General features: G+C 37.4%; 4 protein-coding genes and 1 long non-coding RNA gene across 6 annotated transcripts; 2 read left to right on the plus strand and 3 right to left on the minus strand.

Annotated features, from left to right (window-relative positions):
• Positions 1–1,823: 1,823 nt before the first annotated feature.
• On the plus strand, positions 1,824–4,865 carry LOC126796120 (glutamyl-tRNA reductase 1, chloroplastic-like). Its single transcript, XM_050522884.1, has 3 exons — positions 1,824–2,234; positions 2,933–3,174; positions 3,346–4,865. The coding sequence occupies exons 1-3, from the start codon at positions 1,982–1,984 to the stop codon at positions 4,474–4,476; spliced, it is 1,626 nt and encodes a 541-aa protein (XP_050378841.1). The 5' UTR covers positions 1,824–1,981; the 3' UTR covers positions 4,477–4,865.
• Positions 4,866–20,223: 15,358 nt separating this feature from the next.
• LOC126796117 (E3 ubiquitin-protein ligase WAV3) lies at positions 20,224–22,955 on the minus strand. The gene is made up of 2 exons (XM_050522881.1): positions 22,284–22,955; positions 20,224–22,187 (listed from the first exon to the last, which is right to left on the minus strand). The coding sequence occupies exons 1-2, from the start codon at positions 22,626–22,628 to the stop codon at positions 20,274–20,276; spliced, it is 2,259 nt and encodes a 752-aa protein (XP_050378838.1). The 5' UTR covers positions 22,629–22,955; the 3' UTR covers positions 20,224–20,273.
• An 18,924-nt stretch (positions 22,956–41,879) lies between these two features.
• On the minus strand, positions 41,880–48,726 carry LOC126796134 (auxin-responsive protein IAA8-like). 2 transcript variants are annotated; one of them, XM_050522900.1, is made up of 8 exons: positions 48,567–48,726; positions 48,399–48,483; positions 47,051–47,480; positions 46,742–46,953; positions 46,420–46,646; positions 46,124–46,262; positions 43,554–43,615; positions 41,880–42,269 (listed from the first exon to the last, which is right to left on the minus strand). In XM_050522900.1, exons 3-8 carry the CDS (start codon positions 47,441–47,443, stop codon positions 42,232–42,234), a joined length of 1,071 nt encoding a protein of 356 aa, XP_050378857.1. In that variant the 5' UTR covers positions 47,444–47,480; positions 48,399–48,483; positions 48,567–48,726; the 3' UTR covers positions 41,880–42,231. The 2 variants fall into 2 exon arrangements, with proteins under 2 accessions (XP_050378857.1, XP_050378858.1); XM_050522901.1 differs by having other exon boundaries at positions 48,399–48,461; positions 48,567–48,708.
• A 15,579-nt stretch (positions 48,727–64,305) lies between these two features.
• LOC126796142 (uncharacterized) lies at positions 64,306–65,388 on the plus strand. Its single transcript, XR_007672313.1, has 5 exons — positions 64,306–64,438; positions 64,531–64,595; positions 64,733–64,804; positions 64,910–64,987; positions 65,208–65,388. It is a non-coding gene; the product is annotated as an uncharacterized LOC126796142 (long non-coding RNA).
• Positions 65,389–65,871: 483 nt separating this feature from the next.
• On the minus strand, positions 65,872–66,702 carry LOC126796138 (uncharacterized protein At5g65660-like). Its single transcript, XM_050522908.1, has 2 exons — positions 66,384–66,702; positions 65,872–66,273 (listed from the first exon to the last, which is right to left on the minus strand). The coding sequence occupies exons 1-2, from the start codon at positions 66,600–66,602 to the stop codon at positions 66,130–66,132; spliced, it is 363 nt and encodes a 120-aa protein (XP_050378865.1). The 5' UTR covers positions 66,603–66,702; the 3' UTR covers positions 65,872–66,129.
• Between the last annotated feature and the right edge of the window lie 5,387 nt (positions 66,703–72,089).

The following is a 72,089-nucleotide window of genomic DNA, read 5'->3' on the forward strand; positions in this document are numbered from 1 at the left end:
GCCTTTCCATGATATTCATATTGCATCTCTTCTTTTGTATATCATATTGTGCTTTCTGGCCGTCAAGAAATTTATATTGTATGAGCTTCCTAGTTTTTGGAATGAAAAACATGGTGGTGAGGTCTTGCTCATGATATAAATTCAACTATGTCTCAAGAAAGACTGAATGGTTTGACTATGTTATCAATTGAAAAGGAGTTGGCGGAAAAGGTTGAGTGTTCGTGCTTAATTGACACTTTTGCTTCCAAGAATGCAAGAAGAGCAATTTTTGAGTAAAAGGTACTGGTATTTGTAACTTATTTTTTCAAACATTATAGCATTTTATTATTATTGAAAGTTTTATTGTTATGTTTTGTTGTTTCAATTTTTCTCGTCGCTTCGAGCTCCGGAAATCTTAGAGCCGGCCTTGAGTGCACCCTACTCCTCCAGAAGATATCGTTTTTCTTTTAATGTTATTTTTTAGAGTTGTTAGTATAACAGTAAAAGGGAGTCTAGCTTGCAAGAGAATTAGAAAAGTTTTCAGTTCCACATTAATAAAGAGAGATTTCATCAACTATTTAATCGTGCTAGCTTGTGCGGCATAACAACACCGGGACATTGCAGCAAGCAACTGAAAATCTGAAACAAAGCAAATTATCCATGCAAAATTTATGTTACATATATTTCAACAACAATATATATTCTTTGAATTGGCATGATATGAAAAAGAGCATAATGGTAGAAAGAGTCACACGTAGTAGTTAAATTATAGAAACCACAAAGTTGGATATCCGAAAGTGTGAGCTAATATTGTTCTCCACGTACGAGTTGGAGTTTCTCATTCTCAAAGTTGTGGCAAATAGAGGCCTGGAAATCTCATGGAGTAATCTATTTCACATATCTTCTCCCCCCACCCCCACCCCCCTATCTTCCAATCTTATCACTTTCTATGCATGCATATATTTCGTAATAGTTTTTCAATAGAGCATCAAGGCCAGGTTGATACTCTATTCCGACGTTAGCATTGTTTAGCTTGTCACTACTGACTTTGTTTCTACGTAAGATTTAGATGGTTGATTCTGATTTTAAAGTGTGAAATTATATAAAGAGTGGACAAATGTAATTCTCTGTATCTATAATAAATTGATAGTATACAACAATTAATCAATGAGTCAAAACTCAGCAATTATAAATGTGAAACATGAGCTTGAGGTTAGGCATGAAAGAAAAACACACCTTGAGAATCAGTCATACTACAATATTTCCTATCTTTTACCATAACATTAGAAATACCTCGATTAAATTTTGATAATAGCATTCTAAATAATACAAAAATTGTCTAATATCACACGACTATAACTTGTAAAATGAATATTGTAAAAGAGAAATCTCCCCTCTTCTAATCTCTAGTTTACAAAACAGGTGGTGAAAGACATTATCAAATCTAATTACTTTCCAAGTATCTATCAAATCTAGCTAATTGCTTTCTATATGATTTATGATTCTTGTGAAAAAAATTATAGTATACATGGATGGATACTATACATTATAAATCAAATGGTTGATATTATTTTATAAATAATATTTAAAAAAATAATATTTATTTTCAATCATCGAATCTATACTATGTAACCTGCATTAGTTATAATATATATAATAAATTAACCCAAAAAAATTAGAAAATGAACTCCGAGGGAGTGTGTCCCACACAAGATGGGAGGGAGTGTGGATAAAACGTGTGTTCCCATCCTCCAATCAGAACACAAAGAAATCAGAAACACACCCCGAAATCCCAACCCCATTGGCATTGCCAACTCTCGACTTCGCCAAAACCAAACCACAAACTCAAAACTCAGACCAAACCAAACATAAAGGTCAAATCTTTTTTGCGTAACCCACCAAACCCAAACGGCCAACTCTCCCTTCCACCAGCTCCCACAACCCCTGGTCGCATTTCCAATCAATTCCAGGCCTTTCGATCACGCCCTGCCGTTTGGGGTCAATGGCGGTCTCGACCAGCTTCGCCGGAGCCAAATTGGAGGCCCTTTTATTCAAGGCCTCTGCCTCCTCCTCCTCCTCTTCTTCTTCTTCTTCTTCCACTGCTTCGTATTTGCCGAGGCCCATTTGGACCAGAAAGGTTCAGAGAGGAGTGAGGTGCGAAGTGGCAGCCTCTGATGTTTCTGTTCAGGGTGGTCAGAGTGGTTCTTCTTCCAATGTCTCGGCTCTCGAGCAGCTCAAGACTTCTGCTTCAGACAGTAAGTTTCTGTTTTTTTTTTCACATTAAAGTATTTTGCTTTCTGTTTGGTTTTGGTGTATGCTGTAATGGGTTTCAGGGTTTGTATTCAAATTCAGTTTTGTTCTTGCAAATTTTTGGTTTGGTGAAATTTGGCTGAATTCTGGAGGGTGTTTGTGTTTCTGGGTCTGCAGTATAGAATGCTGATTGATTAACAGGAGTGTTGTTTCTGTTTTCAAAATGTGTTACACTGTTACTGTCCCTGTAAGTATTTTTGTGGTGTGTAATTTTGGAGGAGTAGTGGAAAGACAGCTAATATCATGTTTCTGTAATCTGAAGATGGTCATAATTCATAATATATAATGATGATTGCAATACCTGTAGGAAAATATAACAGTGATATTGTTTATATACTATGACTTCATACTGAGAGGTTGCGAAGAACATTCATAATTTCATCATACCCCCTACTTTGTTCTATTCCTGGTCGTTTCAGGCTCTCGAAGTATGAAGGTTAAGGTTACCATTTATTGGTTTCATTTATATGGAATTTACAATTCCGAATTGCTTTCAAAAATCGAAGTCAGCAATGTTCTTGTTTTTTTTTTTTAACCATGGGTAAGGTTGTTGCGTGGCTTTTAGAACAAGATTTTTGGCTTTGGCTTCGTGTAACTATTATTGGTATTTTTGTTTGACTGAACTTTCCACTATAAATCTCAGGATATACGAAGGAAAAAAGCAGCATTGTGGTCATTGGGCTTAGTATTCACACAACACCTGTTGAGATGCGTGAAAAACTAGCCATTCCGGAAGCAGAATGGCCTCGAGCCATTGGGGAGCTGTGTAACTTAAATCATATAGAAGAAGCTGCTGTTCTTAGCACATGCAACAGAATGGAGATATATGTTGTAGCTCTGTCTCAGCATCGTGGTGTCAAAGAAGTGACCGAATGGATGTCAAAGGTAATCTTTTCTTTTTATGTGTATCCTGGTATAAATTAGAAATGGTAAAATATCTAAATCAATCAGTTTGAGTTGCACTCGCTAAATTCTTAAAGTTGCTTTCCTAAATTTAAAACGAATGATTTCTAGGTCTAGAATAGTTCATGACTATCTTTCATTTTTTGTTGACAGACAAGTGGAGTCCCTGTTTCTGAGCTATGCCAGCACCGGTTTCTATTGTATAATAATGATGCTACACAACATCTCTTTGAAGTATCAGCAGGTCTTGACTCTCTTGTCCTTGGAGAAGGTCAAATTCTTGCCCAGGTGAAACAGGTTGTTAAAGTTGGGCAAGGAGTTGTTGGCTTTGGCAGGAACATCAGTGGACTGTTCAAGCATGCAATTACAGTGGGAAAGCGTGTTAGGACTGAGACTAACATCGCTGCAGGTGCAGTTTCTGTGAGCTCTGCTGCTGTTGAACTCGCTTTAATGAAGCTTCCTGAACCCTCTCACACTACTGCTAGAATGTTGATTATTGGTGCGGGAAAAATGGGGAAGCTTGTGATCAAACATTTGATATCCAAAGGTTGCACAAAGATGGTTGTTGTAAATAGGAGTGAGGAGAGAGTAGCAGCCCTCCGTGAAGAACTGGAGGGTGTTGAGATAATCTACAAGCCCCTCACAGAAATGCTTGCCAGTGCAGCTGAGGCAGATGCAATTTTTACAAGCACTGCATCAGAAACCCCATTATTTTTCAAAGAGGATGTGACGGACCTTCCTGCAGTTGGTCCTGAGACTGGGGGTTTGAGGCTATTCGTCGATATTTCTGTCCCTCGGAATGTGGGCTCATGTGTTGGAGATGTTGATGGTGTTAAAGTTTACAATGTTGATGACCTTAAGGAGGTTGTGGCTGCTAACAAGGAGGATCGCATTAGGAAAGCAATGGAAGCTCAATCAATCATTACTGAAGAATCAAAGCAATTTGAATCATGGAGAGACTCATTGGAGACCGTTCCTACCATTAAGAAATTAAGAGCTTATGCAGAAAGAATCAGAGTTGCTGAGCTTGACAAATGCTTATCAAAAATGGGTGATGACATAACAAAGAAAACAAAAAAAGCTGTGGATGATCTCAGCCGAGGTATTGTGAACAAGCTCCTTCATGGTCCAATGCAGCACTTGAGATGTGATGGGAGTGACAGCCGAACTTTGAGCGAGACCCTTGAGAATATGCATGCTCTTAACAGAATGTTCAGTCTTGAGACAGAAATATCTGTGTTGGAGCAGAAGATTCGAGCTAAGGTGGAACAAACCCAGAAGTAAGCCTCTACATCATTTTACTTTCATGACACTTTTACTTCCTCACAGTCAAATAAGGGGAAACATCCTCACATTATGGTTTAGTCCACTTTGGTGTAATCTAAAATTGGATAGTAAAGTGGCGTTGGTCCCAGCTAGGGATCTTCCAATTCATTCATTGGTGTAAGACACTTAATCTGGCTGTTATACTGGGAGTTCTTTATGCCTTGGATGTGTTCTTAAGTGGCTGTTCGGCTATGTGCGCAGTAGGCCAGTAGCAAGTTGCAGAATTATGAGGTGAATATATGTAATTGTCCGTGTTGTGTCATTACCTTGTATACTGTTAATTCTTTGTAATTATGATTGATTTGAAATTTTGATGTTACTATATAAAATTTCTCCAATTCAGTTTTTCCCAATCATGAATCTCAATGTAGTTGCCTGTTCCCTTTGATTTTATCAGCAAAGCTAAATTCGAAATTTTGAGCTTTATACGTCTCAAACTTTTAGTGATGACTGCATCAAGCCATCAAGCAATTTATCATCAAGTAGAAAGCCAGTGAGCAACTGAGGCTCATTATCTAAATAAAACCAAGATGGGGATCCTATAGAAAGTTTTAATCGAGACAGTTCGCATTCCTCTGCCCTGCTCCTAAGTACCGTCCTGACTCCTGACCCCGTTTGCATCATAAGCCCCTGGAATGTCCTCCAATCATTAAATAAGCCTGTGTTTCTTCAGAATTACGATTAACAGTAATCTGATGTCTGAATTCGAATCGAGCTTCAGGCATGGTGGAGATCCATCTATATGTTGGTTCAAGTTGCAGACTAGGTTTAATTGCCATTTCAAACTCCTACCTTCCAAGCAGAAGCCAGTGACACTGAAAGCTTAACAGCTTGAGAGAAAAGAAAGACTTGATATATTGATTCTGTTGAAAAATGTTACAGAGAAGAAAAGAAATGCAGCTTATATAGTTAGCTAGCTGATCACACAACTACTCACACGTGGAGCTTTGGGTTTACATGCTGGTCTCCTTGCCGCTCTTTGCATGGGTTCACAAGAATTCAGGTTGAAGGTGATTCTAAGATCCTCATTGACTCTATCAACAACTGTATCCAAACTCCTTGGCGCATTCAAACTGTTGTCCATGATATCAGAAGACTAGCCGACCAGTTTATCTCCATCAGTTTCACTCATATGGCGTGAAGCAAACTTTCTCGCTGATTCAATTGCAACTTTCGGCCACTCTACCTCAGTTGCTGCCTGGCAGAATGGACTCCCTCTCTCTTCCTCCAAGGCTTTTAATTTTGACTTACATAGTTTAGGCTGTTTTAGAGGTTTCTCTTTGTAATTTTATTGTTTCTTTCTTTTTTTTCTTGTATTTCCATCCTCGAAAAAAAACTACTGACATGTGGAGCAACTAACCCTATTGTGATAGCTAGGACTAACAAAATTAACAGTACTAAGACAAGATTAATGCTAATTAATACAAGACACATGGAGCAGCTGACCCTATTTATAACAACTAATGGAAGAACCTCATTTTTATTTTTCATGGGAAAAATCCAAGTGTATCTGGAGCAATCATTTATAAAAAGAACAAAGTATCTGAATTCATCAAGAGACAAATATGGAGAAGGACCCCAGACATCACTGTGAACAAGTTCAAATGGATTAATAGACTTTGTCTTAGACTTTGGAAATGGAAGTTTGTGAAATTTCACTAACATACAAGCCTCACATATGGTTGAAGTATTATGAGAAACACTACTAATATTGTTCATCTTCAACATGTAATTAACTACTTCATTTGCAGGATGACCTAATCTCTTGTGCCAAAGAGATCGTTGAACAAATGGTACAACAAAAGCTGAAGACTTGAACTGCTTTTTCTTGAATTGTTTGAACATCACTCTTCTTCTGAACTGATGATGAAGAAGAACTTGATAATGAAGCTACTAAATGAAGGCTAGAAACTGAAAGATTGAATGGAATGGGGTAGACACCATTGTTACTCAGTCCTTTGTACAAAATTTTGTCCAACACCTTGTCCTGAATCACATACACGAACTAGCTCATCAAACCAAACACAACAGTTATTTTGTTTACATAGTTGATATATAGACAATAGATGTGCATCAATTTCAAGTATAAGAAGAACACATTCCATTTTCATATCCCCAAGATAAGCATTACCAGTATGAGTTATTTTTTTTTTAAATTACAATTACCAACTTGCACAGAATCACCATCAATGTATGGAGCAATATTGTTGAGCAATTGAATTTCATAAGTCATATGGTTAGTTGCACCAGAATTAGCTAACCATAATTGTTGAGATGCAGGACCAGCTGCTGCAAGCATAGCATACATGTTGTCACTTGGAGATTGTTGTTGCTGCTGATTTGGAAAACCAATATTCCAATAACACCTATCTGTCGTATGATTAGTTCTCCCACAGTAATGACACTTCACTTGTGTGCTTGAAGGTGTGCATTGTTGGTAATACTCATGCATGTCTTAGCAGTGTGACCACAATGCCACAAAACTGACAAATAACATGTCTATTTCCTCCATTACCATTATCTATGCCTCCTCTAAAATTACCATTTCCCTGAATATTACCATTGTCTCCATTACCATTTTCTCTGCCTCTACCACCATTATCTTTGCCTCCTCCAAATTACCTCTCCCACCATTGTTCATCTGACATTTGCCTCTTTCAACATAGAAATTCATCATTTGATCAAAGAAAATGAAAGGATTAAAACCATATACATAACTCATTGTAAGATGAGGCATGTAAGTGGGAGTATTGGAACTAAAGGAAGCACTATGTGAGGTATGAGGTGTTTGTTAAAGTGGTAATGGGAGAAACCAAGTGGGACAGCTCGAGTAGATGGATTGCTTTGTTAAGGAGAGAAGGTTGGAGTAGATGGTGTTGGGGATTGAGCAATCATAGCTGTCATAGGAGAGGACAGAAGTGGAGACATTTCTCCTAGAACATCCACCTCTACAATCTTAAGCAAAGACTTATGCTGAGCCATGTCACAAGTTTCTTTAGACCTAATCACAGTCTTTATAGCAGCATACTCATTTGGTAAACCAATTACAACACCACAATGTCATCATCACCAACAATAACTCTTACTGTCTCCAAAGCATCTCTAGCATCCTTAATTCTATCAAGAAAAGTTTCAATTGAATCATCCCCTTTCTTAATACTCATATGATTAGCCTTAAGCTGAATGACATTCTGCTTATTAGAGGTTGCAAATTTGTTCTTCAGATTAGACCATATTTCTGCAACTAAGCGTGATCCAACAAGATAGTGCATTGCCTTAGGTCCTAAGGTTTGGCCTATCATATTGACAAGATTATGATCTTGTGCCTTCTAAGCATCATAGTCCGGATTGATGATCAGAGCGTCATCAAGATACAAATGAACTGTTTAGGACATGGAATGGATCCATCCACAAATCCATACACATGTAAACCTTTCAAAAACGACTCAAGCCTAAAGAGCCACGAAGGATAGTTCGTTTCGTCAAGGTGAATGTTAGGAAGAAAGACAGTAGTGTGTGAAGTATTCATAGTTAGATTTGAGATTGAATCAAATATCTCAAGAACATATCAATTATGGAAAAAGATCTTCAAATTTAGAGAGATCTACAATACGATTCAACTGAACAAAAGGAGAAGCTAGGGTTTGAGATGATGAACATATTTGAGTATTATGACAAAACAAGCTGAATCGAGTGATGAGATATGGAAATCAAAGCTTCGCTGAGCTTGTGAAGCATGATCGTCGCCGGAAAATCTCACCAGATCGTGACATGGGCTATCGATATCACGCCCCCAAATCCGAAACCACTATTATATGGAAATATGGTTCCCGAATTAGAGGTGTGACCTTAAAACCAATTTTTCTCAATAAAACTGATAGAAATATATGTATGAATAATACTTTTATTATGAAACAAAATCAGAGTTATTTACAATACAACGAATTTAGAAATACTGAAATTTCCCTAATCAGAGTCTCGCATTTATTGTCTTGAAATAATAAGTGAAGAAAAACCACCATTTTATTTAGTAGATTCATCCTATTCCCCAAGCATCTACTCATTACCTGAAAATAAGATTGGGTAGCATCATAAGTAACACAGACTCAGTAAGTACATAATACATTCTTATAATAATTTGGCTAATGAGAAATTCAAATATGAACAACCAAGTAAAATGTACCAAGAACCAGTTGTATTTGCTCACACGTATTCTTACTTATGCGTATAGATATACATATCAACATCAATATATTCAATCAATTGTGTGAATTTTCAAGAAAACTGGTAACTAATCACAAAGTCACATGTTAGAATTCACGTTTACCCAAAACACGGATAAATCTCAGTATACCGAGGCCAACACCAAAGTATGTATACTAAAGGTTAATTCTCATATGAGTATAATAATACACTATATGTAGGGACTAGAGCTCAAGGTTAACTCACAAAGCACAAAACAATTTTACCAACAATTCACTTAAGCACATGGTAGTACTAATCACCCGGCTTCACACCTCCAACTCAATAACGTCAATAGAATATCACAAAGTTTAGTAATTAAGACAATATTTAAATACTAAATATATATATATATAATCTTACACCAAGATATAAATACTTATCAATAACTCAATGTATGCATGAAATAAACAAGTTAATAAACTTGAAAGTCAATAGAATATCACAAAGTTTAGTAATTAAGACAATATTTAAATACTAAACATATATATAATCTTACACCACAATATAAATACTTATCAATAACTCAATGTATGCATGAAATAAACAAGTTAATAAACTTGAAAGTAAACGTGCAAATAAAGTAAATATAACTTTAAATTCAAATTAATTAGATAATATTAGTTAGTAGTCATTTCTCCCATAATAAGAAAAGTCTTTGTCCAAAGTAGCAATTGTCATTCAAATAATAGTGTCAAAGTCCGTCAACTTTTCGTATTGATAACTCAATCAATAAACGTCTAAATTAGGCAAGTGAGAAGTCTATGTTCAATGAAAATTTTCGTAAGGAATGCAATAGGATAAGTCAAATGGTCCAGTTCAAAGTCATTGAGGCCAAAAAGTTCAAACACAATAGCAGTGCAGAAACCGATCATCAAGTTATCATCTTAGATGTTTACATATTCTACTTGTAACAAACATTTTATCATTTCTTCTAAAACTTTCTAGATTAAAAGAGGTCTTATACTTTAATTTTAAATAAAGTTTGTGGAAAATAGTTAAGAAATGAGTGAGATATGAGTTTTTAAAGTTGTGAGTGCTACAAAAGATTTTCAGTGAGTTTATTAATTGTAACTTTGATTAGCCATAACTTCTTCATTTCTAGACATTTTTGATTGATTCAAAAGCCTAAATTGAAGCATTTTTCATGAGCAATTTAATGTTGTTGTTATCTTGGAACAAACTCAGATGTTATAAAATATTAAAATATAACTCTTACCAAAACATGGTCTTTTCTAATTTATCATTAGTTATGCACTTTGATAAATTTTAAAAGACAGAAGATTATAAGGATGCAAGATGTACTTATCTTGAAGTTCTCCGGGGTGAAAAGAAGGTTTTGATGTGGATCCAAAGTTGGATTACTTTAGTAAATAAGAAACTTGTTTAAGAGAGAAAAAGTGAAGACTAGAATTTTAGCTTGAGAAACATTGGATGGTTGAGTTTTCTATCAACTAATGTATGTTTTGTATCCCATGCTGAAAGTTTAGGCATAAGTATTAATTACCCAACGTTTACTACAACATTTACTATAAGGTAACATGCTGAATGTTGAACGTACTTGGATATCTTCTATTAAGCTCCTTTATGCATGAGAGCTTCAGTATTCTCAAATATGCAGCCAAGAATGCGATCCATTTTGAGCAGAGCTACCAAAAGTCATATCTTGGCCAACGACTAGAGCTTCAGCATGCAACGTAAGGCCGGTGATTATCCCTATCAAAATTGATCAGGCCTGACACCAAATTCTTCCTTCCTCATTTCTGATCGATCACCCACCTCAAATTTTATTAACACCATCTGGGTAACACACACCAAATACTCAACTTTTTCCTTTTTAAGGTATACATTTTGGCTTAACTTGATCAGAGTTTCTCGATAAATTTTGGTATGGTAGTTAGTACGATCACTACGATGTATATATCTGAGCATATATACTTGCTCTAATTTCTTCTAGCTTCTACGTATATATTGCACATCTTTGCTGATTTACTACTGCAGTCTTGACACCGTATTAACGATAAGTATGAATGGTTCTAACTCCATTACTTCATTGAGCATGTTATTCATTGATCTATTTGGAGGTCTGCTGCATCAGTTCTTGTAAGGAACATGCATAGATTTGTTAAACAGCGACAAATGTGGATCATGAACTAACTGTATTAATACTGTCACAACTTAGTCACCTCACAGTTGTTGGGTTTTAATCACAAAATGCATTGGTACAGTTGAGTATTATCCACCCACTTATAAGCTTCTTAGATGTAGGATCTCTTCTCTCCAACACGCCCCCTCACGTGACAAATTAGCATCCCACACACTGGGACGAAATAAGCCAAGGTAAGTAACCAACGACACTTAGTGATCATCCAATTGAAAACCCTCCGATGACATGATAATGACACTCATCTTAGGCCCATGACAAAGTGACACCTAATTCGGGCCTACGACATATTGGAGGCATGACTGAAGAATGACCCGCTCTGATACCATATTAAACAGCAACAAACGTGACCCGTAGACCAACTATATTGATAATGTCTCAACTTAGCCACCTCACAAGTGTTGAGTTTTAATCACAAAATGTCTCGGTATAATTGGTTATTATTCACACACTTATAAACTTTATTTTATTTGTCACTTCTTAGATGTGAAATCTCTTCTCTCTAACAAGATTGTCACTCTATGACAACATCAGATCGTATATAAAATTTGAGAAAAATAGCTACAAATTATTTGAATCCTAGCTAGCCTCCAGTAACAAGTTTGAAGTTTCATATCATAGTATTATTTACATTGCATAGACGATACTATTGAAATGGGTGACTTCTGATCATATATAGCTACTAATAATATACATAATTAAGAAACCTAAATCCCAGAAAAGGGGCTTCATGCAATACAGTAATGTATCTAATGCTCTAAGTATCCTTTCTTAGATAGTTCGATCGATGGAGAGGCGCTTGACAATTAGGAAGAGGGAGTTATAGAGTGAGTAACTCAATTTTTCTCATGAGAATCAAGTGAATCCAGAAAATTTAGGTTCTGAGAGAAACGGATCAATTCATGAGTACTTGAGTAGCCTTTAGCTGATAAAAAAACATGCTAAGTGCAGCTTATAAATAAGGATGAATTAGATTTTGTTTACCAAATAATGTGCAGAGTTTTCCTTAATATAAATCCAGACTCACGAAGTCGATTATTATTTAATTAATTCGATCTATTACATATGCAGTCACAACTCACATTCTCATTTCTCAAAAGATGGTGGTTGGTTTATAGCTGGAACATTGATCTGTACGTAAATTTCATGGTATTCCCATATATGTATGAGCCATTCCAAGTTTGAAGGCCATTTGAGTACTTTCTTAACAGTTTTCGATCCTACTAGCTAATAATTTAGCACTCTTTTAGCTAGTGGCGGATTTAGGATATTTTTCCAGCCAAGTCAAGAAAGACCTAATTTAATCGAAGTTAAAGAGTTTTTGCAAGTGAAGTATGGGATTAATATAGTACTATATTGGGTTTTTGTAAGAAAATCGATGAACATAGGATTATACAAGGTTTATGTAATCATGACTCATGAGACCCTAATGATATTGTTTGCTTTCTATTTTTCCCTAACTAAATGAAGTAGTGTGTGATTTAGAACTTGTATTGGAATCGATTCAATCGAACTAAGGTTGTACGTGCCCAAAACTTCAACTGTTGGGTGTCTTGAAATTAATTGAGATTCAGATGCCATCAAAGCATCAATGGATATGCAAGGAGGAAGAAGATAATGAGGAGACATTCTGGCAAAAGCCCATATTGTATAGTCCACTGCAAGACTATTAAGTTTTATTAGACATGTAATTATACTCGTGAGATCCTCTCATTAAATATCGACTGGTTGTCAGCATGTTGTCCCTCTTTGTCCTTTAATTCCTCTCAGGCAAGTGAGCAGCTCTCCCAAAACCATTCAACAACCATATTTTTGCTCTGCAGTCGTCTCTTTCTCCAGTCTTGCCGGAAATTGTCATTTTTATATGTCATTTCTTAGAGAAAACATAATCCTTGATGCCCAGAAGCAAAAACTCAGCCTAGGCTTGCCTACACGTGGATCCGCCACTGCTTTTAGCTACTCCTTGTTAATTGCTATGCGGAAGATGAACCACAACGAGTTTGCAGTCGTTGGTGTCAATTAGGCAATCTGTGGAGTACGTGTGGACTTCTGTTATTCTACAAGGTGCTTTCGCACTAGCTAATATGTTTTACGTTGCGTCCATATGAACTTGCTTAATCCGTTATAATGAGACCTCGCAAAGCATGACATTCTCTGTGTCAAACTTGATGTTAAGAATGAGTTCCTCTAGCTAGCAAGGTCAGTCTGGATGGTTCTTTGAGATTGGTGTAACGTAGAAGCTGTACTACGTTATACGGTCCTTTCGATTCCTTTTATGATCTTCATAAACGTATCGTTGAGATCATGCGAACGTGGATATGTTTGCTACTACATATACCAATCGAACTTGGACTGATGATTATTGCACGACTACAGCAAACTACTGTTCGTACTAAACTGATAAATCAGTAATTATGGTCCCCAATCAATGTATTCTGGTGTACTCTGCGGTGTTTGTTCTGTTGTCACCTCCAGTTTTATGAGACAGAAACACAGGACAGATACGTGCGTAACATATGACAATATAAGACTCTGGATTTATACCTCTACCAGTAATATTCATTGATACTTTGATACTAAACTGAAAAGTGTGCATGCATTGATCACAAAAGGCCTAGATATCTTGCAGCTGTGACATTACAAACGTGGGCATACGCCAGTCGAGCTCGTATTGATAAGTTAAAAAAAACATGGCCACAGAAGACCAGTGTAAAATTGTATATCAGTACACTCATGGTCCCCAAGTTCGATTCATCATTTCTTTGATTTCTGCTGTAAATGCATGATCTTGCATGTTGTTCTATCACTTCTATGCACGGTGCATTCTACGGTCACCTTTGGTTGGTACGTACATATCTAATATCTTATATATGATAATGAGACACGGATTAAACATTTCTTTCACGTTCCAGTTGGGACTGGGAACTAAATTGAGGAGAGGACAAAGGAGAGGTACGTATCAGAGGACAATGATGGCCGTGGATTTGGACAACTGAACTCTACAGTCTACAATAGGGTTCATGCTTAACATCAATGTTCTAAATATTCTCGATATATCCCCGATATTAAGAAAACGATACGATATGTTGCTTATCGGTCTATTATATCGGTCAATCCGAAAAATCAAGTCAAATAGCGATATATCGGTGTTTTTTTTTAATTTTTTTTTTAAAACCACGTCGTTTTCAAAAATAATTTAAAAAGTTGGCTTATACTTATTTCTAAAAATAAGTGGCTGAAAAATAAAGTAGTTGAGTGTTTAATAAACTTACTTTTATAAGTGGTTGTTTGTAGCAGAAGCCGTGAAAATGCGTTTGGTAAATCAAATTGACTTTTACTTTTGTTTGTACAATGACCAATTTGGACATCAATGAATTTATGACCTTTTTATTTTATTTTTAAGAACAAATTTCATGTCTTGTGCTAACACAACATAAAATTCTTTTATCAGTAATTTAACCGGGAAAATGGCATCAACTAATATTTTTAAATAATTTTTGTTCTCCCATACTAACCTTAACCACAACATACATTTTTCATTGACATCAAGTAACTATTATACATATCAATATTTATAGATTCACGAATCCAATCCAATCAACTGAACTAACTTATACATTTTCCAATGATAGTACAAAAGAATTACAAAAAGTTTGTACATTGATCATTAGGTTGATCAATTGCATAAACATTCAAATCAAGATGATCTCCTTCATAAACATTTGTAGCTTGATTGATTTCTTACAAACATTGCATACATAAAGAACCATAATTTATGAACAAACAAAGTAAAGAAAAGACTCACGACAAACCATAACCACAAAGACGGACCACCGTCATGCACTGCCAGTGTACACCGCAAGCCGCCGCGCCTTCGGCGACAACTGACATTGAGGAGGAGAAGTGTGCAACCTGGTCAACACTCCGGTACCGTCATTCTGCTGACCTGACCCGCCCGTCTTGGCCATATTAATGGCCCTTAACGGCTCTCTCTGCCTCACAACTCCCATATCCACACTCACATTAGCCTCCTCTGGCCTCAGCTTCACAACCACCGTGTCCTGCAGCATCGACATCGGCAACGCCACCATAAGTGTGCTCGCCACCTGGTCCTCATGTTGCTGGCGGACTAGTCCAGATCGATTCAGAACCCTAGCTCCTGATCCTACTGTGACACTATCGACGACACAAATGCCTAGGACAGCGTGCCATCAGAGATGTTATTCTCCGGCGGTGGAGGGTCCTCATTGCCGTAAGTGAGGGTGAGGTGGAAGATCTTGGAGGGGCACTTCCATCCCAAGCCTCAGGACATTGTGATCAGACCGGCGATCAAGCTCCGAGTACGTTCTGATCGGAGGGGTGAAAGCTCAGGTCGACTATCATTTGGCTTGAGAAAATGCTCTCTCAAGTCTCGATCTTGAAGATTTAAAAAGAAATTACGAGTGTTTAAGATGGAGCTGGTTTGGATTTGGGTGAGCAAATGAGGGTATCAGATTAGGGTTTTGGAGAAGAAAGAGAGAGATTGTTATACATAGACCAACTGAAGCATAATTTCATGGCGGATTTCTGCAGCTCGGGTCGCCACCGTAGGATACGATATGATTTGGGGGATTCTGGTAGAACGGGATGAACCACCGATTGAGTTGTAATTTCCTGAAATCATGGGGGTACCCATTGGTATTTTGAAATCTTCATTTAATCGCAGCTACAGTACGCACCCGAGAAGCCGAAGTGAGCTTTTAAAAGGAGAGTGAGAGCAACTTATGTTTTTCACTGAAAAAAAGCTGCGACTTTTGGAAACGGGAGAAGAGAAGCCATCTTACCAAACATGATGAGGGGGTTAATTTATAATCACCTGAGCTAAAAAGCTCTACCAAACACAGCCTATGTTTATAGGCCAAAGCATTCCAAATTACCGAACAACGCACGATGAGACTTGAGAGATGTGGCCGAAGCCATTTCCTTTTTTTTTCAATCCAAAAATTACTTCATTGATATATATATCATCCTTAAGAGCATCTGCACCGACGAGCATCAAAGGAGGTGGTGCTTGAACATGAGGTGGGACTGTCCGGGTTTGCTCGACCAAACCTAGATTGGAGCTCGCATCGGCGATGCGGACGCTCATCCAGTCAACCCGGATGGTTTGCTCGCTCGATTGCTCGAGCATAATTTGCTTCGGCTTTTGCTTGTCCGCCTGGTGGAGCCCACAGAACGCGAGTGACGTTAGGCGCTTCATTTTTTTGGCAGCCAATAAAAGAGTAAAAAACAAATTACGAACCAATGAATGACTGACACATGGCTTGTCGACTAGACCATTCAAACTCTAACGGTTTAATAGATCTTGACATTCCATTTGAATAAAAAATTTCAATCAAATGGTCTGAATTCATACGCAACGATTACTATTTGATCAGAACAGAAACAAACCCAAAAAATAGTATAAAATCCCAAAAAAATCAAAATTCTCCCAAAAAATTGTCTATAAATACTACTTTAATTGTTGATCAACTCACACTAAATTGTGCACAACAAATTTCACATCTTTCTCCATCTCCTCTCTCATTTCACTTAGCTTTTTTTTTTTCAAAACAATGGGCACCATTGGCTTCCTTCTGAAGATTAATTGACAAATGTGCATCTCTTTTGTCTGTCATAGCGTTGATGAATACGACGGTAACAAAAAAAAGAGGGACAAATTGTGGGAGACAATTCATGCTTTTTTTATGGAGAATTGGAAGCTAGCACCATGTGAGAAACCTCCGAAGGAGCCGAGGACCCGAATCGCACTCGCTTCTCACGGCAACGTATAGCTTGCGGCATGTTTGGCAAAAATTGGGAGAATGTTTGGCGGCGGCACAACAACGTATAGCTGGCGGCATTCGTTAATGGATGAAATAAGTTTATATTGTTTTATCATATATTATAATTATAATTTTGTACTTTATATATCTAATTTGTTAAAATATGTAGCATTGTTTACATTATTTGTTTTATCTAATTTGTTTAAATTATGTAATTAAATATGTACCTAATATACGTTTTTCATTAGGAAATACAAGCTCAATCATGTAACTATAATGCCAAGAAGAAAAAAATTACACACTTTGACTGTTGAAAAGTGGTTAAGAATCATCAATCTTTCGTTGCGGTGTTACCTGCTACTTTATCTCCATATGTAAGTACTTACCATGCTACTCCTTCCGCAACCGAATCATCTCTAACCATCAATTTGGATGACGACCATGTGAATAAGACACCTCAAAGCAACACGACAGCTTCCTCAAGTCCGCCTAAACAAATGGAAACCAAGGCGACAAAGGAAAATAGGCGTCAAAAGAAACAGAGTAAGACTCCTATTGAGCAACGAGTTGAGATTTTGCATACCATTGCAAGTGACAAAGCATCATGGAATACTATGAGGCTAGCGCATAATGAAAGTGAGCTTAATTATTACGCGGAGTACATAGACATTTAAAAGCGGAAGAAGAGTTAAGAAGATTGAAGAAATAAGAGAATGACACAATGATCACGACAATGGATTTGGAGGCTATAACCCTAATCTTGAAATGGTATTTTACCAAGAGAAAACTATAAATCCTTAATGAAAGAGGAGCTAGTCAAGATCAACTTACCGATGAAACATATTAGGATTGTTATCACCCAAGTCACGTGCTATTTCCATGATATAGTAGTTATATTATTGTACTAAATTTAAATTTTCGAGAAATAAAAATGCTCAAGATTGAATTTTTTGTAAAAAAAATTAATCATTTCACAACAAGACAAAATTGAATTGTTCAAGCAAATTGTGAATAGGTGTGTACAAAAATCAATTTGCTTGAGCAAAATATGAAATTGATTTGCTTGGAATAAAATTTGCTTCTAGACCAATCTTTTACTTGAGCACACCTAATTTATGGGTGCGGATGCTATAAGATAATAAAGAATCTTTGTTTCTCATACTAAAATTTAGGTTCACCGTCTATACTACTAACACACAAACGAAGCAAGCAGACTCTGACTCTAAATATTAAAACGGTTGACTACATTAATAACATTATAAGACGGTGAGCAATTGTATCTTTGGTTTGGTTCTAATCGGTTTGAACCGAACCAAAACCGAATAAGCAGGTTTGGTTAGGGTTGCAACAATAAAAAAATAACACAGTTGTAGAGATCAAGCACAAAACCGGCCAATTCAGTTTTGAATAATATTGTGATAAACCGAATATGGTTAATCTATACAGATATTTTTGTGGACCTTTAGATTATTAGGGTATTTAAGAGGTTTTGTTTTGTTTTTAGAATTCATCACTTCGTCTTTGTCCTATCTATATTGGTGGCTCGTTTCATGAATTGCTGCATTTCAGTTTTGGTCTTTTGCGTACTACATAATCATGAAGCATAATTGCATACTACGAGTAGTACGTGCGATAATTTCATATATAACTGTTCAACTTTCTACAATTTTACCATTATTTCATAGACATCAAAACTGTGTTTAGTCATTAATAGTTAGGGTTCGAACAATTCCTGCTTTCAAAAATACATGATCAGCCGAAGTATAATAACTGTTCAGGTCTCAGATCCAACAGACTTTTTATTTGTTGGACCCGAACACTACCCTTGACATCAGTTCGATCCCGAATTATAAACTACAGACTTTTTCGGGCTGCAAGAGCCTATCATGACTTTGAAAAAGAGAGGTAGGACTTTTGAGAGAAAGAATGAGGCTCCACCAAAGAAGGTGATCCTCTGCATATCAGTTAACATGTTGATGGTAGCCACAATAGCCCGGATCCCACAACCATCTCGCAAAGCAGACCTCCATAACCCCTACCACCTGCAGCCCATAACCCCCACGTATCGATCTAGGTTGCGAAACCAACCCCGACCTCTCGTGGAAGCATACATCGACAAGAGTCAATCTCTATGTGAACGACCCAAAGGTTGAAGGAAACGCCAATCGAGGAGGAGAGGCGGTAAGAAATCGCCACACCCTTAACCCTAGCAGAGCAACGCTGCTAGGTTTTGTCATTTTTCTTTGTTTTATTAAAAATATAATTATGATTAATCAAAGTTCAAGCATAAATTTAGTTTATTATTCTTCATTGAATTTTTTAAAACTTATTCTTCATGAGAAAATTTTAAATACACTATACTAATCACTTAATACACTACCAATTATTTTATTTTATTTTTACTAAATACACATCCCAAAGTGCCCGAAAAGCCCTTATTCTAAAAAATCATTAATTATCATATATTATTTAATATAACTATTGTATATCTATAATTTTTTTATTAAATATCTTCTATTAGGGTTACCAATTTCATTCTATATTCAAATGATTATTGCGAATTGATAATTAAATTGAGAACTGTTGTTGTTACAACTCTAACATCAATCTAAATTGAACAAAAATATGTATCAAGTTATTCAACATGCTCGCAATTATACAAGAAGAATCTAAGAATTGTTACAATGAAAATATATAATAACTAATATAATTTCTAATATTTATATGATGAAGAAGACGTATTTTCTACGTCTAGATCTATGCATTGTGCTATTTTTCCTTTAATAATATGTCTATTTTAGTCATTTTACTGATCTATATATCTTATTAGAGAAAAAAATAAAAATGTATTAAGAGGTTATTTGAGTTTATTTAAAATTTCTCATTTTTCATTGATATTGCTTTTGATGATGTGGTTTTCAATTCTTAATAATGTAGAATATGACTGTGTACCAGTGTTATCAACAAAATTGTTATTATGCACCCCACAAAGATATAGATATATCACAAAATGGAACAGAAGACAAGGATGCACATTCAACTCTCTAAAAGGTTGCGCTGAGAACGTTTCCAATCCAAGCAAACTTAATCCATTCTGTCTTGCTTTGTTTTGTGCTCCTCTCATAACCATAGTACTTAGGAAACCCATCATTACAATCTATACACCTGCTAACATTCCATTGCACTTTCACCTCAAAGTTCTAGCTTGCTGGTTGGTACTCTCATGTTCATCATGAATTCCCAGTATGGTAGAGCACATATGGACTGTCTCAAAAGATGCATGGGATCAAAATTGAAAAGAACACAAAAACAAATGGACAAAGCTAGCTTAAGCATCCATTTCTCCACCCAATCAATCACTTTGTGTTCTTTGTGGGGTATGCTAAACTACTCTCACTCTGTGTTTTTAGTCCTCAAACCAGAAAAAAGGGCCGCGCAGTCTAGTACCAACCTGTCCCTTTTACATAATCATCACAATAATAATATCCCCCCAAATTTCCACAGAAGATAAAAAAAGGACCATTTTTATTCTAAAATTTTCAACATTAAAACCTAGCATTTTCAAACCCGTGCAAGTCACTGACCCTATTCAGTGATTTCTTCATCATAGCCACCTTAGCCAGCTTCTCCGCTGCCCTCCATGCGGAAGTGGGCGTCAGCGCCTCGCCATTCTCGTCGACAGCCGCTGACCCCATTTCTCTCTCCCTCTCCCTCTCGCTTTGTCTCCGCCGCTGCATTATCATCTGCTGCTGGTGCTGCTCCTCTAGCTGATTCTGCCTCTTCCAATGCACCTCTGCAAGCTGAGCCTCCAATGCCCGAACATACTCGTCGGCTGAAGCCGAGCCGGACTGGATTAGCAAAGTTCTAGTTGATGCTAGCAAGTGATGTGCACTTTGGAAGTCATTGTGCTCCACCAGCCTCCGTGACTCCGCCACGGCACGTGTGGTAAAGAAAAGGCTTCTCAGGCGTCGGATCTTCGGATTTGAAGACACCGATCGGACGGCGGTCTGTGTAAGCGGCACCACTAGTCCCTGCTCCTTGCCGTAGACAACCTCTTGCGTAGCCGGGTCTTTGTATAAGCACCTAACTGACATCACGTGGTGAGTCCCAGCTGCAGAGGTAGGAATGCGCAGCTCAACTAGCAACTCTCTCTCTTCCTCGGCGTACATATCTCCGAGCCGAATCGAAGCCGAGCCGTGCACGGTGGGGCGCCCGTTGCAGGAATAAATGGCGGTTATCTCCGCCGGAGCAGAGCCGGATGAGAAGCCGAGCTGGATTCTCAAGTCCTGAACGACAACGCTTAGCAGACCCCCTACGCATTTTGCAAAGGCGTCCTCCGCCGGCTCCTGGCAGTACCCGGCGTTCTGGCCAAACCCGAAAGCATGAATCGGAATCTCAATGTGGGCGAACCGGGTGGACGACACGTAGTTTGATCCTGGACGTTGATTGGTCGAGCCCGAATTGCTGTTGTTCACCCTCTCGTTCTGACCGTCCGATAAGAGCATGATACTCGCCACCGGATTCCTCTCCCTCCGATCTTCCAGAACCTTCGTGGCCTTCCTCAGGGCCTCCCCAACACTGCTCCCCTGACCGCAGACCAGCCGGTCAACAACGCGCCGAGCCGCGCGCTGGCCATTCGCCGTCATTCTCTTCAGCGGCATCAGTCTCTTTGGGGAGGCCGAGAAGGCCACGATGGAAAGACGATCAGAGGAGCCGAGCGAGGAAATGACCAAGCGCATGGCGCGCTTCAGCATCTGGAGCTTCCCGCCTGTCATGCTTCCGCTGACGTCGAGCACCGTCACTAAATCAATCGGAGCTCGGTGGGAAGGGTCCAGAATGTACGTGCTGGTAGTCTGACGCGCTGGCGCCTTCACTCTGAGAGCAAATGCGTAGGTCTCGAAACCCCGGCCGGAAGACAACAGAGCAGCCTCCGGTAACAGCCTCACTTGCACATTGTTCCTGAATTCTTTGTCATCATGTATTTTCGGATCATCGGAATACGTGGCTGAAGAAGATGTGTTAGGATTAACGAAGAACCCCTGAAACTCTTCGACGTCATCGTCAGCAAGGTCCTCTTCGTCGGCCTCAGGAATGGAGATAATTCGGCCGCCGACGGTCGGAGACAGAAGAGGCTCGTCATCGTTGTATGGCTTCAACGTGTATCTGGGCGATGGGGATTCAGCAATCACCTTCTTCTCTTCAACTTTCAGCTTCGGGGTGACGGGTGCTGAAACGACGTCGTTGTTGGCTGCCGGATGGGGATCAGAGGTGGCGTTTTTATGCATAGCCAGCAAAGGAACGTCTTTCCATGTAGAGTTGCAGACCGGGCAGACGAGGCTTCCATGGTTCCGTACATAAGAAGCTATGCAGGGGAAATGAAAGGCGTGGCTACACTCTGCTGTGTAAATCGCTGTGCCTTGCCCGGTTTTCACACTATTCAAGCAAATTCCACAGCTACTCTGAAATTCAAAAACCAAGAGAAAAATGATAGTATAAAGGGCGAGAGTTGTAATTTAATATATGAAAGATGGCTGTAGAAAAATGGTGAGACGTACTCGAAATTTGAAGCTGTTCTTGAAGAGGGAGAGCTTGAGAGGGGATCGAGGAGAAGTCGGATTAGATGATTTGGGAGTGCTGCTTGTTTTGATTTCAAGGACTCTGGGGCTCTCGGCAACATTTTGCTTAGGCATACTATTCGATTTCTGAAGCAGAGCCTCCGACCCTGTTTTACCATGCAGCCTCGGAGTTGACGGGTTGCCACCGCCGGAGGAGAAGAAACTCAGTCGGGTTCTTGGGCTCGGGCTCGGACTCGGGCTCCTCTGCTTTTGATCTGAAACCTTTGTGTCCGATGGATCCCGAGGAATCGTGGTGCAGAAGGCTCGTCTCCAACCAGTACCCATTTCTCTCCGATTAGAAAAACAACCAAAAAGGAAAAAGAACAGGCACTAGAAGCTAGTCTGAGGTAGAAGAAGGAAGAAGAAAAGAGTACTTGTTTTGGTCGATCTGAGGACAAAAGGGCAGGACTGAACTTTGTAAGAGAAGCATGGGATCAAAGGCAATGAGGACAAAACTAATGAGATGAATGAGATAAACAGAGAGACACACACAGAGAGAGATGGACCTCTTCTCTCAGTTTCCTCTTCCTTCTTCTTCTGCCGCTCTCTGTTTTTACTCTATCGCTTTGTGTTCCTCTCTTTTCTATAAAAAGAACAAAAAGATCTTTGCACCCAAAAAGACTAGAGATCTACTGCTACTCTATCTCTCTCTTCGATCTGATCAGATTCAGAAGCTCACAGAGGATTGAAATATTAATTGGAAAAGGTGGTTTAGGATTTTATTTACCCTCGGTAATCGCCACGTGTTGGTCAATTATTTCCTTTCTTTTTTATTTTTACTTAAGCAGTCAACGTCTTCGAACCACGTTAAGCCCACCGCATATCTCACCTGTATGATTCCCACTATATGCTGCGTGCTCTTTTCATGGGCGTTATCTCCACGCGCCTGCCTCCGTCGTGGTAGCAACTTGGGTGACACCCCGTCATTTCTCATTTAACGAATTCTATCCGATGAAGAGTTACAGTGTGGAGGTAGGAAATTGACAAATTTGCAATCAGGGGTGGTTGGGATAAGAATGTAGATTTTCTTCTTCTTTTCTCAGATTTTCTTTCTGAACAAAGACTTCTTTACGGTAAATATTATAATATTTTTTGCATGTTTCAATGTATATCTAGTATACAAGTAATTATTGAATGCACACAATTGTTTTTGGTCACTTAATAGCTTGTATATATTGGATATATTCTAAAAGAAAATTTCGTAAAAACAGAAACTGATATCTGATATCTGTTTTTGGTCATTATATGTTAATGTTACCCGATATAATTCATATGTAGAAAATATAGGGTGGTATGTGCATCGCACAACGACAATCAGTCAATTGAGCAGGAGAATTAATGATGTAAATAAATTGAGTTCTTAACGAATTTCGTCAAACTAATGTGATAATGCCGGTAAGTTAGCCAGCCTTTTATTTTACTAGAAAAGGTCGGTTAGTTTAGATGGTGTGGGTGGTCCAATATAACATAGCAAATTAAGGGTAGCTTTCAGCATATTCAAGTTTTCTCATGCAAATTAACACAGGGGTAAAATGGATGCAGGACCAGGCATGTACAATGGAGGCATGTCAGTGTTTTTGAGACCACATCTGGCGGTGGTAGACCAGTTTAAGATGAGGCCCTCCCACTAGGTACAACAGTATATCACGGCTGAGTTTTGTACTAGCCCTATCTAGTTTGTATCGGAAGGGTACGTCCCCCATCTATGAATTTAGGTACAATAGTAATGGGATGATCTAAATGAACTAATTTTGTGTCTATCCTCTATCATGCTATTAGTTGTTAGAAATGAGAACATGTGAGTATACCAACATGAACAAGGAACCAAATTTTAAAAGGAGGCGGAAAGCGATTTTGAGCTTGTTTAGTTATCAGATATGATTGACGTAATCAAAACTGTCATGATTTCGTACTGAGTCAGAACATTTGTGTCGTCTACTTATGATTAAGTTGAATATTACATATGTTAATCAAGCCATGTTCTAATAAATTTTCTATACAAATGTGGCTCCATATAAATCTTGGTATCGTCGTATTATACCTAATAAATTCAGTTTACTGACAGTTCATGATATATGCATGAGGCGCATATCATTGATGTTGCTCATGTCATACCATATACAAACATACACAAGGATAAGTTTATTTGTATTCATCTATTTCGTAGCTTATCATTGTTACATTCCTTGAACTCTACTCAAAGTTTATGGCGCGCAACACCACTCTAAGAGTTCATATCTCAATTCACGTCTTCTAATCGTAAAACCAGGCAACCCTATAAAACCTCGTTACAACCCGATCTAAATCCATCACAAAACGTTGTTGTATTTTCATATTTTCCAAGAGTAAATAGTAAACTTACGACCAAAAACCACGACAACAACGCCCGTCCAGCTCATCCGACCTCAATCAGCTCATCAAAGAAGTCTAACAAGGCTCGATGATATTCACACATTAAAAATAAATATGTAAAAAAAGGATAGATATAGTTTTTTTTAATTGAAAATAAAAGGATAGATATAGTGATATGCTCGACGTACCCTTAAACAGCATCTCCATGCTCATGAAAACCAGGGCTCTCCCTCCATTATTGAAACCAGGCAACAAAAGCCTCCGAATTCCACCACACACAGTACCTTACTTGCACAGTTGCACTTATCAAACCCATGCCCCTTCCTTACACCTCCAATAGTGTTTTACCATTTAGTGCCTTCCCAAAAAAAATAATCACTTGACACAGTAAAATCAAATCAATTGGTCAATAATTTCGACACTAGCTACTCACTACCAAGTGCATGGGGCCCCCTCCCACCTCTAGCCTAGCCTCTCTTCCTCCGTAGGTCTCACAGTACAACGCCGTTAGCTGCTATGCCAAGGTTCAAAATCTCCGTAATTTCTCATATATTATTTGATATCTTTTTTTAAACGATATATATTAAGGGTAAATATCTTATTTTTTCCGTATCTACGATATTTCTCATATAATATAAAATATCTCTGATATTTATGAAATATCTGATATATTTTCGATATTTTAGAGAAATATCCGAATTTATTTAAATTCTTTCATCACAACTCAACTTCAGAATATATCGGACTCTCAAATATGAGTATTTAATTAATTAATTACCTCGAGCCTCGAGAGATATCAAAAAGAAGACTAAAATAGTAGTATCTCAATCGGCTAATTTTCGTAAAAGAAATCTGGATGAAGAGTAAATGTTCAAGTCTTAACTCTTAAGAGTCAAGTCATATCAGTAGCAAGTGTTCTCCTTTACCTTGATAATGAAAATGACAACCCTCATTCACACGTCGTAGAAAATGTAATTGATTTTGGAATTGATGTAAACAAGGTATTATTTGATTAAGTTAGAGACTTGGAAAATGATTTTGATAATGCTAGTGTGTGGGGCGGCGTAGCAACTCCATATAGAAATGATTATGATGATGGTGGTGGTGGAAGTTGACAAGGTGGTAGAGATACAAGGTTTGAATATGAACATTTTTTTGTGAGTGGAGGATTTGAGCAGTTTAGTTGTGAAAATAATTTTGATCATGCTAACCAAGATGAGGATTATGGATTTAGAGTAGGTGGTCATGATGCGCAACAACATAATTAGTGCTAGGGGATGACAAGAGGAGTCATTGATGATCAAAATAAATCATATGATATTACTTTAGTTTCCTTAAGTTTTGATTTTATATTGATAGAACACATAGCATAGTGTGACATCAAACAAATCACATGAAATCAACTATCAATCTGGTTATCATATTTTACGATTATGGTCAGGTTGGAGAAGTATATGATAAATCATCAAGTTTGATTTATCCTTACTATCCATTTCACGAAGAAACTATCGGCAGCTCAAAAGAGATATATGTCTATCATGTTACTCATTACGATTCGTAATTATATGACTCGTATATTTTGGGCAGAGTATTATAATTTTGTTGATCAACATGCGTATTTACAAGCATCTAGAGTTTTTTTATGCTATTAGATAAAATTAATAATTGTATATGTTTGTACGTAATTTAATAATAAATAAATAAATAATTTCATAACATAAAAAATATATTTCTTCAATATATCTAATATTTCTCTTTAAAAAATAATATATCTATCGATACCAATATTATGACATTGACTATGTCACTCTATCCCTTTCAACTTTATTGTAGCTTCCGGTTGCCGACGTCATCTTCGTCAGAACAGATAACTGAAGCAAGGCTTTGTCAAACGTCAAGTTTCAACTCCGCTTGGGAATTAGGAAGCTAATCTTAACCTAATCATTTTTAATTAGCGGCTTAACCTCTTTTTTCAAATCAAGTTAGGCTGGAGTAAAAAAACGCGGCTTTACTTTAGATTTGTTTACTGTTATCAGATTATGGCTAACGAAATGACACTTACGTGTAGAAGAAGAAGATAGTTTGGGGAGACAGCACTCAACCTCTAGTAATTATTTTTTACCGTGGGGGATTCTGGAGTTTGATTTTTACCATTTGGGGGTCGGCTATTAAGCCTATTATTGGATCAGACATGATGGGATCGTTTGAAAAGAAGCAAAATTATGGGTTGTTCTGGGTTGGGACTTTTCAAAGAGCTGGATTTGATTTCTGATGGAGTGTTATTGTTCAACTTAAAACAAGTCAGGGGTATCCACACGTGCGAGTATCAATCAAAACACATATCAATGAACTGGTGCACAGCTTTTTACCTTACGTATTGTTACGACCCTTGGTTGATAAGGATCGGATTACAGCGAATGATTTAACTTAATTATAAAAAGAATTTAGCTATAAAAATATAGCGAAAATTCTGAACGATGCAAAATAATTTTACTAAATTAAATTAAAATCGATATACATAATCGGTAAAATCAATGAGGCTTACTCTTTTAATGCATATATACAAATAACATAAATTGACCAATCAAATATTTATATACCACATCGTAATCTAAAATCATTTCCAATAGCATTCTATTAGCGGTTCGAAAGATTAAGGATTGATTAATTAAAATTAAATTAAAGATCGTGATTGATCAATAAAGCTTCGGAAAGATAAGAAATGAAAATAGTTCAGATTTGGACTTATAGACTAGACTTTTTTCTTTTTAAAAATGTAAACTTGACATTTCTTTGAAACATGAAGATTTTTTTTCTCGAACGCTTCGGTTTGGACTCAAATTTATTAGTTTAGTCTAATGGACACCTATTACTATTGAAAAATAATACTCATATATCATATAAAACAATGTATATAGTCAAAATATAACACAATTAATACACAATTGAATTGATTAGCGACGTAATAGCTAGTAACCTAGTTAGCATTTTAGAAGAGATTCTTGGCTTAAGACATGATATTGAGGAAGAGAAGAGTAAAGTATAAAAGGAAAACAAATAAGTAGAGTTGGGTTTATTTGGGGATCCGCTTTCACTAAGGAGAATCCCAAAATTAAAAGATTTAAAACCTAATTTTTTTTATTGTCTTTACCAATATGGATGCTTGAGTCACCCCTAAAAAAAGCCTAAATCCGTCCATGGATTTACAGAAGGAAAATAACTCATCTAAAATCTGAACTCAACTGAGCTGACCGGCAAATTCGATAACCTAAAACTATCGGCGCAGCTCTTTTACAAATCAGTAGTTGGTGTTTTTTTTCCAAACCGAGCAATGCGGGTCAAATACGGGTTTGGTAAAAACCGACTCGACCTGTTCCAACCCGTACCCACCTCTAGGATAGTGTGCATGTTACTAGAATGACACATGGACCATAATCCTCCAGCCACGTGGCACTAACATCTACGTGGGATGTCCATGCCATCATCAGCATCCAAAACGTGTTGCCCTACTACCTCGTGGCAGAATATATGTTTCATTTTAGTCAAAGCTGTTGGCCACATAAAGTGATGAGAAAAAAAATTATAAAATGATGGTTTTGTAACTTTGTTTGTCTCCTTGGAAACTTCTAAAACGAATTTTGATTTGTTTCGTTAATTCTGTTTTTCCAAAGAAAAGCTTCTCCTGTGTTATCATGCTCCATTTGATTTTCTTTGTCCTAATGCAAACAGGAGATTGGAGGACCTACTAATCAAAAGCTCAAAACATGGCTAATATATCAACAAAGTTGTAATGTTGATGTTCTAATGTTCTATTATAAAATAAAAAAATCTGACATGTTGCAAATCAATCTCAATTATTGAGAATTAGTTGTTTCGAACTTGTAAGTTTGAACAAAACCTATATAAGCTAGTTTCTTCGTGCGTGGTCTGCAAAACTCTGTATACTATATATATGTTGGTAAGTTATATGGCTGTAGTTGATTTTACGGTGGTTTACCCTGTTTGAAAAATCGATCACCCGCGCGGCCAACACCTAAAGCCAGTCTTCTTGGCGGTTATGGGGTTCGGCTAGTAACTTGGTAAAAATGGTTTGTTGATATGAGCTAGCTATAAAATTCATAATTAAAGGGATTTAAGGCTAGGGAATGCTGCCCCTTGAGTTTATAACAACATACCATCTTTGTACTTGTGCAGGAGAGAGAGTGTGGCTAGAAAAAAAATTATAAATTTAGGATACAAATCATACAACCAATATAATCATAACCAATATTAGTTAGAGACATAAACATTGAAGTCGATCTTACAAGTATATAAACAACTTGTCTTGTAAAGTAGATGAATTTGGAGTTTAGGGAATGTCCACATAACACATGACATAATTGGACAACCCCATATGGACAAGATCCCATCATTTTGCAAACTCCAAGTTGAGGTTTTGGTGCCTGCAAACAGTAGTTAACTTGTTAATTAAGAGAAAATCCCATCGATCCATCCCTTTCAACTAAACCATTTGAACCAATCCATGCATTGAAATTAATCTATGATTCTCATAAACACGAAATGAATGACACAAGGCAGCGAAATCGGGTTGAGGGTGATATTAATGCCATGATCGGATAATCGCGTTTGAGATGCTTTGTTGCTTGTTTTGTTTATTGATTAAACTTTTTAAAATATCAAGTAATGGGATCCGAAAACACTGCAGACATTTTTTTTTGGAAATGGATTAGTGCAAAAATGAAAATGTGTACTGTGTACAGTAGATTGGATTATGTGATTAGGATTGCGGATAGTTTGAATACCTTCCTTTTTATGCTTGAGAGAAGAAGCGTCAAACCGTATCTGTATTTAAGAAAACAAATTACAAAAGTAATTAACTTGAACATGAAACACCTTAAACTACCAGACTATGAAAGAATTGTATGCAAAATCACCTCAAAGAATACACTGAATAACTAACTTCTACGCCTACAGCCATAAGTTTTTATCCCAAAGACGGAAACTTATTCCATTAATTATTCGTGCAAAACCCGAGCCGGATGCGCCCTACGTAGATTTGCATAACACTGATTTACTGACCTTTACCGAGCTCCGGTCCTCTCTGATTCAGTGACCTTTATACGTACCTCAGGAGACATCGGCCTTCACTTTCCGTCTCGATGGGAGAGGCTCAGTTCCGGCGAGAAGTAGCTCCAAAGCCGGAACTTTCGGCACAACACCCTCACGATCGATCTAGCACGCTTGCTCAAAGACCTTGCCTCCTTGAAGCAGGTTGTTTAGTATTAGAGAAAGAGTCCACCATTCCAAGATTGATGATTTGAGGGTTGAGGCTAGGGGGCGCTGCACGTATAGACTTCATCAGTCATCACCCGTGTAAAAGACGGCACCGAAGCTCGCATCATACTTAGTTGCATGGCAGAGTAATTATTCTCTGTATCTAGAACACATGACACTTTCATGTGATGTATCAAGTTAATCATATTACTCAATAGTGTGGCAAAATATAAGTAACTAATCAGAAATAAATACAGTAAAAAATATACCACGTAAACTATGTACCAAATATATATAATAATTTTTATGCATGGCAAAATCAGCTGCTAAACACCCGATCGAAAATGTTTAAGCTCAATAGTCCATGCTGAAAAGGGTTGCTTGATGAGGCACCTCCCTAATTTTAAGCTAGACCTGGGTTAGGCTGCAGCACCACCACTGCGATATATTACGGGTAGGGTTCAGCCCTCTACCATCAACTCCAAGCATTTGAACTACATCCAGGCAACCGGTCACAGGGCTTACACAAACCACAAATTTTACATAGACCATGCAAATAAAACTTTTGCGTCGTACCTGAACGTTAGAGTAGTCGGAACACTCCTTTATACAAACTTGTAGACCATAAGAGGGTACGCCTGTCTGATTGGATAACAAACACAGTGAAAAATCTTAACCGGCCTGGAATTGGTTCGTGTCCCTTGCCGGATCCTATTTATCTATGAATAGTTAGCCGGAACTTGAATACGTACTTAATCTCTACTCAAACATGTGAGTAAGTTTTATCTCTCCTATTAATCGATTTGATGAACAATGAGTCGTCGGAACTTGAGTACTTAATAGTTAATACCTACTCAAACATGCATATGATCATGTGTTTATCTCGAATCTATATATCGATTTTATGAATAATAAGCCAGAACTTGAATACTTAATATCTACTCAAACATATTAGCAAGTGCCTTTGATAAGTAAAGGTACGGTATAGGTTATGTACGTACCACAAATTATTAGCAACACCAAGTAGTTAACTAAAGCAACTAAAAACTTCTTTGAATTTTGTTTAATTACCTAGCCAAGCCAAAGTGTGAGGCTGTGGTCTGTGGCTCTACTAATTTAAGAGATGAATCAAGACTATATATTATATATCCCTTAAACAAACAAATGAGTTTAATACTTCAAGCAATAATTATCTACATAAATTGAAGATGAAATTGAAAGGAGCATAATAATAGAGATGAGCAGTTGGTAGTGGAATATAGAGTTAGTTAAAACTGATTGTAATTGGTTGGTAAGGCTACCATGGCACATGGGTGACATAATTAATTAAGAAGGGTATCTATCTAACTAATCCAAGTGAAAATAAAGTTTTAGAGAACAAGCAATTAAGATCGAGAAAGACTTGAGTATATATAGGCTGAACTCAATATAAATAATAGCATGCATGATTAACAATACGGCTGTGCTGTTGGGATCTATATGTTACCATTAACTACTAATTTTGGGAGGCAAATGTTTCAAATTGTTCATATTAAGTGAGAACTGCAAGAAAGAATGAGCTCCCCTAAAACATCCATGCATATTTTGATAGTCAGCTCTTAATTAATTAGAGAAATAATAATCAACAATCTAACATGTCCATCACTATTATTGTCATTGCAGATTTGCAAGTAAAATTAGAGTGATAGTCAAAACATGCAGGTAGATGATTATTCATTGCCGATGGTGTAGTTTTTTGTCAACATTTCTAGACGTAGGATTGATGGCGATTAGTGCTTTCTGAATGTTTACAGAAGGGAGTACTACTGCAAACGAAAAAAAGACATTCGGCTCTAAGTACGTAGGTATGAGCCGTCAAGCCGATTTAGTGAGAAATGATTTGGTCTATTGTTAAACCACAATAAATTAATAATTTTAAAACCGGCAAAAATATCAATTAATTATCGAGGTTATTGTTCCGTGAGAATTATTAGTATACCATTCTGTGTGTCTTAACCTTGTTAGGTTTCTTATTAAAGATAGATTAACATATTTATAATAGATTATGACTCTAAATCCTACGGGATTGTGGTTTTGTAATGCCTATATATAGCCTCCCATATCATGCATCACGTTATCACGCACTTTGCTCTAAAACACTGAACTTTTAGAGCTATAGAAATCCTATTTTATTTCCGCCAGCCGCCCTAGTCTCCGGCCTCCGGCAACCTTCCAGTCGGCGCTCCTCGTCGGTGACAGACCTTGCACTCAGCCCCGTAGCTCCGCAGGGTCTCCTCCCCATTCGTCCCACAAAATCAACTTTTTTTCTCGCAAGACCCTGCATCAAAGCATTCAACATTGCTCATCCAGCATATTTACGCAAGCAACGCGAACTTAACAAGCAAAATCTTCACTCCAGAGAAGTTATTCTCGTTTTCTCCACACCTTTAAAGGTAATTTTTCATTAACGTTTCCGCTTTTGAACGTATAGATATATTATATCGGGCGCTATTAGCCTTCTTCATGTCTTTTTCCGGCCTTTCTTATAACGCCGATGAGACCAAAGAGGGATATGATTCCCCTCTTGGTCGACGTTTTTTGTGTGACGGTCCTGGGGGAGTCACGCTTGTTTTGAAAGGGAAGTTAATTGATTTTCGTGTGGTCGCCTAAGTGCACCGCTGTTTTGGGTGCGATCGTGAGTATCGTCGTTTGCATCGATTTTTCTTGTGACCATATACGTCATCCCTTCTAATTCCTATTATACTTAAATCTAATCGATTTCGTATGCGTTTTTGTAGATGTCGTCGCCATAGCGACTAGAGTTTCGCCTTCTTAATATAAAAGGCAAGGAATACCACCGTTGGGTTTCCGACATAGAGCTCGCTTTCGAGAGTCGTTGGATTCAAGGCATGTTTTCCAACCCTCCTGCTAATTTCCCACCTATGACCAAGACTCAAGCTCTCATCTTCATGAGACGTCACATCCATGCAACTCTCAAGAGGCAATATTTGAACGTAAAAGATCCTAAATAATTATGGGACAAACTACGCTTGCGGTATAACAACGTTCATGATAAGCTTCTCCCTGAATTGACCGTTAGATGAGATAACATCCATGCAACTCTCAAGAGGAAACACTTGAACGTAAAAAATCCTAAATAATTATGAGACAAACTACGCTTGTGGTACAACAACGTTCAAGATAAGCTTCTCCCTGAATTGACCGTTAGATGGGATAACATCCGTCTATTTGACTATTAGAAAGTGGATGACTTCAATCAGGATATGTTATGCCTGCAATCCGATCTTGGCACCGTTGGTGTCATCAAAACGACCTAGACCTTTTCAATAAGATATTGGACACGTTTCTAATCAACTATGAGGTTCAACCTCATATGTACCACACTCATATAGAGGAAATGAAGATCCGGACTTTCGCCGACTTAATGACGCTATTGGAAAAGAAGGAGAGGCATTATGAGATCCTCCTCAACAATAAAAATAGACCGGTTGCCACTAAAAAGATTTATACGCCACAATATAACTATGAGAAACTCCTAAGCAAAAGAATCAATCAAGAAACACTCCATATCAGCACCAAAGCAACAACTCTCGTGGTGGGAGGAAACCGGGTCGTTCTCGGCCCAATTCCAATACTTGGACTCGAGATGGTGACAGCGCCGCACCCTCCAGGGGAGGCCATCCCCGTCCTAAACCTCAAGGAGGCCGTGTGCCTCCTCATGCCTCTAATTCCGGTAATGGCAAGTCTCCATGCTTCAAATATGGCTCCTTCAAGCACTTTAATCGCGATTGCAGCGCTAGAAAAGAGATGATCAAGGCATACTCCGCCTACAAGAAGTTTCTATAACCCGAATCGAATCATGTGGATGAGGAATCTGAGATCGAGACTCACCACATCTCTATGAAGACCAAGCCCCTTACTTCCAAGCCTAAGCCTCCAGCCCCTACAATGGATACTCCCGACTTTGATTAGTCGTTTTTAGCTGATTCTAGTTTTATGCTTTCAAGTATTGTTATGGCCGACCGCCATTGTTATTTTCATTGACTTTGTAATAGTCTTTTGATTTTAGAATTAGAAGTTTGTGTGTGATGTATTAAAGATTGACATTCAATAAAATTTCTCAATTTCTTGTATACAAGTCGATCTCTTTGAGAAATTTATTTACCTTACACTTAGCATGATGGTCAACGTGTGCAACCCACGTGGTTTTTAAATTGGACGTTTTTGGGTTACATGAGACCCCAATAGCACTACATTGTGAATATGGAACTTAAAATTTAGAAAACGAACCTCGGAACGTCAAAAATTGACGTCGTTTTGGCCTCTTGGCCGTACCCAGTTACTGTTCCGGCGTTTCCGAAACATTTTCCTGCGTTTTGGCCGCTTTTTAGCCAGAACTTGACTCATTCACGAAGAGAGAAGTCTTCGTAAAGGTTGAATTGACTCCAAGAGATGTCAAACCAGTTTGACATAAATGGGTTTTCGTTCGTAAGTGTAATGAGATGAACGAGATCGTGCATTATAAGGCAAGACTCGTGGCACAAGGATTCTCACAATGACCTGGCATTGACTATGAAGAGACTTATTCTCCTGTTATGAACATCATTACCTTCCGCTACCTCATTAGTTTGATAGTGTCTGAAAGACTAAAAATATAGCTTATGGATGTGGTCACATCTTATCTCTATGGGGATTTTGACGCAGAGATATACATGAAAGCTGCAAAGAGACTACCTTTACCTCCATGAAGTGCCTCCATAGAGTGCTCATGCAGTCATATTACGTCATTCGTTGTACGGGTTGAAACAATCCGGAAGAATGTGGTACAATTAGTTGCACAAGTACTTGAAAGAGAGAGGTTATAAGAATGATGAACTATGCCCGTGAGTGTTCATACGAAAGACAAATTCCTGATTCGTCATCATTGCAGTCTACGTTGATGACATGGACATAAGTGGTACTCTTGATGATATTGAAGAGACCGTGTCTCATTTAAAGTCATAATTTGAGATGAAAGACCTAGGGAGGAAGAAATTCTGTCTCGGCCTTGAGCTTGTGCATAGGGCCAACGACATCTTAGTCCACCAGTTGAATTACAGCAGAAAATGTTTCGACGTTTCAATATGGATCTATGCAGTTCATTGTCTACTCCCATGGTCATCCAAAGTCTAGATATCAAGAAGGATCTATTCCGTCCTAAAGAGGATGATGATGAGGTTCTTGGTCCTAAAGTTCCATACCTTAGTGCAATTGGGGCATTATTGTATCTTGCTCAATGCACTAGACCATACATATCTTTCGTAGTTAACTTATTAGCTAGATTTAGCTCCGCGCCTACACTACATCATTATAATGGTATCAAGCACTTGTTTTGATATTAAAAGGTTCCCTTGATATGAGATAGTTCTATAAGAGAGACACCATGGTCGTGCTACTTCACACCGGCACTGCAAGCAGCCCTGCAGCACCACCGTACGTGAATGAGCCGCCGTAAGCAGCCACGACATGGCGGCAGACAACGGTGCCAAGAGCAGTATTCGGTCCCGACTTGCTCCTTCCCCTAATGTAAAGACTCCAAACAACTTATTAGTTGGTTATGCCGATGCATGGTACCTCTATGACCCTCACAAGGCTCGTTCTCAAACCGGTTATGTGTTTACCATTGAGAATATGACAATATCTTGGAGATCCACGAAGCAATCTCTTGTTGCTACTTATTTGAATCACGCAGAGATTATTGCTCTCCATGAAGCAGTTAAAGAATGTATTTGGCTACGGTCACTCGTTCGTCATATTCATGATTCTTGTGGATTCGTCTCTACAATTGATCAACCTACTTGCATTTATGAAGATAATACTGCTTGCATAGAGCGGACTAAGTTAGGTTTCATCAAGGGAGACAATACCAAACATATTTCGCCCAAGTTCTTCTACAATGTTCAACAACAGAAGTTCTTGAATGTTCAGATCAATCAAGTGAGTTCAGAATCTAATGTTGCGGATTTGTTCACTAAGTCTTTGCCTAAATCTACTTTTGTGAAACATGTGAAGAGCATTGGCATGCGTCGCATATCAGAACTTTAGAGTTTGGTAGACTTCAGGGGGAGTCTACATCACATGTTAAGATCTTTAAGTAGTTGGTATGTTGTGCTATTTTTCCCTTCGATCAAGTTTTTTGTTTTACCCAAGAGGTTTTTGTTTTGTTTGACCAGGTTTTTACCGAGGCAATGTTGTGCGCCATGCAACCTAGGTATGCGACACAAGGGGGCGTGTTCCGGGAGAATTACTATTCTACCATTGTATGTGCCTTAGCCTTGTTAGGTTTCTTGTTAGAAATAGATTAACATCTCTGTAATAGATCAGGACTCCGAATCTTACAGGATTGTGGCTTTATAATGCCTATATATAGGCCCACATATCATTCAATAAAGTCACAGTTATTTCATCACGCATCAGTTATTAAATTATCTGAATAAATTTAGTTTAAATTTCTTATTTGAGACTGACAAAAATATATTTATTTATCAAAGTTCTATTGTATATTGATATCAAATATCTAAATGAGTTTTTTATTAATTGAAAAAAAAACTCAAATACCACGACACACAACAAACTAGTCGAACTCCCCCACTTACAAAGAAGAAACTCATGCCATTAGACCAACTGATCTTTCAACAAAGAATTGTATACAGACATTGGTCAATGAGAAAATAATGGATATTTGAGCTATAAGGATAAGAAGATAGAAAAAGGACCCATGCCCAATCCCAAACCAATAAACCGATTTCAGAAGTAGCCGATACCCTATTCGTCGTCAATCTCAATAAGAGAACTGCTCCAATAGCATCACATACTAAAACCTTCGGCATATTTATAAAGACAACCTCCCCATTACATCGACACCTAGAAAGAACCGATTTTTAGATAATCCCTGAAATGACATGCACTATAAACATGTGCACCCAACGACATGACACTACTTGAACTAAGACACTAAACACTCCCTCAAAAAGAAGAAATGACTAAACCCTCTCAAAAGGAGGGACGACAAAAAAATAAATTGAAAACAAAACCTAAAAAACAATGACCTAGTTCGAGGCCCAAAAAGGACCCATGCCCATCCACCATTGAAATTCAAGAGGAGACCATCCACAGACCTGACCCGAAAGGCTCTGGCGAATCTGAGCGCCGCCTCGCCACCCGCCAGCAACTAGTTGCCAACCCAGACGCACCCCAGTCCTCAACGATTATGGCGAGAGTACCCCATCCATAAATTGCACCAAAGTATTGCAAGAATAAACCGACCCAGATCGAGAAACCAATCTAGGAAGCCCTCCACCGCCGCACTCACCCCTTCACCTTGTACCACCGATCCAACCACCCCTAGCTGCCATCAACAAGAGCACAAGACCACGCTTAATTAACAACAGACCACCTAACAGAACAACTAGACTGCAATCACAAATCTACCAATTACTTCTCAACACGTTGTCATGAATCGTCCATCTCTCTCGTTCCACCACTACAAACCATCAAGGACCGGCTACCCACTCATGTCTGACGACGGCGTCACTAGACACTGTCGTCGAACGAGATAGAAAACACCAAAATCTAAACCCTAGCTACGACCGGTTTTTACAGAGCCACGAGTCGATCCTCTCCTCTACACTAAAACCTCGTAACGCCGCGAAATTAAGCAAACAATAGAAAATCAAAAGCTTTCAAATTCACTGAATCGTTCATCTTCAATTTTGGGAATCGAATGACACTAAACCATATAATGTGAGAAGCACCGTAACTGTCTAACCAACTTAAAACGACAAAGTGACTGCAATTGAATCACTACAAGAGAAAATAGCGAAAGCTAGAAATTTATTTCCAACCCCTAACCAATAATACGCAAACACATTTTCCTGTTAGCTAATGTAGCCAAACATATAATTAAGGGGAAAACTACATCTTGGCTAGGCTTCTACATAAACAAATTGATTCAGTTTAGTTCAACATCTGAACATGGTCAATTTGTGATTGATCATACTTATTAAAAAGAATATTCAACCAAGTTGTAATATACTGAAGCCTCCAAATCATTATGGATACAGTACCACTCACGTAACGTGCTTTACATTATGGCTGTTTTATTTAAGCTCATATAAGATTAAATTAATTAATTAATGTATCAATTATATTAATCATGCAAATATGCATCATTGTTGTCATTTGATGCATGAGACTCAAAGCACGAATTGAGAAAGCAGATGGTGGCCGGGGATTAAGAAGTTTGAGTTCAATTAATTAAGACATAAAACTTGCATATTCTAACTGTCATTTTCTAAGTTCCTAACCACTCCAACTTCCTCAAATCAGATATATTATATATATGGTGAAGGAACATGCAGGGTTACAAAGAATAGTTGCTTATAATTAGGCTTATGCGTACGTACGTCTGTGTTATAGTTTCACATGCTTCAAATCGATCATCTCCTATGCGTATTATTCAATTAGCTCTTTTCCATATATAGTGGAGATGAGAGTTGAAAACTGGTAAAGTTATTTTTTTTCTATCACAACCTTTTTAACAGATCGACCACAATTTTCCCAGGCTCTGAATATGATAATCAGTTGGGATCGAGGAAGTCTCTTTCACTTTCAAAAAGCTTGTCAAATTATCGGGCGTGAAATTTAATAATTCGAAGTCATTGTTTTAAAGTCATGCATGTATATATGTAGTACATAAATAATGAAAAAAATTATAAATTTAGGGATATTTTAAGTGGCAGCGGAGGTGAATATATATAGGTTGGTGCTCGATCGCGGCCAGTCCTTGTGTGGTGAAACTGGTGATCGACTGGTGTCTGGTGAGATAGGTAGCGATGTTCATGAAGTAGTTAGTCTGTCTTTGATGCATGCATGAATGCTCTTCTTTCTCCATGACAAACCGATCGATCTACTCCAAATTTGAATTCTGATGTAATCTTAGCAATTTCCATTGTCTTGCATGCATGTAGCACGAGAATTTTCTTTGGCACCATTAAGAGAACGAGAGCTGCTCGTACGTAGTTTTTGTTGCCGACTTTAATAGGACCGAGTCATCGTCTACTCAATTAGTCCATATATGACCATGTGTGGGGGGAAATATTTCTGAGATAGGGAATGACGAAAAGTTCGATGAGAAAATGACATCGCTAAGTGAATAAGTGGGCTAGCGTGATTTTAATTAAGGATGCTAGCGTGATTTCCTCACCTAGCGGCTTGTAGTAGTGACGACTGTGGGCGATCAGTACATGCATCCTAGCTAGCGTCTAACAGTTGGGGCATCTAAGGATGCAGATTGCAGCTAGATGTCTTTTGAAGAAACAATACTGGAATTGCGAACCTTACCGAGTTACCGAAATACGTACTCCAATGAAAGAGGTGAGATAAGATCAACTAAAGTGTGTGCTATACATTTAAATACATGATCTTTAATATCAAAATGTATTGAATGCACTCAATCCAGATTGCAGACATTGTTTTTAATGACAAGAGTTTTCCTAGTCTTAATGCTGACATCTCAGCCAACACGAAATGGGCAATTCCTAGTCTAAATACCATCGTTGCTGCACTGCTCTGCATGTTGCAATTATAAGCTTTCCTAGTGTACACTTCTGCTGCTGAAGGTACAGGAACCAGGGGGGTGTTTCGTTTTCGTTTTTTGCTTTGCAATTAGTAATTTAATTGGAGGAATGGGCAAGTTTGCCAACTTAGATAAGATTGGAGGCAGGTAATGGGTTAAAACTTGATTCTCGCTGCGTGAGTAAGAACAATCATGTGCCATCAGTAAGCTGGTGACTGTATATGAACAGATCAAATGAATGTCAGATGTTCTGATGATACGGTTTCTTCTAATGGAACCAGTAAGTTTTGTGATAGAATTTTATACGAGCACATGGATTTATGCATTGAAGACACAAATATAAACAGATTACTACATACTGCCTAAATAGATTAATGAAAACACCCTACCGATTATTTAACAGTTTATCATAGTATTCTAATTTCAACTTGTCCCCAAGTCACCATATCCATCTACAATGATAGTATTCATCAATTCATGCACATAGTTCAAGGCAGTACTGATGTTCCTTAACCCATTTTTTTTTCTTTTGGCGAAATTAATCACAAGTTTGATCTTAATTTCAACAAACACTTCTTTGCTAATCTACTCTTCATCCGTCGAGTATAAGGAATTGCAGTGACAGAAAATCAAAACCGATGAAACATTTAATAGCTTGTTTGTGACTTGTGAACCCTAGATGCAAAATGCATCTTTGGAAGAAGACGATTCTGTTAAAATGAGAGTTCAAATTAGTAGCAAGAGTCGACTTAAGAGAAAAAACATGTTGAAAAAGACCGATTCTCTTCGGATGAAGCCTCAAGTCTCAACTGCCCCCATTATGATCTGCCGCAGGATCAAGGGTCATTCTAATGATTCACGAAAATGTGATTATGTGAGAGAAACAAGGATTCATCATATTTCTCAGTTGAACTTGTCGGCATTATTGATGGGTGAAGTATTATATAAGAATTAGATTCTACTTAAATCATTTTGGTTATGATAGAAGTAGGGAGTAGGGACTCGCTAACCAATTCATATTGGAAGATATAGAGCACCCACAGTGCTAGAAGATAACAAGAAAAAGATCTACTCAGCTGAAGCGAAATTCAAGGAAGCAAAGATTATGTCTGAAAAGCAATAGAGAAAATTTCAAGAACAGTATATGAACTTTAGTCTACTCAGATTTATAGTTGCTCAACTTCCAAAATTATAAGATAAGTACATGAACTATTCAAACTTAATCTACTTAAGATCCGTTAATTTCATTTTCACCGTCATACTTTCAAGGTTAACATCGTCTTTGCAATGATGATAGCTAGAGAGGAAAAAAACTCCCCCTCGTATCTTTCCTTTTCTCTCACATTTCTCAATCTCATATAGCTTTTTTTCTCTCCATAATTGAAATTACAATGAGTAACACAACATAACAATTTCAAATGATCAAACTACCACATTCCAATCGTGATCATACAGACTCCATAGAGATGTGGTGTGCAATTGCTCTCCACAGTGATGAGGGCGAGATCCTGCTCTCTCTCCCCCCCCCCCCCCCCCCCCCCCCCCGGAAGCACCTCCAGTCGCGCAAGGCCACCCTCCGTCGATGCCTCAAGATTGGCGTCAGAACTCTAAGGGCAACAAGTTTGCTCTCGACGTCGTTGGGCTTGTGCCTTGTGGTTCGCAAGTTGGAGAAAATTCTGGGTTCAAACGCTAGAAAGGGCTTTGTGGTGACCACCAACAACACGGTGGAGATGGAAGCTTAAATTATAGTGGACATTATGGGGGACACAGAAATCTGGAGCTATTTCTGAGCCCACTACATAACCACATCTATTTGGCCATATTTGTCATGGAGAACACTCCTCATGAGCCATGACAGTGTGGAGAAGAAAGAACGTTCTGGCAACAACACTTGTACCCCTAATTAGTTTGATAATGACATTGCTCTGTTACATGTAATTAACGGGTGTGTACTGAAATTGGTGCAGGTTTAATAGTTCGGTGTACTTATTTGATAGTTTTTAGAGTTGAGCAACTTTCTCAACCAACCAAATTTTATGTACTATTCTTAAAATTTAGCCAAAGCAATAATACCGTCCAAAAAGATAATACCACTGACCCAAGAAAATCTAAGATAATACAAGAAATGGGATAGGGGACCCGTTACATCAATGGTACATTATTTGGTAATTGGATGCATAGGCTTTGGCTTTGAGAACTTCTGCAGGTGGTTAAGGGTCTTCTGAATCAATTCTGTGGTTACTTTGGCCCCTTGTGTGCCCAGAAATTGAGGCAAAAACAATTAAAACGAAAAATTAAACCGGATTAAGACGTAACTTGCACACATACATAACAAGTTTCACAAACAATAGCACTTTACAGACATCAGGTCTTAGGATCCTGTATGACAACAGGCACCTGCCCATGTTGAACGAGGGAATAGCTAGTACTTCAGGATAGAGTTTTTTAGAGTTTCAATAGTATTAATAGCGTTGATGAGTTAGAAAGGTAGCTAAGAAACTTGAATAGATGGCAAACAAAAATCACAGATGTAGTAATAACATAGTAGAAGCAGGAAGCAGACACCGGTGATGTCCCTTCTAGGCCTTGCCTGCGTTCCAATTCTATAGATTGCTGCATGGAAGAGATCACACTGCATATTACTGGCTAGTTTATGTTCTTGCACTTCTCCATGGCTCTCGGAGCTGCAGATCAAGCCAAAATGAATAAATACTCAAGTGCAAATAGTTATGACTATAAAATCTTAAGTATTACTCCTCTTGGGTTACAATTAGATTAGACAACAAGAAAGATGCATATGCTAAACTCAACATCAACATTGGAAACAGCAATAATGATCTGCATAATTTTTATTCAGAAGCAACTCAAGCCATAAGGTTGACGAGTTTGACCATATGATAGGATAGGGCCCATATTCTAGAATCAGATTAGATCTTGAACTCATATATTTTACTGGTCGAGTATATAGCCAAAATCCTTAACAGCTTATTCAAAGGAAGAAATATTTGATCTCATAAATCCTTTTCATTAAACTAGAGTAACCCTAACATGATTTGAAAAAAAGAAAAAAAAACTCATGCAAATGGACACAGATTAAGGACAGTTACTTCTAAAGTTCTAAGATTATGCCCCACCCAAATCTGTAAGTGAACCGATACTATTAGCCTACTGTAGGAGGTATGAGCAAAGCTTGTGGAGTTATAATGCAGGAGAAAACAAGAGATCTATGGAATAACAGGAACAATCTAAATCTTTGAAACTTTTAACTTAAAGGTGAAACAACAAGACATGGCATGAAATGAACTAATGTCATACTGATGTTCACATACTGCCTGCAGAAATATAGTAGAACTACCATTCAATGGTTGGAACAGTACATTTTTTATATAACTGAATGCAACACAGATTTATTCCATACACCATCTCAATCAGGAATTGAGCAATTAGTATACTATAAAGGCATCGGGGACTTTGCGCAGCATATAATCAGATTCACTATTCTATTATTGCAATCAATATAATAAAAAGGATGTGCAGGGTGAAGGAAAGCTATTTTAATACATGTAGCTGAGGCTGAGCACATGCAGCGGCTGTTCCGTGAGTCCTTACATCAAGTGGAGTCTTTTTCAACCACTTGACTTATCTAGATCTCAAATTCCTAAATTTGATGGAGGTGATAAGGATATAGGTGGATAGCTCAAGCGAAACTAAATCTTTTCTTTTTTGATCGAAAAGTGAAGCTAATTCTAGTGACAAAGGATGGTCTTGGAAAAGCAGAAAACGGGACTTTATTATAATCAATATAATACTGCCAATGGTGACTTACTCACTCATCTAGACTCTTCACACTCACCTGACTCTCCAAGATATATATCACATTTGTTGCAGAGGGCCTCTTACCAGCCATGCGGATTCTGCAGTTGCTCATATAAATAACAAAAATTAAATAAAATCCATGAAATACTTACCAAGGCCAATGGCATCTGAGCTTTTCATTATCCTCATCCTTTTGCAGGTATCGATAAACATCCTGTCAAAAGATATTTTGTCCTTTTGCTTTTAGATAAAACCTTGGGAAAAAAAAATCTATGCAATACAACACAATGTAAACAAGAGCACCGGTCCAAGAAAAACAGACACGGAGACACATCACGATTTCCCCAAATGGCGGGAAACTACCACAACACATGCATATGGAAAATGCTCTCAATTTGAAATATTGCAACCACAGTCATGTAGGAAGTTGGTACTGATAAATGAAGCCAGATGATACTCTCAAAATACAATCTTTCTAATTCAGGCTTCCTGGTTCAAGTGTTCCTTTTGTACCTTAATGCGGAAGCTGTTCCTCAGTAGGGTCAGATAATAAGGCACCTACTTCTCTCTTTGATAATGATAAAATACAAAGGTGACACCAATATAGGCAAATAGTTATTAAATACTTTTTATGTAACATAGGCAATGCATTTGGAAACAAAACAATGACACCTTGATGGTTTACAGATACAAGACAATTATCCTATCTTGGTGAGTAAATACTTGATGCCAATGGCAGAGGCATGTTGAACCCTAGTGGGTCACATGGCCCCGTTTGCATTTTGGATATATAAACTTGATAGTGCTCTAGCCGGAATAAGCTGTTCTGCCCCAGTGGTTGAGGCTTATCATTGCTTGGTGCAGGTCCTGCTGCAAGTCCCCGGTTCAACACTTTTAGCCAGCAAACAATTATATCATTTTTCCAAAGATTAATTTTTTTACTTTTTATCAACAAAACACCATTAACATTAATTATTATTTCATACCTTTCTTTCTTCTGAGAAAATTCATACCCATCCATTCATGCAAAGTTCGATCATTGAAGGTTTGATTAAGCCTTGATTGGTATATATATATATATATGCAATTGGAAAAAAAAATGGGGAAATTGACAGTTTCAACAAAAATACCTTAAAAAATTGGCCAATTCAATTTCCTATGTCCATTTCAATTTTTACCTGTATAATTACATTATTACCCTGCTCTTTTCTTTTCAACTGCTCCTCTCAGATCTCTCACCTCTCTCTCCTTCTCTCTCTCGTGCAACACCGAAGCCAAGGTTTGCATCCCAAATATCTCTCTCTCACCACCGCTGTAGCATCTTATTGAGGTCGACGAGCTAGGGATACTGAAGCAGAAAAGTAAGGTATCTGGAGAATTGCTTTCTTTTATTGATTTGGTTCATGATGATTTTGGCCGCTAGATCCCTCCCGATGTACATCTCCTTCATGATTTCAAGCCCAATGAGGTCCTCATCCCACTCCCGGTCTCCTGCTGTCTCAATTAATCCCTAGATGGCATGATCTAGAGTGGGTGATAAGCTAGGTTCATGATTCACTCCATGATTAAGATAGTTTAAATAGTCGGGTTTATGAAAGTGTATACAGAAAAGGTAAAATTCACCTATCTCTTTCGATTCAATGTTGGTTGCTTTCAGTACTGTTTGTATTGTATTTTGATGAACAACTGGTTGCTTTAATACCACTATGAGGTAATATTTCATTACTGAATGGTAATAACATATTTATAAGGACTTAGTAATGTATTATTGTTGGTTACTAGGGGTAACATATTGTTGGTTAGTAACACAATTACTGAGGCCATTACCAGGGGTCAGTAATGGAATTACTGGGTGTCAAGTAATGCCATTACTGGGGGTCAGAAACACAAGTATTGGGTGTCAGTAATGCCATTACTGGGTCAATAACATAATTACTAGGTCAATAATTTATTCCGGCGACCGGAATCCGGCGGTAGGTGGCTGGAGTTTGGTGACGGGTGATCGGAGTCCGGCGAGGTTCCGGCAAAGTGTCATTTTTCATCAGCTTTCTCTATAAATGAGTGTTTAGATAGATGAGAGTAAAATATTCTTAAAACCATGATTTTTGTACTAATTGGGCAAATGTTAGTTTACCTTGGGTTTAAATTGTCACATTTTGAACTTTGTCATTGAAATGGGCGATTAGAGGGTTAAATTAGTATGAAATGGTCATTTTCACAAAAAAAAATATTATTGACTTTATCCTAATTCATTCTAATTTTTATTATTTTCAAGACTAATTTTTAATTAGACATAAGTTTTTGTAAATTTTTAGTTTACAGAATACAAAATCACAATTTGTGTAAATGGCTGTAGGTTCTAAATTCCAACGTGCCTCAAGTGGACAGGCACCCTATATATATTACCTAAATGACGGTCCTAACAACAAGAGTTCCAATAGAATAAACATTAATGCATTCTCTGATACCTCTAAGGTCCTTGCCTTGCTTGATGTGTGCACAGAAGCTAACTTAGAAACTATTTCCAAAATTTCTATTCACTTCAATATGTATCCAATAGACAAAAGGCAATAATCGCAACAGATTTCATCCTATGCAAAAGCTAATTATTTATTAGAATGGTGACGGTTATTTAGCTTTGGCATCAATAGCAAGCCAACCATGTGTAATTAGCAAAAATGATTATAAGAGGCACAAATGTGCCACTGAATAAGAAACTTACTCCCATGGGACATCACCCACAAGCATCCAGTCACCATCTTTGTCCTCGTAGGTTAGGACATATTCTGAGCCATGAAGGAGGTCCTTCAGCCTGCTTTCACTAATCTCTCTGCCCAGAGCTCCATGAGATCCATATTGACCTGAAATTATACCAACACAGCAGTAACTGGATCCATGCAATATCCATGCAAACGTAGCAAATTTAAAAGTTAAACACTGAATTAAATGCAGGAAACATATACGCAGGTAAAATGACCAAGATCTATGTATAAAAATTGAATCTTGGCAATAGCTCACCTATAGTAAAACAGCTGAACATCTTCTCAAGAGCAGAAGAAAGTTCCTGGTATGCAGAATAATGTTTCAAATCTACTTTCCTTAAATAAGGAGCACCATCCATGCTGACTTTGACATATAGAGCACCAGGTCCTGCTTTTCCACCTACTTCCTCCGCATTCTTCGACACAGAGGCCAACGAGTTCTTCCTGAATGATCTTATAGGTGGCCAACCCACAACCTGCGCCCTGATGTACAAGAAATTTAACAATCCAATGTCATTGTTAGGGCCAAATTTATTACCAAAATTTACATTGTTACACCAACTTTTTCTAACAGTTACTTGGTAGCAGGTGCACTATTGGTAACAGTATGATTTGGCCTGGTTTCTTTGGCAGTATGAGGGTCCTCTTGTACTATCCTTTGTGGTGCTATCTCATTCATTTTGGGTTCCTGAGTACCAAGATTCCCAAGTAGAGATCCAGTTTTTAATCCCAAGTTTGGAGAAGGCCTTGGCGACAGCAACAAGTTTACCTCTGTATTGGCATATTTGCCCTGCAACATAAATAGGGAGGTACAAACATATGTTATACTAAACTTAAAGCAAATACAACCTATTCTTTCCAAGTTTTCACGACGAAATTGTGTTCACCTCAGTGATCTCATCCATTGCTTCAGAGAACCCTCTCTTGTTTCCTGAAACAACTGGTTTTTGCAATGAACCCTTTACAGAATGTAATGGAAAAAGGGGCTTCTCATCGAGTTGAGTGGAGACCAGCCTCAATTCCGAGTCTCTCTCAGGAGACTGGGATCCAGGAATCCCTAGCCTAAGTTCCGTAGCTTTTATGTTTAGTCTACTTTTACTTCCATCTACATTGGAGACTTTTGAACTGTCAACTGAAGAGCAATCAGATAATCCCATGTAATTTCTCTCCTTCAAATCTGAGCTGTTAGGACACACACTCTCCATAGAAAGTGAGGAGGATAATGCAGTAACATCACTCCTACCTTCCTCCTCCCCAGCACCGAGCAGTGGTTGTGACATCAAAATTCAGACAAGAAAATTCCACCCGGTTTGCAACCTGTTATACGTGATGAAATATCTTCAGAAAAACACCGATAGTACAGAAGTACATAACTCAGAATCTTAAAATGGACATAGAAGCAAACGCAATACAATCAACACCAGCTGTCCACCCTTGATTCAATGAGAAATCAAATCCAGCAGAGACAATAGAAAGATTAAACTTGAAATGACCCTTTATTAAACAAGCATTCCTTAAGACACAAATAATCCTATTTTGTTTCAAGAACCGTCTTACAAGCAACACCACCAAAGAAAAGAGAGAAACTAGTAACACATAATGAAAAGTTCAGCACATTCTCACTACAATATTAAGTGGATAAATGATAAAATTGAACTTCGCGAAGCTAGAGTTTTCCAATCTTTACATTCCTAATAAAAGGGTTACATATCTAATAAAAAAAAGAGATGTATATGACTGTGATATTATCAGTTTGGCATAGAATATGAATTAAGTCAGAGCACTGAAGCACGACAAGGAGTAATCTCTAATTAAGTTGCAAACACCACAGTTCCAGAAGGATAATGCAGAACAAAATATCCAAGAGATACCCAGATCTAAGGAAACAGTACCAAAAATGATAGTGATCCACTACTAGTTTAACATCGAATGCATGTACACAAATACACAAAAAGAATTAAAGAAACTTACTTATCTCAATCAAAAGTGAGAAACCCAGAAACATTATCCACCAAGTCACACAGAGCATACCCGCTAACAAAATAAAAACAAAATATTGATGCATTTCCTAAAAGCCATAACAAAGAACCAAAAGGAAAATAAATACACAATCCACAATGAAAACCTTGAATTCATGCATTCTATGAAAGTAGAGATTAAAAACCCAGAAACCCAGTAAATTAAAAACTACTAACTGGATGGAAAATAATGCAAATTCAGAGCTGTATATGTTACCTGCACTTCCTTCCCTTCAAAGCCACACCACAGCAGGACAAAGATAAAAGATGGAAACTTTGACTGAAAACCAAGACAAGTGTCACTGAAATTGAAAGATTACCGGAAAATATTAGAAAATCCGGGTCAAAATGATGCCTGAGATGATAAAAAAGCAAACACATTTACCTGAAAGAAGATGCAGATCAGAAAGCCCAGAACTTTGACTTGAAGAGGGTCTTTTGGTTTTGAGCTGACAAAGAAGGGAGAGAGAGAGAGAGAGAGAGAGAGAGAGAGAGAGAGAGAGAGTTAAGGACCCTCCATTCGGCACAAAGCAACACACAAGTGAGAGAGAAGCTGGTTTTGTTGTCTGATGTGAAACAATAGAAATAGAATAAAGACTATTAAAATTTAAAACCAAGTGTCTCCCCTAAACAGTTGAAAAAAGCTTTCCTCTTTTTTCTTGCTCCCCCTCCTTTCTGTGTGTTCTCATATTTTATTCCTCTTTGGACTCCCTAAATTCTATTTAAATATTCTTTTTCTGATAAAAGAAATGTGATGGTATATCCATCTTTTATAATGTCAACGATTTTTTATGTGACCAAAAGAAATGTAACATCTAATCTTATTTTAAGGAGAATAAAAGAATTGAGACGGCAATATGTAAATATGTAATTAGAAATGAATAATGAATTAGATTGGCCGAAAAATTGAATTATTTTTTGTGAAAACAATTCTCATTATTTCATCAGGTAACTGTGAACGCATAAATTTGTATGCTCTGAACAACTATGTCCAACTATGTTGTGTTTTACGAATTTTAAGTCATAATTTTCTATAAATTTTATATTATAGTCAATTAATTACTGAAAATATAACGAATAACGAATAACGGATAACGGCTTAATACAATTGAGTAGTTGTGACTTTGATTAGTTAAAATACGCAAGAGAAGCAACCAAATGGCTCATACGTACTATCACCGGATGGGCTTTGAAGATGGTGCAAGCTATGTTTTGTTAGGAAGACATATCCTTTTCCAAAATTATTGATGTAAGCAGATGATGTTATTATTGAAGTACAATATTTTCAATGAAATAAAACAAGAAAAAGATAGTAATGCAATTATCCCCTTATTTTATAGCAGAATCAAATGTTTAAGTAGATTCGATCCAGCATAATAGTCTAAGCAGTTCATTCCAGACAAGTTCTAAAAACATGTTATAATTTGAACAAAGAATTAGTGCAACTTTATTTAGAGCCATGAACCCTAAAAATTTTCTTTCTTTAATGAGATAATTAGACATAAACCCAATTTTGAAGCCCCCATTTAAATCTAGACCCACACTCAAAAGTTTTTTCAATCTAAACCCAAATTAATTATTTTAATCTAATATTTTTATAACAAATATTTTTCATTTAGAATGGTTTCACTTTTTTACCCTCTAGGTTGAGAAATTGAAACTCCTCCTTAAAATTATTTTTGACCAACTTTCTAATTTAGTTAACATTTAATTGTATCTATCATAAATGAAAATTGCAATTTCATTTTGGAGAAATTTGAGAAAATCGAGTATCAACATTAATTTAGAGAAATTATATAATATACAAGAGTGAAACAAATGTATGATTAAATGAATTTTGATCTTATTTTCTTATTTAAGACGATTACTTATTTGAATTTGTCATAATGAGCCTTAAATTTTGCCTTAGTTCTTGTTTCTCCATCTCTTGATGTCTATTTAGCTTCTTATCACTTTATGTTATCAAAGATTTTTTTCATATATTTGGAATATACTTTTTATTCTCCCACCTATTCAGTAGATTGAAAGCACCTATCATAAATCAAAACAACCCTACACACTATAATTTAAAGAACATAATGAAATCCTCATAATTGCTCAATTCCAACACTATGGATGCAGATCTTACTACATACTAAACAATTATCCACTTTACGTATACATGTTAAACAGATGCAAATCATGTTACCTACTAAGTATATTTTAATGCTCTATATAATAGAACTTTTTACCTCAACCTTAGATTCATAACAAAACCATACCTACTCTACAGATACAAATCTAAACCAAATTGTGAAACTCACATACTCAATAGAATTATGAAACCTACAAATCTCAACCAATACACAAGTAACCATATGAATTCTCTCACATATTTAGCAGACTTAAAAAAAACATACATATTTCGTAGAATCACGTACTTCACTAAACAATAAGGATTATGTTTTTTACCGGTTTCATAGATTCTTCAGATTTAGCAAATACACACACACATTGAAAACATAGAATAACAAAAATACCTACTCTAAGGTAGTACTTGGGTAAGAGATTTAGAGGTGATAAGGAATTTCAAAAATGAAGGGATTTCAAGGTGAATGGATTAATATAAAGTGATGAGATATTAAATTGAAGCTACAATTAAGAAATTTAGAAACATACCAATGTATTTGTAATAGTGGCAAATAAAGTAATTTTCATCAAGAACAATTTATATTTTTTATACCAAATAATTCTTATTTTATTTCTTATTTAACCTAAACTGAAAGAGTTTTAATGATGGGTTTAGATTAAAAATAGTGTTGATTTTTGAGTCTATAATCAATTACACCTTCTTTAATTTGGTCACTCGGTAGCTTAAATCTTCAAGGTTGCCACTTTTATAGCGTGCTTCGTTATGTTTCTTACTCAGAAGCATTAGATCGAGCGATGCTTATTGTCATGAGTTAATGTGTACCTTGTCACTTAAGCAATGGCTGCAATGCCATCATGACAGATGTTGAAAGACACATTACGATTGAATACTAGCACTCACTACTTCAAATTGAATCATAACCAAAAAGGAAAGGAAAAACAAAACTCAAATGGAATCCATCTATTGTAAAAGCTGAGGCTGAATCCCAACATCCATCTGATTGGGATGAGATTCTTGTTAGGCATCAGATCATATCAGACCATGCATGCTACTGCGATCCCTTGGCAGAAACCAAACCAAACCAAAGGAACAACTAACTACTTGCATGAATTAGGAAACCATGGGATTTATTCATTACCTGAAGGAATCTGGTTTTTCATAGTGCATAACAGGGGCACATGCACATTGTGTGTCCATATATTGGAATCCCACCAAACCTGTCCAATTTCTAACACAGTGACGATTCCTGATTCATTATTTCATAGTTTGTGATTCACACTCAGGACGTGTCTCCATGTTTTTCTGCAGCTATGTGGTAATATGGGTGCTCTTTACTTTAACTCCACTAGCTAGTTTTCAATTTTTCATCGTTCTGCCCTAAAACCAAGAATCCTCTTGGGGTCGTGTCCAACAAGTTCTGGGCAGTGATCGATGCCTATTCTTTTATTCATATTTGGTGGTGAAGGAAAAGGACTGCTGCAGCTAATGCAGAAATGAAACTACGCTTCAATTTTCATTTCAGAATGGGCATGCGTTTGATCATGTTGCCCTCCAATTTTTGAGACCTAAGAGCAAGTTCACCGGTGATATATTGCCCGGCACCAGCTCACTTTTCTGACCCAGGTCAATGAAAAACTAAAGTTGCAGCTTCCACCAATACCAGGTCAATTGCACAGTAAATGATCCAAGGCCCCCTCTTGGGTCAAGTTTCTGACCCAAGCAAGATAAATTGATGACCCGGGTCTCCAATGTGGCCCAAAGAAAATAGGGAAAACTGACGCCAATAGGGGAGAAAATACCTCATTTGCGTGTCTTGTATCGTCTAAAAGAGAGTAGTGTGTGAAACCCAATTTTTTGTCTTTTATAGAGCATGTAGTGGTGAGGTGTCATAGAGCTGTTGGTTTTCTTAAAATTGGTGACCAACGTGCAAATCATCCATAGAGTGAACCAGATTTTTATGGCAACGGCAATATTACAACGGTAAGAAAAAAAATTCCTATAAATACCTCACACTCTCTTTTACCTCCCACACCTAAAAAATGAAGTGTTCTGGAATGGTCCAAGATCATCGTGGTCCAAACATGTCGGGGTCACGTGTCAGCATTTTATTGGGTCTAGCAGATCCAACTAACGGATGAAATGGTTAGTCACTGTTTAATGTTTTTGTTTGTTTGAATTTGTAATTTCAATTCAAGCCGACCGCAAAAGCTTCATTCTTCATGCCCAACAATCCGGTGAAGATCTTCGAGGTATGAATGGAAACTTGACTTGAGCTGCTTTTTGTGATTTTTCGCTGGTTGGATGTTTTGCAGTTCATCTCTTTATGGTGCAGATGTGTTCATTCTGAAAATTGGGTTGTCCATTAATGGACCTGGAAATCTAGTATCTCAGTTTGATGATTTGAATTTTTAATGTCATGAATGGTATGCATATTGCTTCACAAGTGAATGATGAACTTGATCCATTTTCCTACTTTAGGGAATTGTAATGCCATGGTCTCTGAATTTCGAATCAATCTACCTAATTTTAGGATCAGTCATAAACACCAACCTTCTGAAAAATTATGGATAACTTCACCATCCATGCAAGACATGTATATGACTCTAGTACCATGCACTATGTCACAACAATCCTTTCCTTCCATCTCCAATGGTCTTTACGGCGATGAATATACCTTAATTTCGGTGGTGGAATCTGCACTCGGCTACCACTTGACGAACATGGCCACAAACCACGCGGAGCTGCTCTTGCATAACTCGTAACAGTCTTCATCTTCCTTCAAGATTGGAGATAATTTTATCCTATCCAGCTAGTAATCTGGGCAAACAAACGCAGCCAATAACTGCAAGTCCCAAATCGCGAAGCCTCCAGAGGACAAGGAGAAGCCTGGAATATGGATCATCATCGCCACGCCCAGGTAGAATGGAGCCACGTGCAACCCCACCTCTCATTTTTACGGTAAAAAGAATTCTTACCAGTGTAACTGTATTGCTACAGTGATAAACGGCGAAAAACATTGGACCATGATGGTACGGGACCAGAGCAGAAAGCTCCCTAAAAAATTTAAGCTTAGTTTGTTACTATCTTTTGTCGCTCTTCTATATCTTTCCTCTTCTAAAGAGCACAAGACTTGTGGAAAGCTAAGATAATGAAAACAAGAAAGGTCAAATCGTGGACAAGAGAATTCAATAGTCTTCAATGTTATAAAATATTGAAGGGCTTTCAGCAATTTTGTGATATTCCGACCGTACCCCTATAGAAGCAAGTCAAAGGAGGCACACACAACCGTCGGTGGATGATTCTCATGTCAGTTTAGACACTAATACAAATGTGGTGCTTCCCGCGTCAACTCCTGATTGTTTGGTTAGATCTCAAGGGAAGAAGGTTGCGAAAGAAGCTATTCGGAAAGGGGAAAGAGTTGCAAAGGATGGGCACCCTATGACATCTGCTGTGGAAACTATAGCTGCCACCCAAACATCAATGATGTCAAAGATTGAGAAACACGATGAGGAATATGCTCGTCTTCTTCATGAACAAGAACAACGAGATTCACTTCGTTTGCAAATGGAAATGCGAAATGAGGCATTTAAGATTCAAGAAAGGAAAGAAAGAATCATGGGGATGAATACAAGTAATATGTCACCAATGAAAAAGGTATATTGACAACGAAAACAAAAGTTAATTGTAGAAAAAGAAGAGAGGTATGCAACCGGTGGATTGATTTCACATTCACTTTTTGGTTGTGAATATTATCCACAATATCCGCAATCACCTTTTACCCATCGATTCACCCAACCAAACTTCACCGGTGGATACTCTCCATAATCTCCACAACCACATTTCAGTGGAGTTCCTTCACCTTTCACTATAAATGAAGGCACCAACCCTTACTCGAGTGATGACCCCTCAAACACAAATTGGATTGAAGATGAAGAAGAAGATGAGAAAAATTAGGAACTATGTAATTTAATATGCTTATTCTAATGTTTTACAGTTGCCAGATATGTAAAATTAATGAGTTTACATTAAAAAGAAAAGGAGGGTAAAAATAATACACTTGCAAATAAACACACACAAACTTATGAAAACCACACAAAAATAAAAATACACAACTAAAATACCAATTTGGGACCTAAATTTAGATGTGCACGTTGCCTTTAATATTCCATAAGTGCTCAATGAGGTCATCTTGAAGGTTTGAGTGATTGTACTCGGACCTAATCTCTTGGTATCGATCCATGAATCCGTCCATAAGATGACCGTTTCTACCAACAAGATCAAAGTTTTGGCCGGTCGGTCCTTCCCAGACACTAGCAATCTTAGGCCTCATGTTGTCTTCCTCTTTTTCATCAAACTCTAACTCTTCATCATTATCTTTGGGTCTTTCATCTTCCACAATCATGTTGTGTAATATGATACAAGTCAACATAATGTATCGAAGGTCTTCTTTGTCCCACCCACGAGCAGCTCCTCTAACAATGGTCCACCGTGACTGTAAAATACCAAAACATCGTTCTACATCCTTCCTATACGCCTCTTGAGCCTTGGCAAACTCGATTTCCTTTGGTCATGTAGACTTTGGAATAGTTTTCACAAAAGTATCCCACCTAGGATATATACCATCCAGCCCTCACGATTTTGTTTCTGGGAGCTCACAAACAACTTCCCAATATGTCACAAGCTTAATTTCGGAGTCCTCATCCCATCCGAATCCATTAATCCCCCAAAATGCCTCATGTTAGATGGACGTGTGCATGTACATATAAGGCAGATCACCCCCTCTTCGTTGGCTAATGTGGGTTATTACAATCCACCCCCTTCGGAGTCCGATATCCTCGTCGACACACTCGCACCACACGACAGAGTGGCTCTGATACCAAATTATCACATCTTGGGACCTGCTCCGCAGTAACACGATATTGTCCGCTTTGGGAACTCTCCTCTCTGGCCCTCACGATTTTGTTTATGGGAGCTCACGAGCAACTTCCCAGTAGATCACTCATCCTGAGATTACTCTAGCCCGAGCAAGCTTAACTTCAGAGTTTCAATTCTCTCCGAAGCCATTGAGCCCCTAAAGGGCCTTGTATTAGATGGACGTGGACATGTACATATACATATAAGGCATATCAACCCCTCTCTGTTGGCCGATGTGAGAGATTACAATCCACCCCCTTACGGGTATTACCGTTATATGCGGGGGATTACGGCCTAGTGCCGGGTGTTACCGCTATATGTGGGTATTTACTGCTTGATGCGGGGATTACCAACTTATTTAATGTTTACCTATGTAAGAAAGTTGTGGTTTTGTGTAGGCATCACCATTAATCTATACAAATTTTATGACATAGTTAATTAAATTACTATAGTTATAGTTGCAGTGTGTTCATGAATTATTTGTTATATTAGATTACTTACTAGTGTAAAACAAAACAGGAATAAAATAAGTAAATATTGATCGTTGATCCTGCGACGTTCAATTCAAACCATCAAACTGGGGAATATACATACAGTATATGTAAGGTTAATTAGCTAGACCATTTTGCGAAGGGGGAACACCAACCTCCTTCATCGATATCTATAGCACCGACCTCCTCACCCTCATTTTTTTTATCACTGACTCCTCTAAGTGGAAGCTATGGATCTCTAGAGGGGGGAGACCATTTAGCTACTCTCTTTTTTTATATAGTTATCTCTTTCACCGAGGGAAAGAGTTACGAAAGAAGGAAAATGTAATAACCCTATTTTTCAAAACAATATTTAGTTTGATTTGAATTCTATAAATTGAGAAATCCAATTAAATGATTTTAATTGTTTGCGATTTTACAAAAAGGAAACGGAAACATTATCGGAACGTTTATTTAGAAAAACGTTACGTTTCCGAACGAATATATTGACTTTTATTCCGTTGCTCGGTTGTAAAAACTTCATTCACGAAAGTTGTAGAGCTCGTCGATACGAGTTCGTTCATATGTGACGCGTTCTAATCGGACGATGTACGTAAAAGTTATTAACGATAGAAGTTAGTTTCTGATTTGAAAAGGGGTATAAAAGGAAATTAATCAGAATAGGGTTTCCATTTTCAGAAACCCTATTCTCTCTCCCTCACCCCCGCGCCTCCCTCCTTCTCCCTCTTTCACTCTCTCCCCGACCCTCTCCTTCCAAGCCGACTATCTCCCTCCACCCGCCTCCGTGTTTGACACCGCCGGTGTCACTGAGACCACGCGACCACGACGCAGCGACCGGTGGTAGCGGCGACGCACCTCGAGCGGGGATCGAGAAACGCCAACGTAGCTCGACCTCGGGTTCGTCGATTTCGATGTGGCCGGTATCGCAGGAGCTCGGCGCCACCACCACAAGCTCGCTCTCCCCCTCCACGACACGAATCAACCCACGGGGAGACTCACCTCGAGCAGCGACGCCAGCGATCACCTCGCCTTGAACCCGAGCCCTCACGGCGATTTTTGGAACTCCTCCGATGAATCCGACGGTCCAAAACATTGATTGAGGTAAGGATTAACCTTGTGTGATTGTTGTGATGGATTGTGGATAGTTTTTGAAGGATTTGGTTTGGATTTGTGAGGATCAGAGGATTATGAACACCGCTGCCTTAGGCGGCGCGTGTGGGAGCGTGGAGGGGTCTATGGGCGGTGTGAGGCAGTGGGGAGGAAGAGGAGGAAGAAAAGGAGAGAAATTGAGTGGCGGTGGCGTGCTACGCGCCGGCCCTAGGCTCGGCGCGTGGGCCCCACCCGCGGTCGTCGGCGAGTGGCGCGTGTACCCCACGCGCCGCCACGTGCGGCGACGCGTGAACAATGTTCTCGAAGGGTAAATTTGTAATTTATTTTTACGGACGGTGAATGTAAAAATGTGATTTACGTACAGTAAAAGTAAATTTTATTTACGTATGGTAAATGTAAATTTAAATTACATTTAGTAAATGTAAAAAGTAAATTCGGAAGGGTAAATCAGTAATTAATATTTACTGAGACATAATGTATATTTGAATAGTATTTATACGTACAGAAATACGTAAATAGTATGTACTCATACATGGATACGTATTGGATGAGTATTTGTACAGAAATACATGAATTGTACATAGGTGAATAGTACACAGTGAATAGTACTCAGTGAACAGTAACTTGTAAAACCATAAATTGCTGAACAATAACAAATTATTACTGTTACGGCATTTAAAGGTTTACGAAATGTTTCTAAATTTCTTTTCTTATCTTTTCAAGGTGATCGATAAATCAAGGAAATGAATTATCTTCGGAAATTGTGGAATTACGCTCGAGTTGATAAGGTGAGTAAAATCTCACATATTTAAGACTCTACCCTTGCGGTGATTTCAAGATTTTTGCAAGAGATTTAAATATTGAAATACGACATGTATACGATATAGTGGATTACATATATATTGTATAAATGGTAATAAGTACATATATATATAGTTTGCTATATTATATACTGTTATGAATTCATTTGAAATATGTCATTTCGATGACGAGTATGTGATTTTATTATGGAGTTTGTTAAACGTTTTGTCTTCGGACGTGTTTATAAATTATGACATGTATATGATATAGTGGATTATATATATATAGTATAAATGGTAAATAAATACATATATATAAAGTTTGTTATATAATATACTGTTATGATTTTATTGTGATGATGTCATTTTGATGACAAGATTTTATCGAGCATGTAATTTTGATTTGTACAATATGATGTGAGATTATTGTACGTGATTTAACATGGAGATTGTTAAAATGTGATTTGTCTTCGGACGTGATTTTTGGTACAATATGATGTGAGATTATTGTCCGTGTGTGGCAAGTCGGAACCTAGCCTTTGGCCGGGCGAAAGTTACGATACAGTTAGAGCTCTAGTCTGTCTGCCAGAGTCCTGCATGTGAGGTAACGGGTGGTTATCTGCTCATGAGTACTCATATTGTTTTGATATTGGGTAACGGGTGGTTGCCCAATATCGGCGGTGTATTACGAGAGGGGTAACAGATGTGTACCAGCGTTCTTGGTACCCGTAATTATAAATGCATTTGGGTAACCAGAAGGGTTACTTAATTTCTCATGAGCGTTTCATTTCATATTTCTTTGGGACAACCAGATGGGATGTCCATTGACTCATGAGTGCATTTATATTTGTTTGATTTCTGGATTTTCGTATATATTGATATGCAAGTTATATTTTCATTTTACTCATACGAGCTGTAAAGCTTACCGAGTTTGTGTTTACAATCTCAGTGCACCAATTCAATGGTGTATGGGATACTTCCGCAGGTGTTGATTAGTGGAGATTGAGAGACGACTCCGGAGACTCGAAGTTGTTCGTTACCCTGCTTGTGGTGAGATTTCTAGAGTGGATTTGTGAGTGAGAATTTGTGAGCATTTATTTGTGAGTTTTGTGAGAGATTGTGAGGATTATTACATTTCCATTTTTATGTATGGATTATAAATTTGGGTTGTAATAATTGGTTTGTCTGAGTTGTATTGAGAACTCAGTAATGATCCGCTGTGACATTTTAAATAATTTCGATTTCATTGAGATTGTTTGGTGTTTAACGAGTTTAAAATTTTGAGTTTTTAAGCTCGAGATTTTGAGGTCGTTACAGAAAAGGATAGAAGGGGAGGGGAAAAGGAGGGAGAGACACCTCCTCTCAGATCTGCGGCGACAGTAGCACCGCCTTCTCTACGTTGCGGTGTCGTTGTCCGGCCACCTTTGGCCTTGAAATTACCACTATTTGGTAAGCTTCCTCGATGAAATCCGAAGCTTGTACATGAACTTCTAGTAAGCTAATTTATCTAAGAACATCTTGTAGCTGAATTACTTCCTAGTAATTTGGGTATGGGATGTGACAATTTGGTATCAGAGCCACTTTGTCATGTGGTGCGAGTGTGCCGACGAGGATGTCGGACTCCAAAGGGGGTGGATTGTAATCTCTCATATCGGCCAACATAGAGGGGGTGATGTACCTTATATGTACATGCTCACGTTCATCTAATACGAGGCCTTTTGGGGGCTCAATGGCTTCGGGGAGGATGAGAACTCCGAAGTTAAGCATGCTCAGGCTAGAGAAATCTCAAGATGGGTGATCTACTGAGAAGTTGTTCGTGAGCTCTTAGAAACAAAACCGTGAGGGCCAGAGAGGAGAGTTCTCAAAACGGACAATATCGTGTTTCGGCGGAGCTAGTCTCGGAATCTGACACTAAAAAACAACATCATTTTTAGAAAAAATGGATAGACACTTGAGAGTTTTATTTAGATTGTTAACTGATAACAACTGAAAGGAAAAACCAGGAACAAAAAGGACACTTGATTTAATGGTGTTTGAGAGCAAATTCATTTTTCCTATACCAAGAATAAGAACACCTTGGCCATTTGCTATAGACACATGAGATAGTTTAGAATTTTTGTTTATAATCATCCAGTAAGGATCTCTTATTAGTCATGTGATCATAAGCCCTTGAATCAATAATCCAAACATCATCTTCTAAGCAGACCTTTATAGCAGTAGAAAATGCTTTTAGTATACCCGGCTTGGCTTCTTCCTCTATGTGACCATAATCTACCAAAAACCCAGCAAACTTGCTGAGTAAGGCAGTAGATATTTCCTCAGTCACTGAACCACATCCCCCTATTTTCTTGCTTTGTAGATTATTAGCAAAATCATTCAACAAGGACATTGGATTAATTGTAAAATTAGTAGACTAACTTGGTTCAGCAGAAGAAGAACTAGCAACACAGGCTTTGAACTTAGGCTCAGAAGAAGATGAAGAAGCCTTGTTGCCACTATTACAATTCTTTGAGAAAGGTTTTTTGTCTTTTTCAAATTTTGGCTTGAGTTCTGGATGCAATATCCAGAAAAGTCTTCTCTTGATGGGTAGTAGAGCCACAATGTGTGCATTTCCAATCAACCTTTTTTCCCTTGAAGGAACCATTAGATCTTTGAGTTTTAACTACTTGCCTTAAACTCTACCTTCATCACTTTTTTGTGAGTTTCCTATCTATGAAGAATGGTGCAAACATTTGTGAAACTAGGCAATTTTGTATGCATCAAAAGTTGACTTCTCACATCTTCATACTCAGGTCCAAGACTTCCAAGTAACTAAAACACCTAGTCTTGATCTGCTCTCTTGACAAAGTGTTGTTGTCAGTGATATGAGGCATGTATTGATTCAACTCGTTCCACTTGACTGTAAGACAACCTAAATGTTGAGTAAAAGAATTTCACCTTGTTGAATTTCAGCAATTTCTTGCATCAATTGATAGACATGAGCAACATTATTAAGATTGCCATACAAGGCTTGCACTGATTGCCATAAATCAAGAGCAGAAGTGGAAAATTGATATATTTCTTAGATATGAGGCTCCATAGAATTGAGAATCCATGCTCTTACCACTTGATCCTTGCTTAACCATCCCTCATAAGCTAGATAAATAGGAGCTGTGATGGTTCCATTGATGTAGCCAAGCCTTTATCTACCTCCTAATGCTAAAGTAATAGCATTGGACCATTTGAGATAGTTGAATTCATTCAACAAGATAAAAACAAGTCTGCTATTGGTCTTAGGATCAGCCTCAAACATAGATGATATGATACAAAATCAGTAGAAACCATTCCAGGAGCAACTGGAGGATCTCTAGCCATAGCTTAGAGAGAAGCAAATGCAAGAGAAAATTTTGCGGAACAAAAAAATCAGAGAGACATGCCTAGAGAAGTTCCTGTTTTGATACCATGAAGAAATATAGAGACATATTCAAGAGAAAAGATAAACTCTTTGTATTGAATTTTGATTTACAATAGATTCAAGGATACAATATATAGAGCTAACAACTACACTTTACAAGAACACAATCCCTATAAAATTGGATCTAAACAGTAACACAAACAACTTTTCCTAAGTCAAGTAATTCACACCAAACTACATGATGGAGACACCTCTTTGTCTGCATGATACAAGGAGGCAATGCCAACATGATATGGTAATTCAACAGTGATGCATGTGTCAAAACTTGCCAGACGGAGGTGGTGTGAGGAGGAGAGAGTAGATGATATGTTTCAGTGGTGTCTCTCTGTGTCTCTACCGAAATATCGAGTAGAAAAAGAGAGAAATAGAAGAGAGAGTGACGATGTGGCCAAGTTAAATGGCAAAGGACTTGGGCCATTGGGCTCGGGTCCATGACATAAAAGGCTTGGGCTTCTCTCAAGCCCAAAACCAAACTCAAACTAAAGTAAAACAATTTTTCAGAAAACATTTAAAACCAAATATAACTTTTAGAAATTTGTAAAACTAAAATCGAGCGTTGGAAAAGTATTTCGAAGACATTTTCGAACTCGTGGCAACATGTAGTTTAAATAGAACGTATTAAACTACATACTTGATATTTAAACTAAATGTCAATTAATTATCTTAATGTGTGGGTAATCGAGATTAGAAATCTTGGGTATTACAGATATAAATGGAATTAGGCATACCACAATCTGTTTTCTACAAGATAAACAAAAACAAATTGCGCATTCCATCTTTGTACTCCCTCATGGTTCCATATCAATTAACGAGATCAAAAGCAAAGAAAGGGTTAGAGAGATTCGTATGAGTTCAAAAATTTGCATAAATTGTCAAGATTATGTCGCTTACTCCTTTTCAAACTGAACATCAGGTAGCCGAGTGAACATGAATCCGACGAGGTGGGTTTAGGGCCTGGGTTGGCCAGACTATGTGCACCGCTGCAAGGTGGTGGAGTTTAGTGAGGCAGTGGTAAAACTTTTTCGATAAACCCAAAATTTATGTGTTCCTCTCCTCTCTCTGATACCCAATATATATACACACCAATTAACGAACCAAATTGAACACTTTTCGATCTAAATGTCCAAATTTATCGACTTTAATTTTTGATTCCTTTTTTATAAATTTGCAGATAGTGCCAACTTTAGATAAGTATAAAGCATAGTTCAGCTATCCAAAATCAATCATGATCTCATCGTGCTACGTACTTCATTATTAAAATAATATTTATTTTAACCCTCAGGTGTGAATATATAATTTCCGACAAATGTTACTTAACTCATAACACATACGTTTAACTATGAGTTCTCCAATTAATTGCATTTTGCAAGAAAGTGCGCATAAAAATTAGTTTACTTGTGAAGTGTACGAGATATTACATATTTACACTAAAATTTACAAATAAGTAGTTTATAAGAATTTACCAAAATACAAATACAACTCATTACGGTCAATATCAGGGTTGGTCCATTATATTTGGAGGTGTAGTGTGAATTTTTTTTTCAGGCTCTATGTTCGTTACATAATTTTACGAGTGTTAAAAAAAACTAATAGAGATAGTAAAATATATATTTTGAAAAGAGAGAAGTTGAATTGTGGCATATTAGTATAGACGGAACAAATATTTAAAAATATAGTACACAAAAAACCCATAAAAAAAATAAGAGACATTATAATTGAAGACATGAACTATAAGATTCGAATCTCGCTTTAAGTATCAATGACAAAAATATATATAATTCCTATATAATATAAAAATCATTGGAGCCCCCTCGAAGTTGGAGACCCTATGCCGCCACACACTTGGCACACCCCATGGGCCACCTCTGGTCATTATAAGTAATTCTTTTGCTTAAATCTCAATACCAAACTAAGCCTAAGACTTGCACTAATACGTCGTAACAAACATGTAACAGATTTCGTTGAAAACGCTGTTCACGTTTGGCGATAGAAGATCATTGATTCAAGTCCTGCCACACTTGAGGTGGTGATCGATCATACAATATAATCATAGTTAGCTAACGACTTGTAATACCTGAAGATGTTGTTACACACAAATAAAGACTCTATGCGTAACTACAGTCTCTTGAATCTGAACCTTCGACCACGGGCCATTTTACATCTTTGAACTTCCTTCACATCATCTTCAAAGATATTTACGTATGCATATGCAATTCAACCTTACGTTCTTCAACTTTGATATATACTTCTAACTTCTAAGGGGATGAAAACGACGTGACATGATCACGATCGTAAGCTTGGATTCTTTTTTTCTTTTAGCAAAAAGTTCTAAGCACTAAATGCAATTCTTTTTTCCAGTGACCCCGTCTTTTTAAAAATATGTGTGTGAATGCCAATAATTAGCGACTGATAGTCTACCTAGCTAACAGCTTATACTTGCTACATGAGTGGTTAATTTTACAGAAATTGGTCGAGGCCTCGAGGGGCTCTTCTCGATCAATAGAAACAGGCGGCTCTAGTGGTACGTCTAACTTCCGAAAAGGAACTGAATCTGCAAGAAGAGTATCTAATACGTACGTACTAGGCGACCTAGTCCCTTACTGCCCCGACCATATATTGTCCATATTTCAATCTGGAATATAAATATGGTGGTCTCCCTTTGGATCAAATAAGTAATAATTCATAACAAATTAACAATTATGAAGGAGATATATGCTCAGTTGCTAAAAATCCCACTGGGTATCAAATCAAATAAGTAATAATTCATAACAATTATGAAGGTGATATATGCCCGTTTCCACAAGTTTGTATTTGATATTCAAATTTAATATACAAATTGAATAAGGTTTAAATATGTAAATTTGCGCATAGATTCTGTACACTTCTGAAATTTAGTATATGTTATTTTTGAGTTGTCGGCGTTACTGTTTATAGATTGTTCATGACTTTTATCCCTTTGCTTGGTCTGTCGTTCCACGTGTTCTGTCAAGACGCTTCGTTTTTTTCTTTTCTTTTCACAACAGATTGAGAGAGACTGAGCAAATGATCTCAGTGACTTCGTCAGCCAGAGAGAGATGAAGATCGTAGGACGAGAGAAGAAGTAGTCTTTTTGCGGGTATATGATCTTATGCTGGGTCTTTGATTTTTTGTTTTGTTTTTGTTCCTTTTGCTCTGGGTAATTGGTTTTTTTTTCCTAAGTTTGTTCTTACTTTCTGGGTAGTTGATGATGATCTAATCAATTCATTAGAAGAGCGGGACTGATTTGAGCCTATTGGTGTAGGGGATTCTTGCATAGTGTTCACATCGAAACTTCTTGCAACATCTCCAAAAATGGTGTAGGTGATTTTTTTGTGAGAGGTGCCTTTCTTATCTTTTTTTTTTTAGAGAATTTGTTTCTCTTTCAATTGAGATTGCAGTTGGAAAATGGTTTTAACGTTTTGGTGATGCAGAGGTTTAGATTCGTCAAGAAGTTAGAAGAATGTTTCTGGATTACTGTGGAAAGAAGAACAAAAAGGTTTGATTATTCATTAGTTTTTTTTTTGGGTCTGTTAGTATATTTTTTTATTCAGTTTTCTAGGAAAGTCAAATTTTGGTTCGTCTTTGGCAATATTCATGTTTACAATGATTAACTGTTTTAAGATCTGATGTCAGGGTTGTTGTCATTGTGGAGGATTCACTTAAACGTCCAAGGTTTTAAGGTTGTTGATTTTTTTCGAATTGAAGGTTTGTAACTATTTTTTCATTATTTAAGTTTAGTATATTGTTGTTTCTCTCTGTTTTTTTTTAATTGGCTTAATTGAGTTATACTTGTGATCTCACGTGGTGCAGATAGAAGCAAATGTTTGAGACTGATATAACTAAGGCTTGATTGGTTCTTCACCTCTTCTTCCTCTGCCTTATATCAAGGTTGGTTTGTATTGTTCTTTCAATTTAGTTTCATTTAGTTTTCTCTTAGTTTTCTTTCTTTTAGTTTTATAGATGACGTTTGTTGTTTTTGTTTTTGTTTTGTTTATGATCTGAAATTGAAGACATTATAGTTTTACTAGATAGCTTACATATTGTGGTCATGGACTTGCCACTTATTTTGCTTATGAGTTCTGAGTCAATGTTATATCCTGGATTTCAGCACAATCTGATGAATGTGGAGGCTAAAGGTTGATGTTGAATGTTCTTGGCATATATGAAAGTGTCAGGCACGTTTTGACACTGCGGAAGTTCAAGTAAAATGCAGATCATGTCCATTGTAAAATAGTGGCTATGGAATTATGAGGAAATTGTGTGATATATTTTGTTATTTTGACTATAGTCTCACTGGATTTTATGACCCAAGCAATAACTTATATATGTCTGTACAGTTTTGGTTTCTCTATAGAGTTTGTGGTATAGTAACGCGTTAAACTGAGTCAATACTACACCTGCAGAAATATCCCGCAGCAGAGCGGGGGCATTTAGTCTAGTATGCAATTATGAACACCCGCTCATGCTTGAACTGCTCACTCAATTGTTAGGAATTTCCCAAGTATATATATATATACACACACACACTATATAATGTGGAATAAAGGTTTTTGAACACCTTAAAATTTTAATTAAAAAAATGCTTATCTAATTTGTGAAAGTATAGGAGGTTAAGTATAAGTCCCCTTTAAAATTCCCCTACATGGCTACATGTAACATATTCTTAGTTATTCAAAAAAAAAAAACTAAATATGTAATTTTATTTCGAAGCCAACTTCGATCAATATGAAGTCGATCCCGACAAAGTCTTTTGGCCCTTACTTACAATTTAGGAAAAGGAATTATACTAGACTACTAGTTAGCATCCCCTAGCTTGTTTTCCTAGTTTCTGTTACCACCGTACTTCTGTTACCACCGTACCTCTCAGAAGTCAGAACTAGGACCTCTGCAGCAAAGAATCAATTTCTTCTTTAAAAATAATATCATACGAAATCATATACATACCGCTCATTCTGTCGAAAGACAAAAAAGGAAAAATACTATAACAATTAACTAGCTATATACAGTTAGCATCATATACAAAGTACAAACTAGCTAGTAGACTTGTCTACTATCACTGTGATCTTCTTCTCCACCGCCGGAAGTTCACAGGGGCATGCAATTGCTAAGAACTTTGGAACATGATCTCCAGGCATCAGTACCGGCAAGCTCTGCAATTGATCTTGATTTTCCATCTATATAATAAAAAAGATCAAAATACCAATTAATTAATGGTTGGCTATCAACTTTTCATAAAAACTGGAACGCACAACTTCAGAGAGAAGAATTAAACTAGATTAGTTACCGTTTTCGTACATGCAGGTTTCTGATCTGACTCGTCTTGATCTGGGTCTTGATCTTGATCGAGAGAGGATAAGAAGAGAGATCGAACTCTGTCCCAGTGGATACAGCACAAGAAAAAGGTGCAGATGCTCAGTAGCATAAGAAGAAGAAGAGCCAAACCCAGAGGAAAAGCTAAAGAAGGCCGAGTTGATACTTCATCGTTCTCCACTCTCCTCTCCATTTCTGATCATCGATCTTTCTGATTAGTTGATTGACCTAAAAGTTTATATACGAGAAGAGAAAGAGATCGAAAGAGAAACACTAGCCAGTACTTGTATCTTGGAAGTGGTGCGTATGATGATATATAGAAGTAAGAAGCAGATGGAGATAGAGATAGTGGGTGGGTTTGGTGCGAGTACGCTTTACCAGTACTCTATTATGTAAATTCAGGTACGTACGGAATTAACCACCTCATTTTTGCTGGAGCTTATTGTGGGAGAAGAATCAATCGAGAATGTCATCAAGGGTCACGGTTTTGAAAAAGCATGTCATATCTCATCATAGATCTTAAACAAAGAACTGAGGGAAAGCTTCTTTCTTATGGCCACTAATTGGGGGACTTAACAAAGTATTACTTGTGGAATGAAACAGAGAATGCACGATGGAGTTTAACCAATCAAGTCAGTAAAGTTCTTTTAAGATCAGGATCTGTTTCGCGAATGGATCGGCATTTGTAAAATCCATTCGATATCCGATATTACCACAAATAAAACAATTCAAGCAGACCACATAAGATCTAGTTTCATTGCAGTTTTTTTTTTTTTGAGAATGTAGTTTCATTGCAGTCGGAGAACGAGATATTTCGGTCTACTAATTAGTACACCACATCAATTATTTTTTTGGTAGTTGTTAACCGGTTAATAAATCAATTAAGGATGAGGATCCTCTCCTGACCTAAAATACCACCTTATCTTCCTGATTTTTAGTCAGATGAAGACACGTGGCTCCCCCTCAATCTAATGATCTAATAATTTATAGTATCCTCCTAAGCTACTTTGCTCCTTGCTAAGTTCATAGAACAATCTAGAGAACTGATCTTTTTCAGTTCGTTACCAACCTCTTTTTTCTCATCAGATGAAAGTTTTTAGGCCAAAACGTATGTACTTTCAATCTCTATTTCTGGCCAAATCTAAACTTTAGCATCACTCTTAATCAATTAATCTTGTATGTAATTATTCAAATTGTCATGAATTCTAGTTTGCCGCACTAAGCAGTTCCTTGTCTACTCTCTCTTCTTTCCGATCAATCTAAGGTTCCACAACCTGTCGTGTTTAATTTGGGTCTGGAATTCAATTGATGAGTTCAATTTGGGGTTGGGGTTCAATTGATGAGATCTGTCTAAAAGGTCAGGAGAAAAGTAAGAAAAAAAAGAAAAAAATGACTACGTATTCTTGATGATTGCTAATTGATTACTACGTACGTACTCTTGTTTGGTAAGGGGAATTAGTCGAATGAATGATCGACTATTGCTACAGATTATGCTGGCCGAGAGCATATGCAGCGCGGAGAGACAATCCACCCAAAAAGGCACCTAAATTGCTCGATTGATTGACGCTGTGGGACTATCCAGCGCACAAGAAAGAGGAAGGGTGAGAATTCGCATGGGACCCACTGATCGATGGAGCTTCAATAATCAGAGAGACCTTCAATTGGTGGGACCCACGCTTCAGCTGTTTTTAACCTTCATGGCTGCACGTGTCCAACTCTCACTCCTCAAAATCAAAAACGTGTTTTTTTTCTTCTCATTCTCTATTGTTCTCTCTCTCTCCCCCTTCTTGTCTCATAAGTCATAACAATAAATTTCTTCATAAAAAAGAAGACATAATAATACAGTCAATGGAGGAGAAAACATGATAATTTACTTATATTTATATATAAACATATATCACTGGAAATTATAAAATTAGAAGAAGAACCACAAAGAACAAAAGAACAAAAAAAACTAAACCTACATGTAAACTATGCTAAATAGAAAATACACATAAAATAAAATTATTTGAATGGTCGTTCTTAGATCGGTTGAAAAACCGCACCGTTGCATAAAAACTCACTGATAAATACAATTTGTAATGAATAGTAATTAATGAATGCAATTTAATTGATGAATTGGTGGTGCATGTGATGGAGAGAATGGAGTGCATAGGCTCTGAATAGAATTTGGGTTGAGTACGTGGTGATGGAAGAGGTAAACTGGTTAACTCTTATATATATATAGTATTTATAGTATTTACATGCAAAAGGATAGGTGGAATAAAATCCAGACATCTGTTAATTTGTTAATAAGGTGGTGAGAGATGATTGATCATCACAATATAAACTTACGTAAGGTTCAGGCAACTTCGACTCGAAAACGAAAGCATCCTCAATCATATACAATTTGAGAGCTATTGCTATAAGCCTAGCTATAATGTAGTAACTATAGAAGCAAGCAAATATGGATGCGTAGAAGTCAGTCCTTAAAGTTCAGGGATTTGATTCAAATTGAGGAGTTTCGCACTATAACAAGGTCGACTGTGCAAGATCGACTTGAACTTACAAGGTGATTTCTCTTTCGAATGAGCTCATTTCAAAATTAATTATGACTTCCTTTCTTCTTTGTAGTTTCTGTGTCTTCTTTGTTGTTTTTGAACTGAAACATGAAATCGGGTCCCCTTAAAATGTGACATGCTAAATAATAGAGAAGCTGCAGATTTGTCGTGCGATACATATTTGGTTTATGGGATAAAGATGGATTGGACGTCTGCTTTATTTCTTCCCCTATGTTCACGTTCTTCATCGATGCATATCATGAAGGATTGCACATGTTAGGTTCTTGTCATTCTCAACATCCATTACCTCTTAACTCTTGCATTGGACATCAATGAAGAAGTATGTGTATACATTTAAATCCTGAGGGCGAACAGCCGATCAGTGTAAATACCTCAATGAAGAAGTTTACACTGAAGCTTACTAACTGGTAGTAGTTTAGGATAAAAACAAGAAGTCCTGATTAATTTATCTAGTGTTGCATATACATGGAAACAAATATTACTCATCAATCAAGAGTTCAAGACTGGTGAACTTTATTGTTAATCCACTGACATCCATATATGTATAGAGTTGCGTACTTTAGGAAATATATTATGTTCATAGTAAACTAGCTAGCTAATTAAGGAAATATAGAGAGTTTTACTTTCTTTTAAGGCAGCTAATTTTACTTAATGTATGACTTTAGGATTCCTGCTTAATTGTCTTTGTAATCATGCTTTAGACAACTCGACCATTTAGTCGTATCATCTCAATAACAATGTATTCAAATTATAATGTGTACGTGGACAGCGTGGTTGGATATACAAATTGCAAATGAAAGTTCATATATCTACTATAGTACTATAAACTATTAACCATTATGTAATATTGTTTTGATTCTCTATTTTAACTATTTACTGTTAACAATTTGAATATTTGCGCAGAGTAAACTATGCTTATCAGTTGTGCACCACCAGTTAACAAATTGCGAGCTCTGATTGCAGAGTCCACATAATTGTTCCAATTCAATAAACATGCAAGAATTCTACACTGCACAGTACATGGAGCCGCACACATCGATCATATGACTAGCTAAATGATAAATGACTTCTAATGTATATGAACAATCTTTCCATTGCACACCCTTACAAATTAATTGAAAAAATTAGGAGGGGGTCGTTTATACCTGAGGTATAGCATATTCTTAATTATTACTTTTTGAACTAAAATTACAATTTTAAACAAAATTACAACATGTGTTTTTTTATATATTTATAAATAACTAAATAAATTTATCACATTAACAACTATTAATTTATTTATAATTTTATAAAATTTTATAGATAAAATAATAACAACTAATAGAACTAAAATTACCTAATATATCATCATATTTACCTCAATAATAAAACATTTGTTGTGATATTAATAAATGAGCGATTTCTATTCTTCTCTAGCATCAACAAAAATAGTATGTAGTATCTCACAAAAACTTAGTTGATACACATGTTTAAAAAATATCTCTTGATGATGGGCGAAACACTTGTGCCTACGCACCTCGCTTTTTTATGATTTTTTATTCCAGAGAATAATGGTCCCCCCTCATCTAGGTAGGAGCCAAGACCGAATATATGACCCTTACTAGTCCACTATGTAGCACGAACACGTGCTATGGGTAGCGTATTGCGTGTCCGACATGGAGCGGACACGCTCGGACACGCGAACTGACTTTGGACACGGCCCGGACACGCGAGTATCCGAATCGGACACGCACCAACTCATAATAAGAATGAAAGTGCTTATGGTGAGATTTGAACCTTGGTCATCCAAGGCACTCAACAACTCCTCAACTATTTCAACAGATTCAGTTTTTGTTATATTTATGCACACTTTAATATATATGAGAGAAACTGGTGATAAAAATAAAAATGCTTGTGGTGAGATTCGAACCTTGGTTATCCAAGGTACTTTTCCAATCCTTAGCCATTTGAACAAGTTATGTTTTCATCATTTTAATGCACACTTTGACATATATATACATCTAAAATTCTAAATACTTTCAAATTTATAAAGTAATTTTTTTAATAAATATATATATATATATATATACTATTAAAAATAATATTTAATTAACGTGTCCACCATGTGTCCGTGTCCAAAAAAAATTCTATATGTCGTGTCTACGTATCGAATGGTGTCAAATACGGACACTCGTGTCCGTGTCCGTGCTACTTAGCTAATCCATCTTTGCGTTTGCCACCCTTATTTTGTGGTGTAATACAACGGGCGCCGACAACACCACAACATACAATGGTGCCATCGCCGGCTTCCTTCCCACTGTCAGGGATGGTGTCAACGGTGCTAGGACTAGGTCATATGAAATTCTCCCATATTATGAGATTTGTAACCTTACCGGCACATCACAGCATTTATGTGCGATCTCGTCACTTTCACAATATTGGTAAAGTCATTGAGCATCGAATCTTTGACTTTCTAGAGGTCGATTATGCGTTGCACGTTTGCTCACTTTAAGTAGTGCGGGATCTTAATGAGACATAGTGTCACACCACGTCAATTCCTGGTGTGAAAAACTGGAATTGGAGCATTCCATATCTCCCCCTAACGACGGGAAGTATATCTCATCAAAGTGACCGTCTGCTAATAACGCAAAATAGAGATCTACGGTTGTAGATTGGAAATAACGGACAAGTGTTGGTGATTCATAAATCATAACCAACCAAAAAATATTGAATGTTTCATGTAGACCCATTGAGATTACTACAAGAGAGGCACATAAGCAACTTAATCAAATAGGAGTTAGTGAAAATAAAGTTGGAATCGTATCCAGTGACCATCTGCTGCGCACTAAACATTTGGTGAGTTGTGGGTCTGAAACGAATAAGTGTCATTGCATGCAACATCATTACATATCTCTATGCAAAGATCGGTAGGTTAGTACCCATAACCAAGTCCGAGCTCTGCTAGATCGTGCAATGAATGAAGATGAGGATTGATGAATATGTTCAACGACGATCGCAGTAGATATGCAAAACAAAATCATCAAAAGTATTAGAGATGAACTCTCCAATGATATCCAGTCAAATAGATTTGAGAGGATGAGAAGGATAGTAAGCCCTTAGTATGATGATCATAGCTAAAA

Source organism: Argentina anserina, chromosome 5 (genome assembly GCF_933775445.1).
Source record: "Argentina anserina chromosome 5, drPotAnse1.1, whole genome shotgun sequence".
In the NCBI taxonomy this organism is placed as follows: domain Eukaryota; kingdom Viridiplantae; phylum Streptophyta; class Magnoliopsida; order Rosales; family Rosaceae; genus Argentina; species Argentina anserina.

What these genes read in the sequence shown, in the direction of transcription:
- LOC126796120 (XM_050522884.1), top strand. Translation starts at nt 1,982, where the DNA reads ATGGCGGTCTCGACCAGCTTCGCCGGAGCCAAATTGGAGGCCCTTTTA. An exon ending in CAAGACTTCTGCTTCAGACA is followed by an intron (nt 2,235 to 2,932) that starts GTAAGTTTCTGT and finishes TATAAATCTCAG; the next exon opens with GATATACGAAGGAAAAAAGC. An exon ending in TGACCGAATGGATGTCAAAG is followed by an intron (nt 3,175 to 3,345) that starts GTAATCTTTTCT and finishes TTTTGTTGACAG; the next exon opens with ACAAGTGGAGTCCCTGTTTC.
- LOC126796117 (XM_050522881.1), bottom strand. Translation starts at nt 22,628, where the DNA reads ATGGGTACTGGTTGGAGACGAGCCTTCTGCACCACGATTCCTCGGGAT. An exon ending in AGAACAGCTTCAAATTTCGA is followed by an intron (nt 22,188 to 22,283) that starts GTACGTCTCACC and finishes TTTGAATTTCAG; the next exon opens with AGTAGCTGTGGAATTTGCTT.
- LOC126796134 (XM_050522900.1), bottom strand. Translation starts at nt 47,443, where the DNA reads ATGTCACAACCACTGCTCGGTGCTGGGGAGGAGGAAGGTAGGAGTGAT. An exon ending in AATAGTGCACCTGCTACCAA is followed by an intron (nt 46,647 to 46,741) that starts GTAACTGTTAGA and finishes CTTGTACATCAG; the next exon opens with GGCGCAGGTTGTGGGTTGGC. An exon ending in CTCAGATGCCATTGGCCTTG is followed by an intron (nt 42,270 to 43,553) that starts GTAAGTATTTCA and finishes CTTGATCTGCAG; the next exon opens with CTCCGAGAGCCATGGAGAAG.
- LOC126796138 (XM_050522908.1), bottom strand. Translation starts at nt 66,602, where the DNA reads ATGGAGAGGAGAGTGGAGAACGATGAAGTATCAACTCGGCCTTCTTTA. An exon ending in AACCTGCATGTACGAAAACG is followed by an intron (nt 66,274 to 66,383) that starts GTAACTAATCTA and finishes TTTATTATATAG; the next exon opens with ATGGAAAATCAAGATCAATT.